The sequence below is a fragment of the Muscardinus avellanarius genome (genome assembly GCF_963383645.1).
Source record: "Muscardinus avellanarius genome assembly, chromosome: 10".
Classification (NCBI taxonomy): Eukaryota; Metazoa; Chordata; class Mammalia; order Rodentia; family Gliridae; genus Muscardinus; species Muscardinus avellanarius.
Genome location: NC_137796.1, coordinates 70,982,609 through 71,040,932, shown reverse-complemented (window position 1 = coordinate 71,040,932; position 58,324 = coordinate 70,982,609). Strand labels below are relative to the sequence as shown.

At 56.8% G+C, this 58,324-nt stretch overlaps 1 protein-coding gene across 1 annotated transcript; it reads left to right on the top strand.

Annotated features, from left to right (window-relative positions):
- Positions 1-8,775: 8,775 nt before the first annotated feature.
- Positions 8,776-35,824, top strand: MICALL2 (MICAL like 2; the record flags this gene model as incomplete). The annotated part of the gene is made up of 18 exons (XM_080703815.1): positions 8,776-8,918; positions 20,080-20,128; positions 22,082-22,223; positions 23,068-23,243; positions 24,428-24,543; positions 25,083-25,883; positions 27,528-27,702; positions 28,003-28,108; positions 28,717-28,810; positions 30,182-30,342; positions 31,273-31,422; positions 31,882-31,946; positions 32,042-32,165; positions 32,263-32,353; positions 32,435-32,508; positions 33,279-33,393; positions 35,371-35,417; positions 35,745-35,824. The coding sequence occupies 18 exons, from the start codon at positions 8,776-8,778 to the stop codon at positions 35,822-35,824; spliced, it is 2,709 nt and encodes a 902-aa protein (XP_080559941.1).
- Between the last annotated feature and the right edge of the window lie 22,500 nt (positions 35,825-58,324).

The window sequence follows — 58,324 nt, the reverse complement described above, 5'->3', positions numbered from 1 at the left end:
TTTAGAGGAAACCGCACATTGAGTGGGTCTTGAGGGATGAATAGGAGTTTTCTGGGCAGGTCCTTCTGCTCACCAGCTTCCAGCTGGGGGCACAGGGCTCTCACAGGCCATCACCTGGGTGAGGGGGGTGGGCCTACAGGCCTTTTTTTCCTGCCTGGCGCTCTCCTGGTCTGCATTTGGGATTGGGGAGACTGCAGGCATGGTAACAGCAAGGCTGGGCCCAGCACACAGAGGGGTTCTTCGGGCATCGGTCAGTGAGGGATCTGCTTCCAGCTGCTCCAAATCAGGAGACCAGGGCCCAGAGAAGAGAGGGAGCCCAAAGAGGGGTCACAGCCCCTCCCTAAATGGGCAAGCTTTGGCCCACTGCCCAGCAAGGTACAGCCACACACAGGGAGAGGGGCCGGGTCAGGGCAAGGCTTTGACCACTCTAATGGAGGAGCCGGAATGCACCTCGGGGTCTGCTGGTGCCGCCGCCCCTGGAGACACAGGCCCTGGGAGCTGAGCGGGAGCAGAGGGGCCATGGGGAGCTGCTGGCTCTCAGAGACCCCCCCCCAGGACCCCTTCGTCCCTGGCTGGCAGGCACAGGGGCCCATGGGCATCAGAGTTCCACCTGGAGGTGCCGGGAGGATCGTGTAGCTGTGGGGGCTGAGGATCAGCCAGGTCAGAGCTACAGTGGGACGAGTGACTCTGGAGCAGAATAGGACACCAAGGTGCCCCCAGTTCCTCTCTTCTGCCCCCTCCCAGCATGTTTCTGTAGCTGTAAAATGAGCATAAAGATAGTGCCTGAGCCTCAGAACAGCCATGAAGGCCGCATGAGCAGTGCCTGACACGGGGATGTGCTTAGCACTGGCACCTGTCACCACAGACCAGAGAGGCGCTGTGAGCCGGCCAGGGACACACAGCACTGGAAGCGGGATGGGCTTCTTCCATCCACCCGGGGCCTGTCGCCTGACGACCCCCACACCAGCCCCTGCGCTCTGTTTACCGGGAGGGCGGAGGGCCGGGCCCATTACAAGGGGTTCCTATAAATGGCGTGAGGAGGATTAATAATGTATTTATAACACATCGTCGCGGTAGCCGAAAATGATCTATAAATGTGCGGTAAATGTTTTATAATGTTTTTGTAACCCGTTATAAATGATAAATGGCGGACTATAGATGCCAGATCAAATATTTATAACGCATTGTGCGAGGCGTTGGGCTGCTACAGTTCAGGAAAGCCATTAATAATAAAGTGGATGGGAATGTAAAAGTTACCGACGTGCCCGGCAAAGCCATCTATAATGAAATGTAAAATTTGGCTGTTGGAAGCAACACGCGCGCCCAGCCGCAGCCCTGGCCAGCTTCTCCTGGCAGCCAGGAGGAGCAGGGTTGTGAATTATTTGTGAGGCGTCGGACAAGAAAGTATACTATCCACGCTACACCATAGAAATATGCTATTAATATACCCAAGGTGGCATGCATTATACATTGGGGCTAATTAATTAATGGGCAGCCCCCTGAAGTGGGGTGTCATGGCTTCCCACTTCTGCCTGGGGCCAGAGGCGCGCTCCGGGGTCCACGATGCCTGAGAGGCTATTTGCCAGCTGTGGCCTTGGGGACAGGGCCATTCCTCGGATGCTCTGCGGCAAAGCCCGTGTGACCTCTTCCCCCCCAACCGTCCACAAGGGTCCCGGAGGCAGGGCAGTTTGGGGACCATGGCTGCTTCCTCCGGAAGACTTGGAGAAGTCCCGCAGGAAGCGGTGCCCACACAGACTTTCCTGGGTTGTTCCCTTTGCAACTGCTCTGTCCCACCACCTGGCTCCTCTCCCCCATCTCAGTGGCCCAAGGTGCTGCCAGGATGGGGCTGTGTCAGCACCAACTTGGTCCGCCATCCCATCAAAGCAGGGAGCCAGGCGTTACACCTGTAACGCTGGCCCTTGGGAAGCTGAGACAGGAGGATCGCAGGTTCTAGGCCACCCTCAGCAAGTTATCAAACCCCTCAGCATCTTAGCAAGACCCTGTTTCAAAATAAAAAGTAAAACAGGGCTAGGGCTTGTGTCTTGGAGATAGAATGCCCCTTGGTTCAGTCTCCAGTAGCCGAGATTTAAAACAAACAACGAGTTGTTTAGAATTGAGTCCACCGGTTGAAGGTCTCCCTCCATCCCTGCACCATCTAGGGACCCTGTGCCCCACTGCGTCCCGTCCTGAGTGCCCTGTAGCCAGCGTGGCCTCTGGGAGCGAGGTGGTGTGCGGGCCAGCCTGGCTTCATAGATATGAGTGATGTTCCTGGCCCCGGCCCTCCCTACTCCTCTCCTCTGGCCACCCCAGGTGGAGGCCCCATTTTTCCAGGGAAACCCCTGAATCCTGGTTCATGTGCGTGTGTACAGTCCTCGGGACTGAACCCACGGTCACTCTACCACGGAGTTACACCCTAGCTTTATTTATTTATTTATTTTGGCACTGGGGATTAAACCCAAGGGAATTCTACTTCCAAATGACACTCCCAGCCCTATTTTTTTTTTTTTTTTAATTTGGAAGCAAGATCTTGCTAAGTTGCTGAGGCTGGCTTCCTTTTTTATTTAATTTTTTAAACTTTTTTTTTTTTTCGGTACTGGGGATGGAACCCAGGGGCCTTCTACCTCTGAGCTACACCCCCAGCCCTATTTTTTATTATTTTGAAACAGAATCTCACTGAGTGGCAAAGGGCCTCGCTAAGTAGCTGAGGTTGTTCACAAACCGTGACCCTCCTGTCTCAGCCTCCAAAATCCTGGGATCACAAGTGTGGGCCACCACGCCTAGTTTATTTGATTTTTTGAAACATGGTCTCACTAAGTTGTTGAGGGTGTTGCTAAGTTGCTCAAGCTGGCCTCAAACCTGTGACAGAATACTGAGATCATAGGCATGTAGCACCAATCCCCAGCCTGCCTATCTGTCTGTCTGTCTGTCTATCTATCTATCTATCTATCTATCCATCTTATCTTGCTTTCTCCTCCTCCTCCTCCTCCTCCTCCTCCTCCTCCTCCTCCTCCTCCTCCTTCATCTATTTATTTACTTATTTACTTGGTACTAGGGATTGAATCCAGAGGCACTCTACCTTCAAGGTACACTACTCCCAGCTTTATTTTGAAACAGGTTTTCACTAAGTTCCTCAGAATCTCACGATGTTGCTGAGACTGGCCGTGAACCTGTGATCCTCTTGTCTCAGCCTCCCAAGTACTGGGCTTACAGGGGTGCGCCTCCACGCCTGGCTCCCTGCTTGGATGGGGTGGTGGACCAAGTTGGTTCTGGCACAGCCGTCCTGGCAACACCTTGGGCTTTTTTTTTTTTTTTTTTTTTTTGTGGTACTGGGGTTCCTGGAAGCCCTTCTACCTCCCGGCTACACTCCCAGACCTATTTTTACATTTTTATTTGGAAACAGGGTCTCCTAAGCCAGCGCGCGCGGCTGGCTTCGAACCTGCGCGATCCTCCTGTCTCTGCCTCCCAAGGGCGAGGATTACAAGCGTGCACCACCGCGCCCGGCCTGAGCTTTTATTTGTATTTTGAAACGGGGTCTTGCTGAGTTGCTGAGGCTGACCTAAACCCTGTGAACTTCTTGGCTCAGCCTCCCAAGGGATTACAGGCATGTTCAACTGCGCCCCGCTCCCCTCTGGGTTTTTCGCACCAAGCATCCCTCGACGAGCTGTCCCAGGAGCAGATTTGCACATGTGCGCGCCAGCCAGGGCGAGGCCTTCTCCCACAGCTCAGTCTGCTGCCTGACACCCCTCATTTAGGTCCTGATTGCCATCCCAACTGGCATTTGGGGTGCTCCCTGGCTGCAGGGGGGCCTGGAAGACATGCTCCAGCCCAGAAGAAAGAGAAAACACCAAATTGTTTCATTCACACCCATCTCCCCTACTGACCTTGAACCTCTGCTTGGGGCCTAGTTAACCACGTGCTCTCCGAGATTTACCGTGCACGGGCGCCTCACTGGGTGCTGGGGAAGGCAGTTGGGACTGTGGGTGGGCCAGGTGGTGATCAACGGGCAGTCTTGACGCTGGATTGGACGTGGCAGTGAGGACAGGAGCCTGCAGGCTCAGGCCTAAGCGCTGGCAGGATGAGGCCGCTTGTGACTATGCAGGGGTGCTTGGGTGTCAGCACTTCAGTTTGGGGGACGTTGAGTTTGAGGTGCCTGGAGCCATCGGGGAAGTTCTGGACACAGAAGCCTCCTGCGGAAGAGCCCAGAGATGGATGCTTGGGATTCCTAGGTGAGAAGGTGGGTTGAGCCAGCCGTGGTGGCTCATGCCTGTAATCTCAGCACTCAGGAATCTGAGTCAGGAGGATCATAGATTCGAGGCCAGCCTCAGCAATTTAGCGAGGCCTTTTAAAACTTAAGGAGACCCTGTTTCAAAAATTTAAAAAAGAGCCGGGCGTGGTGGCACACGCCTGTAATCCCAGTACTTGGGAGGCTGAGACAGGAAGATTGTAGGTTCAAGGACAGCCTCAGCAAAAAGTGAGACTCTCACTAAACTAGCAAGACCCTATTTCAAAATTAAAAGAAAAAAAAATTGGGCTGGAGGTGTAGCTCAGAGGTAGAATGCCCCTGGGTTAAATCTTCAGTGCCACACACACACACACACACACACACACACACACACACACGGCTGGGTATATCTTGGAGGTAAAACAACCTTAAGTTCAAACCCCATAATAATAATAATGATAATAATAAAAATGAAGCCACCCCCGGGAAGGGGCAGGTGTGGGTGGCGTCAAGGCGCGGGTGCTGAGGGGCCAGGCAGGTGAAGTCTGTGGAGGGGAACCACGGCGGTGGGCACAAGGGCCTCCCTTCATCTGTCAAACCTCTCAGTGAGCGGAACAGTGATAGCAGACCTACCAGCTCCCTTCCTTTCCTTTTCCTTTCCGTGACTTCTGAATTTTCTGCCTAGATAAAGACTGCGTTGCCGGCAGGAAACCCCTTCTCGTTCCCCAGCAGCGCCCGCCTCCTGTGCTGCGTCTCAGAGCGTCTTAACTCTGTGTCTGTGTCTCTGGGTTTTCCCTCTGTCTTTCCTCGCGGTCTCTGTGTTCTCTCTCCTCTGTCTCTCTGTGTCTCTGTTTCTCTCTGTTTCTGTGTTTGTCCCTCTCTCCATGCTTCATTGTTTTACCTATTTATTTATCTATATTGATACTGGGGTTGAACCCAGGGTTTTTGTTTGTTTGTTTGTTTGCGGGTCTGGAGATGGAACCCAGGGGCATTTGACCTCCAAGCTACACCCCCAGCCCTATTTTTTATTCTTTATTTTGAAACAGGGTCTCACTAAGTTGCAGAGGGCCTCACTAAGTAGCTGAGGCTGGCTGGGAACCACGATCCTCCAGTCTCAGCCTCCTGAATGCTGGGATTACAAGCGTGCGACACCACACTCAGCAACCCAGGTGTTTTTACCTCCACGCTATACTCCCAGCCCTATCTGTCTGTCTGTCTATCTATCTATCTATCTATCTATCTATCTATCTATCTATCTATCTATTGTGGTACTGGGGATGGAACTCAGAAGCATTGCACCTCCAACCTACACCCCCAGCCCTATTTTTTTTGGTATTTTTTATTTTTATTTTATTTTATTTATTTTTTGGTGGTACTGGGGTTCCTGAAAGCCCTTCTACCTCCGGGCTACACTCCCAGACCTATTTTTACATTTTTATTTGGAAACAGAGTCTCCTAAGCCAGCGCACGCGGCTGGCTTCGAACCTGCGCGATCCTCCTGTCTCTGCCTCCCAAGGGCGGGGATTACAAGCATGCGCCACCATGCCTGGAATTCTCTTTATTTTTTGAGACAGGGTCTCACTGGGTTGCAAAGGGCCTTGCTAAGTAGCTGAGGCTGTCTGTGAACCATGATCCTCTGGTCTCCGCCTCCCCAAATGCTGGGATTACAAGTGTGTGCCACCACGCCTAGCCTTATTTATTTATTTTTGTGGTACCAGGGATGGAACCCCAGGGCCTTCTACCTCTGAGCTACTCCTCCAGACCTATTATATATAGAAATTTTTTTTAGTACTGGGGATGGAACCTAGGGGCATTCTACCTCTGAGCTATAGCCCCAGCCCCATTTATTATTCTTTATTTTGAAACAGGGTCTCACTGAGTTGGAAAGGGTCTCACTAAGTAGCTGAGGCTGGCCATAAACTGAGATCCTCTTGTCTCAGCCTCCGGAATGCTGGGATTACAAGTGTGCACCACCAAGCCCGGTCCTATTTTATATTTTATTTGAAAACAGGGTCTCATAAGCTTCTGAGGCTGGCTTTGAACCTGCAATCCTCCTGTCTTAACCTCCCAAGTACTGGGATTACAAGCGTGCACCCCCACACCCAGATCCATTATTATTATTACTATTATTATTATTATTATTATTATTTTAATTTTTATTTTTTGGTGGTACTGGGGATGGAACCCAGGGACCTTCTACCTCCAGGCTACACTCCCAGACCTATTTTATATTTTATTTGGAAACAGGGTCTCTTAAGCCAGCTGAGGCTGGCTTCAAACCCATGTGCTCCTCCTGTCTCAGCCTCCCAAGCGCGGGGATTACAAGCATGCGCCACCACGCCCGGCCCTTATTATTTTTCATTACAAAACAGGGTCCTGCTACATTGCTGAGGCTGTCCTCAGACCCATGATCCTCCAGTCTCTCTCCCTCCCTGCGTCTGCCTCTCTCTGTCTGTTTCTCTCTCTGTCTCTGTGTATCTGTGTCTCCACATGTCTCTCTGCCTGTCTCTCTTTCTGTGTCTCTGTGTCTCTGGTCCTCTCTGTATCTCTCTGTTTTTCCCCAGATCTGCTGGCATCAGCAAACATTCTGAAGGGCCCTGGTAAGAGCCTGTGCCCCGGGGCCTGACTCGCTCCCCCAGGTTTGGCCTGTTCTTCTCCAGCAAGCTCAAATAAGGCCACATGACCCCGCATTTATGGAGGGCCTTCGGTACGCCTGGTGGGGAGCCCTGGGGACGGGGCATAGAGCTACGCTGTGGATGGGGAGACCCAGGTGGAGAGGGGAGGAGGTCAGGACGTGTCGGGACGCAGGATGGGGTGGGAACATAGACTCCCCCAGAGCAGCCCAGGGGTGGGGGACATCCCAGGACCTGGGGACCCAGGAGGAGCATGGGGAGGGCTCGGCAGGCAGGCAGGGTTGGCGATAAGCAGGGCTGGGCAGGACCTAGGGCTGCAGGCCTGATAAGGGCTTGGACTTTATTCACAGGGCTGCTGTGTAGGGCAGGGCCTCCCAAGGGGCTGCGGGGCAAGTGGACTACAGTGGCAGGAGGGTTGAGAGGGGCCTCGGAGGCTGGCACAAGCAGTGGCAGGTGTAGGGTGGTCTTCAAGGGAGGCCCTGGGGGGGCGCACTGGGCTTGGAGGACCCTGGGAGGACAGGTCGTGTGAAGTGCTGGTGGGATCTCTTCGGTGGCCTCCCAAGCTCCCGGCACCCTGGCTGAATTGGCACAAGGCCACCCTTTGTTCCCTCCAGGGAGGCAACGTTGGTGGTCAGGGTGAAGATCCCAGGTCACTGGAGCACCCTGTCCAGTGCCTGCCTGCATGCCTCCGGTGATGGGACTCTGACCACCACCCACACTACTGGGTAGCCGGCCATCTGCACCCAGGTTCCCGCTCAGGGCCCTCTCATGGCTCGGGGGTGGGAGACCTGTTTCTGCCCCTTCCACCAGGCACAGAGCGGTGGCCTTGGCACCCTGCCAGTAGCCACTTTCGAGAAAACACCTTTCTTCCGTGTAGCCAGGTACTAACCTGGCGGACCCTGCTTAACCTCTGAGATCGGACTAGATCAGACATGTTCCGGGTGGCGTGGCTGTAGACAATATCTTCCTTCCTAAGGGTCGTGCCCGGACAAGCCAGAAGGGGGGGTCATCAGACATTTCTGGTGTCTTAATCCAGTCTCTGCAGCGGAGAACAGGCAGGGTAATTTAGGGTCTGCAAGAGGTACTTTACTAAAGGACCGTGTCTCAGAAGCTCCCAGTGGAACCCTGGGGAACAGGGAAGCAGGAAACAGGGGTCTCCGGGTGGAACAGCTGGAGGAGGCTCAGGAAGAGAGGCCCCTCCCGCCCCACCAGCCTCAGTTTCCCCTTCTGTTGGTGTGGAGGAGTGATCCACGCCTTGCCTGGCGCCCTTCGCGGTCAAGCCCCGGGAGTGAAGGGAGAAACTAGTCAAGAAAGTTCTGTGAACATCTGAAAACAGGCGTCTCAGGCTCCCCGGAAGTTTTGGTCTCCCCCGGCCTCAGTTTCCCCTTTTGTCAACGGGCCTTTGCTTCCACTTCTCCTTGGCAGATGGGGTGGATGATGGGAAATAGGGTGGATGATGGGAATATCGGAAGGCTCTGCAGGCAGCGTTAGCAGAACCCAAGGCGGGAGCCGCCAGTCCCGCGGCCCCGCCCCTCTTCTCCCCTTTGATTGCCTGGAGCCTGGAATGGAATGGGGGCGGGACCGTTGTGGGCGTGGTCTTGAGGAGGGCGGGGCGTGGTGCCAGGCAGGAGCCTTGTGGAGGTACGGGCCGTGGGGCGTGGCCTAGTGGGGGCGTGATGTCCAGGAGGCGTGGCCCACCTTACCCGGGCCTCGGGGCGGGGCTTTAGGGGGCGGGGCCTCTGGGGGCGGGGCCGGCGCCGCTGGCGGGCTGGGGGTCGGGCTGCAGCGCGGGTGGCTCGGGTCCCCGCGGTCTTCGGCTCCCGGTCTGCAGCTCGGTGGGTCCGTGCGCCCCTCGAGCTCCCCGCGGCCGGCCGAGCCCGGCCGGGCCTGGGTGGGCAGCGCCCGCGCCCCACCGCCCGCATGGCCGCCATCAAAGCGCTGCAGCAGTGGTGCCGGCAACAGTGCGAGGGCTACCGCGACGTGAACATCACCAACATGACCACGTCGTTCCGCGACGGCCTGGCCTTCTGCGCCATCCTGCACCGCCACCGGCCGGACCTCATGTGAGTGCCCTGAACCGTCCCGTGTCTTTTGACCTCTTTGTACCGCCGCTTGGAGCCGGCACCGACCGGGAAACCGGGTCCCAGGCCTGCTCTGGGCTGGGGAAGGGGGCGTGGAGTGAGAACTAGCAGACACAGCCCAGAGACCGGGCACCTGGGGCAGGGCAGGGGCCCACAACGTAGCCCACCCAGTGCTCTAAGGCTGCCACCAGCTCTCCCAGGGTGCTGTCCACTAGGGGCAGCTGGGCCAGGGCCAGGGTGTCTGCTGCCGGCCGGCTTAGTCAGAGGTGACTCAGGGCAGTGTCCTGGGCTCCCGCTCCAGTGGCCCCCCTCCCTGGGAAAGGGTGGACCGGGTTGCCCCTCGGGGTACTCTGAGACCTGCTATTGACCTGGGGTCCAGCCACAAGACCCGGGTCCTCGAGGTTGCTGGCAATCACAGCAGGAAGCCTCCAGCTCCCAGATCCTGTTGGCAAGCCTGGGACCCTGTGGGGGAGTTGGAGCCTAGGCCCTCTCCCCTAGGAGGGTCTTGGCGGATAGCTGGGAGGCTGACCCTGCCTTGTTGCCGGATCTTGGCCTAAGTCAAATTTATTCCATTGGGCATTCACTCAGCAAACTCTTTTGCTGAATGACTGAGCCCTGAGTTGCTTGGGCACGTGCCTAACAAGGACTAGGTGGCCTCAGAGCTAAGGAAGGGGGTCCTCGCAGGCCTCCTGCAGCCCAGGAACCTTCTGGGAAAGGCATTGTTCTGAGAAGGTGTGGGTGGGGCCAGGGCTGCGGTGGTGATGGTGTATTCGCAGGGAGAGGTGTCAGGGCTGGGCAAATGCCCAAGGCAGCACCTTCTGGAACTGGCCCTAATCAGGCCCCTTGCTGTGCAGACAGAGAAACTGAGGCCAGAGAGAAGGGTGGGCTGTTCAGGTCACACAGCACGCCGGCAGGGCCAGGGCTGCTCTCCGGGGGAAGCTGGAATCTTGAGCAAGACGCCTGTGCTCCTGCCTGAGGTTGTGAAACACGCCAGAGAGCCGCCTAGGAGTGTGGCGCTGCAGGGCAGCCTCGGCTCCCTGTCCTGGCGGGAGCCTTGGGGCCTTGGAGCAGAGGTGTTGGGGCACATTGTGCCTCTGCGTGGAAAACCTGAAGGTCAGCTTGGATGCTCACTGGGCCACAACCGCCACACGCTGGAGAGAGACCTGGACCGGGGATGCTGGCAGGCCGAGCCCCATCAGGGTTCCAGGGTCAGGGTGGGCCTGGCTGAGCCCCTCTGGGGGTGCAGGGTCTCCGGCAAGGCTGGCTGGCTAAGTGTCATGTGGGGTCAGAGGTCAGGGCCAGACTGGCTAGTGGCTGAGCCCAGGCATCCCAGGACAGGCCAGTGTGACAAGTCCAAGTGGAGGGGAAGATGGGGCCACAGCCACAGTGCAAGTGGATATTTGGGGCCTTTCCGGCCCAGAAGAGCTTCCAGCTGCTCCCAGCTTTCTGGGGACACGGGCCGGATGTGCCTGTGCGTTGACCTCAGGGAGCAAAGGCGTGTCCGCGTGTGCACACAAGCAAGCACCATATGTATGTCCATTCATCCGCACGATGATTATTAAACGCCTGTTACGTACCTAGCGCTGTGTGAAGTACAAGATGGCAGGGCATGGTGGCGCACGCCTATAATCCTGGTGCTTGGGAGGCTGAGACAGGAAGATTGCAGGTTCAGGGCCAGCCTTAGCAATTTAGCAAGACCATCAGCAACTTAGTGAGACCCTGTCCCAAACTAAAAGATCAAAAGGGCTGGGGGTCTAGCACAGAGGTAGAATACCCTTGGGCCCTAAATGCAGTCAGACAGACAGCCGGCAAATGAGCCAATGCTTAAGGCATGTGGTATCCACCACGCCCAGAGCCCTCAGGTGGACATCAGCCTGCAGCTGGAACTCCATAGATAAGGGCATTTGGATGGGGTATAGCAGATGAGGTAGGAGTTCAGTATATGCTCACGTGCAGTAGGAAGGAGAGGAGAGGAGGCCCAGGACTAAGAAGCAGAGGTGGAGAGGTGGGGTTATGAGCCACGGGGAGCCTGGAGTCAGAAGCTGGAGGGGCAGGAAGGCTCCTCCCTTGGGGGCCCAGAAGGCCCGAGGCCGGCCCTCACCTTGAGGTTGAACCTCAGGTCTCCAGGGCCCCAAGGGAGCCAATCACTGTGTCGAGCCGTGTTTGAGGCCATTCCTTACAGCCGCGATGGGAAGAACGCGGGTTTCAACAAGTGTCTGAGCCGTAGGCTCGGCAGGTATTGGCTGATGGAATTCCTGAGTGTGCCGGGGCATAGGAGCAAGGGGACACACACCTGTCCCTGTGTCTGAGCTTTAAAACCCCCAGTCTGCCAGGCATGGTGGCTCATGCCTGGAGTCACAGCTCTTGGGAGGCCAGGACAGGAGGATTGCAGGTTCAAGGCCAGTCTCAGCAACTTAGCAAGACCCTGTTTAAAAATAAAAAGGGCTAAGCCGGGCATGGTGGCCCACGCTTGCAATCCCAGCATTCGCATCCGGGAGGCTGAGACAGGAGGATCTCCGTTCGCGGCCAGCCTCAGCTCCTTAGTGAGAGGCCCTCTGCCACGCAGTGAGACCCTGTTTCAAAATAAAGCATAAAAAATAGGGCTGGGGGTGTAGTTTGGAGGTAGAATGCCCCTGGAGTCCATCCCCAGGACCGTAAATAAATAAATAAATAAATAAATAAATAAATAGGGCTGAGGGTAGAGCTTAGAGGTAGAATGTGCTTGGGTTCCATCCCTAGTACCAAAAAACAAAAGAACAAAAACACCAGCCTGTGTCTCTGGGCCAGATGGCGGCTGGAAGGGTCTCATCGCAGACCCTGAGCTGTGCCTGCCGCTCCAAGGTGGCCTGTGGAACACGGGTGCAGGGGGGCTGCGCTTGTGTGCGTGTGTGAGTGTGCGCGTGTGTGTGTGCGTGTGCGTGTGTGTGTGTGTGTGTGTGTTTCTGGGGACTGAACCCAGGGGCATCTACCACTGGGCTAAATTCCCAGCCATTTTCATTTTGAGACAAGGTCTCACTAACTTGTTGAGGCTGGCCTTGAAGTTATGACTCCTATCTCAAGTACTGGATTTTTTTTTTTTTTTTTTGCAGTACTGGGGGTGGAGCCCAGGGACATTTTGTCTCTGAGCTACATCCCCAGCATCTATTTGTTATTATTCATTTTGAAACAGGGTCTCACTGAGTTTCAGAGGGCCTAAGTAACTTAGCTGAGGCTGTCCATGAACTGTGATCCTCCAGTCCCAGCTTCCCAAATGCTGGGATTACAAGTGTGCGCCACCACGCTGGCTTTAGGATTACTTTTTTAATTAATTAATTATTTTTTTGTGGCACTGGAGATGGAACCCAATGGTAGGCTTTCTACCTCTGGGTTACACTCCCAGACCTGTTTTTTATATTTTATTTGGAAACAGGGTCTCACTAAGTTGCTGAGAGCCTCACTAAGTAGCTGAGGCTGGCTTCGAACCTGTGCGATCCTCCTGTCTCAGCCTCCCAAGTACTGGGATTATAAGCATGTGCCACCACGCCTGGCTATTTTTTGGTATTAGAGATTGGACCCAGAGTCATTCTACCTCTAAGTTGTACCCTCAGCCAATTTTTATTGATTGATAGAGGTACTGGGGATGAAACCCAGGGGAATTCTACCTCTGAGCGACACCCAAAGCCCTATTTTTTATGCTTTATTTTGAAACAGGGTCTCACTGAGTTGCAGAGGGCCTCACTAAAGAGTTGAGGCTGTCCTCGAACTGCGATCCTCGGTCTCAGCCTCCCAAATACTAGGATTATAAGCGTGCGCCACCATGCTCGACTTTTTATTTTTTATTTTGAAACAGTCTCATTACGTTGCTGAGGGCTTCACTAAGTCACTGAGGCTAGCCTCAAACCTGCGAATCCTCCTGTCCTAGACTCCCAAGTACCGAGATAACAAGCCTGCACCACCGTACCGTGCCTAACTTTGGGGGTTGTGCTCTTTCAGGAGCCTCAAAGTGAGACTTCGGGTGAGACCTTGGCCTGATGGGACCCAGCCCCCAACAGTCTTGTCCTCCTTCCTCTGAAGACCCTCTGGCAGCAAGAAGGTGGACATCCTGTTCCTGTGTCCGTAGCTCTGCCACCAGGAAGTCCTTCCTTTTGTCTGACCTCAGTCCTTCCTGCTTGCATAGGGAGCCTGTTTCCTCTGGGCCGCAGCTGTAAAGGAGCAAGTGCCGGGCGCTGTGCCAGCCAGGTGGGGTTAGGCAGCCTGCGAAGGAAGGAGTTCCTGTGAACTCTGTCCCTACTCCTCCCACCTTGGTGAGCCCCACAGGGCCCCAGGAGGTGTGGGAACCAGGCTCACCTGGCAACACCCACCAGGAGGCGGGGAGTGGGCCGGTCAGCTCCTGCCCAGTCGGCCTGGCTTCCCAGGGGTCCCCGCCAGCAGGCCCACTTCCAACATGACGCCACATCTGCTGGCTGCCAGGTGACTCTGGAGCCACCCAGAACAAATAGCCGCACCCTCCCCTGGTCCTTCCCCGGGGCCTGACCAGCGGCCGCCCTTGGGCGTCTTGGCGGGCAGAGGCAGAGGCTGGCGAGTGGCCCGGTGGCCGAGCCGGCGTGGGGAGGGGGCGTGGGCTGTCACCCTGCCGGGCCCTTGTCGGGCCATTTTCAGGACTTGTAGGGGGCAGTGTGAAATTGGGACTCTGCAGACTCCACCCCTCAGTCCTGTGGCCAGGGACCCGAGGAGACTCTTCTTTTCTCTCTCTTTCATCCAGGAACATTTCACCTCTGAGCTTATTTCTCTATTTTGAAATAGGGTCTCGGGCCAGGTCGCTGAGGTCCTCACTGTTGCTGAGGCTGGCCTCGAGCTTGCGATCCTCTTGTCTCGGACTCCCAAGTACTGGGATCACAGGCCTGTGCCGCTGCGCCTGGCTGCAGCCTGAACTTTCTCCAGGCCCCTGCAGCTCTGGAAGCCAGTGTGGGTTGGAATCGGAGCAGAGGCAGCAGGTGGCTGAGGTGGCCTCACAAGGGGCTCTGGGCTGTGGCTCCGTTAGTGGCCCACCCAGCTCTCGGGACTCAAACTCACCCATTGTTGGGGTGAGGCCACTCATAGGGGTGGACCCTCCAGAAGCCTGGGAGACGGCGCTCACTCCCTTCCTGGCCAAGAGCAGAGGGTGGCGGGTGAGGCCGGGCTGACCTCCTCCCACGCGGGCCCTGCGGTCAGCAGGAGGCAGCCTGGGGACAGAGGTCTTCTGTTCCCAGCCTGAGGGCCTGCTGCCCGGACCCCTGTTGACTCTGCCACTGGGCTTTGTGCTACCTGAGCCTCCCCTCTCTCCGTGTTGGGGGCTGAGTCTCCTCAGTCTGTCCTCAGGGTGTCTTTCCCGGGCTCTGCCCCCTTCTGGTGGGATTAACTCCAGATGTGCCTGGTGCTTTCCTGTCCAGGCGGCATTTGTTCCAGGAAATGAAGGACGTGAGGCGGGAAGCCTGGGGATTAGAAGGGGGTGTGTGTTTCCAAGAGCCCCTGGGGGCGCAGTCGCCTTCTACAGCCGCAGTTAACACTCTGACATCCATTGGGCCGCTGCGGGAGGCAGGAGGGAGGCAGGAGGTGTGGCCGGGGCTGGGCACCGCTGGCGGCTGTTGACCAGCGGATGCTGCACAGCTGGGCCGAACCCCGTGAAAATTCATTTGTTTAGCTCGTGGTGAGGGAATAGAGCAGTGATACACAGTCTTACTCAGCAAGCAGTGAATGAGCTAATTCAGCAATAAGCACTAATAGAGCACCAGCTGTATGCGTGGCCCCGTGGGGTGCCGTGGTTATACCAGAACACACCTGACTTTATTTATTTGTTTATTTTATTTTATTTTATTTTATTTTTTGCGGGTCTGGGGATGGAATCCAGGGGCATTTTACCTCTGAGCTACACCCCCTGCCCTATTTTTTATTCCAGCTTTCTTTCTTTTTCCTTTCTTTCTTTCTTTCTTTCTTTCTTTCTTTCTTTCTTTCTTTCTTTCTTCCTTTCTTTCTTTAGGATGGAACCCAGAGGCATTCTACCTCTGAGCTACTATGCCCCCAATCCTATTTTTAAAATATTTTTATTTTTATTTTATTTTTTGGTGGTACTGGGGTTCCTGGAAACCCTTTTCTGGGCTACACTCCCGGACCTATTTTATATTTTTTAAATTTGGAAACAGTGTCTCCTAAGCCAGCGAGGCTGGCTTCGAACCTGCGCGATCCTCCTGTCTCCGCCTCCCAAGCACGGGTACTACAAGCGTGCGCCGCCACGCCCAGCAATATTTTTATTTTTTGAAACAGGGTCTCACTGAATTTGCCAAGGGCCTCGCTAAGTAGCTGAGGCTGTCCTGGAACCGCGATCCTCCAATCTCCACCTCCCGAATGCTGGAATTACAAGCGTGCGCCACCACGATCATCCTTATTCTTTATTTTGAACAGGGTCTCACTGGCTTGCAAAGGGCCTCACTAAGTAGCTGAGGCTGTCTGAGAACTGCGATCCTCCGGTCTCAGCCTCCCGAATGCTGTGATTACAAGCGTGCGCCACCACGCCCGGCTTATTTGCTTATTTTTGATACTGAGGATTGAACCCAGGGGCATTTTACCTTCCAGCCCTTTAAATTTTGAAAAGGCGCTCCCCTAAGTTGCTGAGAATCTTGCTACACCGCCATGGTTGTCCTCAAACCTGCAATCCTCCTATCTCAGCCACCCGTACTGGGATTACAGGCGTGCACAACCACACCTGGCCACACCTGACTTTTAATGGTGGGGATTCAAACAGAAGTGGCCATCCGGGGAGGGCGGGGCAGCCGCGGTGGCCGCAGGTGGAAGCTGGGGGCTGCTCCTTGCCGCCCCTCTGCTGGTGCCTCGGCCTCCCTGTAGCAGCCACCTCCCCTCACGCAGCCAGGTCAGCAGGCACAAGGGCAAATCAGCCGCTGGGGCAGCAGAATCAGCGCTCATAGCCCCAGAGGCTGGAGGCCCAAGATGGAAGAGTTGGAGGCTGGTCCTTCTGCGGCTGGGTGTGTTCTGGCCTCTCTCCTGGGCTTGTGGGTGGCAGAGTCTCCCCGTGTCTTCATGTCCTCCTGCCTCTGCATGACTGGACCCATGTCCCCCTTTCATTAGCGTCACCCCAAATGGCCTCCCATTAGCCGGGTGTGGTGGCGCACGCTTGTAATCCCAGCGCTTGGGAGGCTGAGACAGGAGGATCGCGTAAGTTTGAAGCCAGCCTCAGCTACTTAGTGAGGCTCTCAGCAACTTAGTGAGACCCTGTTTCAAAATAAAACATAAAATAGGGCTGGGAGTATAGCCCGGAGGTAGAAAGCCTCTGGGTTCCACCCCCAGTACCACAAAAACAAAAAAACAACAACAACAAAAAAAAACAAATGGCCTCCCGTTCACGCCATTGTCCTGTCAAGACCCTGTCTTTGCCGGGCCAATACCGGGGAGGCTGAGGGGAGAGTGAAACAGGAGGATCATAGTATTTTTGTGAAACAGGAGGATCATAGTATTTTTGTTTGTTTGTTTTTGGTACGAGGGATGGAATCCAAGGACATTCTACTTCTGAGCTATAACCCAGCTCTATTTTCTTTTTATTTTGAAACAGGGTCTCATTAGGTTGATGAGAGTCTAACTACTTGCTAATATTGTCCTCAAACCTGTGATCCTCCTATCTCAGCCTCCCAAGTGCTGGGATTACAAGCATGTGCCATCAGGACTGGCTAAGATCACAAGTTTGAGGCCAGCCTCAGGATCATCGCCAGACCCAGCTCCAAAATAAGAAATAAAATATGGCTGAGAGTATAGCTCAGAGGTAGAATGCCCCTGGATTCAATCCCTAGTATATCTCTCTCTCTCTCCCTCTCTCTCTCTCTCTCTCTCTCTCTCTCTCTCTCTCTCTCTCTCTCCCTCTCCCTCTCCCTCTCCCTCTCCCTCTCCCTCTCTCATTCTCTCTCTCTCTCATTCTCTCCCTTAAATAAATAAATAAATAAAAGCAATAAATAAAAAGAGCTGGGGATGCAGCTCAGTAGTAGAGCACCCCTTGGTTCACTCCCCAGGACTAAAAAAGAAAAGGAAAAGAAGCGAAAAATAAAAAAGACTCATCTCCAAGGTCACATAAGGACTTTGGAGGTACTGGGGGCTCGGAGTCCGGTGTGACTTCTCTGGAGGGGTCCAGTTCTGCCCCCTGTCCCAGGGCTCCTTCCCGCAGGCCTGGTGGACATCCCAGAGAGGCGGGCGGGGTTCCCACCCGCTGTGTGCAGTGGGGACTTGCCAGGCAGTTTTGACTGTAACTTCTGCCAGCGCCCCGGCCTCAGCTCAGCCCCCAGGGACTAAGGTGACGCCACCTGTCACATGGCTCAGCAGGTGAGCCCAGGCCTCCCTGAGACAAGAGTCCTCTGGGGACCTCCAGTGCCCTGGGGCGCAGGCCAGCCGGGCCTGTGGAGCTGGGGAAGGGTGGCTCGGGCATAGACAGCGCTCGAATCGAGGCTTGGAGGACAAGCTGGAGGTTGAGGGTGTGCAGTGGAGGGACTGGTCAGGGGAGGGACTGGCCAGGGGAGGGACTGGCCAGGGTGGTTAGTCTTGGGCCTGGTCCTGTGGGCCAGTGGTCTGTCCTGGACGTGTGGCCTGACTTGTGCCCATGCCCTGCTCTGAGCGCTGAGCGTGTGCGAGCCCAGCAGGCTCTAGGGTGCCCTGGTCTGCCAGGAGCCATGGGACACTCCTTGTGGGTCAGTGGGGGGACGAGATGGGCCAAAGGAAGGGAGCCGCTGGGCCCCTGGGTGGACGCGCCAAAGCGGAGACCTTTTTCCTGTGCTGTATTTTGAGACAAAACAACTTATCCTGCCCTCCCCGCAGCTGGATGGGCCTGCCCTTTCCAGTGACCTGGGGGGTCTGGAGAAGCTTGCGCTTTCTCAGGGAGGGAGGGGGAGGGAGGGGGAGGGAGGGGGAGGGAGGGGGAAGGCTCCTGGGCCCCCAGGCAGCGCGGCTGGGACCCTGCAGCTGCATGCTCTAACATGCCTGGGATCTCCCTGCATGGGGGCTGGACCTCATGCTGGACAGAAGCTGCCCAGGCTCGAGGGTGCCGAGACCAACCCCTCCCCCAACTCATCTTGAGTCCGACCACCTCTTGTGCTCTGCGTAGACATTCCTGTGCTCTCGGGTGGTCTTGGCATCTGGGACGCGTTACCTGGGAGGTGGTCCGGGCCGGATGCACTGGACGTTTCTTAGAGAGCCGGGCAGATTGATGGACGGCCGGGCTGGGGGCTGATGACCGGGCTTCCTAAGGAGGAAGGCAGACCCCAAACACCATGGCCTGTTTGCTCATCTGTAAAATGGGCTGGTAGGGGAGGGCTCCGTGGTATGAGCCTATAATTCTAGTACTTGGGAGGTTGAGACAGGAGGATCACAGGTTCAAGGCAACTTAAGGACACCCTGCTTCAAAATAAAAAGATAAAAAGGGCTGGAGATAGAGCTCTAAAGTAGAGTGCTCCTGGGGCCAGTCCCCAGTACCAAGACAAAAAACAAACAAACAAACAAAAGACCCAAAACGGCGCGCAGCCTGGGTCTCTGAGGGTCATCGTCGGGTCTGGCCTCTGCTGGCCGACTGGGCTGAGGGACAGGCCATCCCAGGGCAGGTGGCCGCAGGTGACTGCAGGTGGCCAGCTCCTTCCTGCGTCTCCATTTGAGACCTGCTAGCCTCTCCTTTGCTGCAGCCACGGCTGTCAAATGCAGCGCTAGAAGCTGCCGTCATCCTCTGAGGCAGGGAAGTGGAGGCCCAGAGAAGAGGGCCTGCTTGGGTCAGACGTCCAGGCCAGGGTGACCAGGACCCAGCTCTTGGCTTGAGCCCCTCTCCTGTGTCATGAAGCTTCTGGAACAATCTAGTTCTCTCCAATGGCAACAGCTGCTGCTCAGGACCCTGACGACTCAACTTGGACCGACGGAGAGGTGTGGAGGGCCGTGGTGTGTCCGTGTGGAATCCCGGGACCAGCGGGTGCTGCGGGAAGGCCTGCTGCCCAGGCTGGCCTGGGACCTCACGCTGGGAGCTGCTGGGCCCCTGCACCCCTGGGGCCCTGCCTGGGGGGCTCTTGTGGCCTCAGCTCCCAGAGTCCGACCTTCCTGGGATGAGACTGGGTACCTGGTGTGCACCTAGTACCAACGTTACACAAGGGCCCAGACCTCGTACGCCTGGACCCTGGAGCCACGGCCTGGCTTTGCCTCCTGTCACCTGCGGTGTGACCCGGGCATATCCCTGCACCGCCCTGCACCTCTGCTTCCTCATCTGTGATATTCAGACATGACCAGGGTCCCTCCACAGGACAGGCAGACGGCGAGAGCAGGAATTTATAGAGAGCAGAGATCAGCGCCCTCCTGTGAGGATAAAAGCCAATGATGGATACTTGGGAGGCAGAAACAGGAGGATCACAGGGCCGAGGCCAGCCTCGGCAGCTCTGCGAGGCCCTCAGCAACGCTGTGAGAGCCTGTTTCAGAATTAAAAATAATAAAGGCTGGGAGTATAGCTCAGAGGTAGGGTGCCCCTGGGTTCTATCCCACTACAGAAAGAAAGAAAGAAAGAAAGAAAGAAAGAAAGAAAGAAAGAAAGAAAGAAAGAAAGGGGAAAGGAAGGAAGAGGAAAGGAAAGGAAGGAAGGAAGGAAGGTGGCTGACGGGACAGACAAGTGGGCAGTGACAGGCTGGTCCAGTTCATTCCTTTCTGCAAGTTGGCTGTTCTTTGCCCTGGAGACCCCTCAGGTACACCCCACTTTTCTTTCCCTGACTGGCCTCTGTGACCCATCTCTTCACTGAACTTTGTGTGGGAAGCCGCTTGCTCTGAGCTCCTTTCTGCTGGGCGGTGCCTTTGCCTCTCCAGGTCTGCCTCCTGCCCCCTCTGTTTGGGCAGGAGTGGGGGGCAGGGCTCAGCCTCCCAGGGGCCGAGGCGAAGGCTGAGCTGTATGTAGGACCGCTGCGGGCTGTCAGCGCCCCGGTGACGGGAGGTGGCGGCAGCGTCTTGGATGCCGGGCAGCTTCGCTGTGGCCAGGGCAGGCCAGGCCCTCCCTCGCTCCCGCGCAGCCCCTTCCTGGCCTGGGTTCTGCACTTGGGTGGGATGACAGCGGAGGCCCCGTCAGCCCTGCCTTCTCCAACTCAGCTGTTCTCAACAGAACACCTTTATCTTCCAGAAACTTCAATGCCCTCCGGAAGGAAAATATTTATGAGAACAACAAGCTGGTGAGTCTTCCACCTGGTCCTGCGCCCCCAGCCCCGGCCTCAAAGCTGGCCCAGAGGTTTACCTAGGCCTTCACCATGTCCAAGGGGCCACGGGGCCCCTGGCCTGCATGGGAGTCCTGCACGGGGCCTTGCTGCCCGGCTCTGCAGCCAGGCCCAAGTGGGGGCTCCTAGTGTTGGGGGATGGCCTCTGATCTTGGAGCCCAGGCCTGTGGGTCCTCCATTTTCCTTGGTGGGACGGTGGGGGAGCTGGGAGCCCTCTTCCCTCCGGGTGGCCCAGCCCAGCCGCCTGATGAGGCAGAGCGTGGGGCCCGGGAGGCTGGGGGAGGATAGGGCCCAGCAGTCCCGGGTGGGCCAAGCCGCCACCCCCATCCCCTGGGGACCGGCACCCCGGGGCCCCTCAAGCTCAGATCCTGCCCTGCCCTCCCCAGCTGTGAGACCCTCCTGTGCCAGCCTCAGTTTCCCTGCAGCAGAATAATCCCCATTTTCCCTCCTGGGCAGATGCACAGAGAGCAGGTTCATCTGTTCATTCAGAGGTGGCCCTGCTCTGGGCGTCCAGGCGGCAGGAGCCCTCACATGCAGCGGGGAGGGGAACAGGCGGACGAGACAGTCAAACCTGCCCGGACACTGTGTCTCCACATCCACTTATTTTATTGTTTTTATATTGGGGATTGAACCTAAAGGCTTTGTACCTTTGAGCTACACTCCAGCCCTTTTTAATTTCAAAACAAGGTCTTGTTAAGTTGTTGAGGCTGGCCTCAAACCTGCAATCTTCCAGTCTCAGCCTCGCAAGTACTGGGATTACAGGCATGTACCACTATGCCTGGCTTCGCCACATCTTAATTATAATTCAGTTCTAGGTGGGTGCAGCGGCCCAGGCTTGTAATTTCAGTATTTGTGAGGCCGAGACCAGATGATGGTAGATAGAGGAGGGGTGTCGGGGCGAGGTGTCCGGGGAGGTGGAAGCGGACCCTGCCCACAGCAGTGTGGGAGAGGCTGGGGAGGGTCAGAGGAGATGCATGGCCTTTGGTCCGAGTACTGCAGGGTGTCCCCACCTGTGAGGGGCCCGGGACTCTGTCTGGCACCCACATGGGGGTTGTGTAAGACTGGAAGTGGGTCTGCGCATCATCAGGCTGTAGCTGGAACCCCAAGGGCAGTGGCTGGTAAAAGACCAAGCCCCCCTTCCCTGGGCAGGACACCCCCAGGGTTCTAGCCCCGGGCTAAGTGAGGACCAGGGCCTCAGGATGTTTCATGAGACCATATTTGTTGTTTTGGTGCCGGCCCGAGCAGGCGGGAACCATCTGTGGCTGTAGTGGGGCGTCTCCAGGTGAGCCCAAGAGTTATGATCTAGGGGCAGGGGATGTGTAGGGAGGGACCCCTGGGATGGGCCTACACCAGAGGTCAGCAGTTGGAGCCTCCAGGATCTGTGTGTTGGGGGAGGCGGTTGTCCGAGGAGGAACAGGGACCCTGAGGCTGAGATCTGCCATGTCTAGTGTACAGTAGGTACTTCATAAGTGCAGGTTTCCTGCCCTTGGGCAGCTCAGCCTCGGATCCTTCCAGCCCCATGGCTCAGGACATAGACGGTCCTTGTGTCCCGGGTCTGTTTCCTGGGGAGGCTCAGCATCCGGGTGGGGGCCAACTGTCTCGCGACTGGACAGGGTTTGGCGTTGCAGGGTGGGTGGCTTGGGGCTGCGAGGGCGGCTCAGGGCAACCTCCAGGGTGAAGTGCCCAGTGAGGCGGGATCCCCGCTCCAGAGCCCACCAGGCCCAGCTCCCCTAAGCAACGCCAGCTCTGTACCGTGGGCTTCTGCTGCGCGCAGGGCGGTCGCCCAGGCCGGCAGGGCAGGCAGAGCTTTCTGGGCTGCCATCCTGACCTAACCTCTAGCCTCCCTTCCCGGGTGGGCTGGAACAGAGCTCTCTGGCTGCTTCCTGCTGACCCCCCCACCCACCTCCCCAGGCCTTCCGCGTGGCTGAGGAGCAGCTGGGCATCCCGGCCCTGCTGGATGCCGAGGACATGGTGGCCCTGAAGGTGCCTGACCGGCTGAGCATCCTGACCTACGTGTCCCAGTACTACAACTACTTCCACGGCCGCTCGCCCAGTGAGTCCCGCCGACGAGGAGGCCGTCGCCGAGTCTCTCCCAAGCTCCCCTGAGCTCTCCCGTGCCCCAGCCCTGGCCATGGCGGGGGAGTTCTTGGGGACCACTTCTGGTCCTCCAGCATCCCGTGGTGGGCAGCAGGCAGCACCTGCTGTGTGAAGCAGTGTAGATGGCCTCCATAGGGCCACACGTGTGAGGTCCCCCTGGGAAGAGTTCCTTGGAGGGCGAGTAGGGCCGTGGCTGCTGAGTGGGGTCCCAGGGTTCCCTCCACCCCTGACTTGTCCCCACTGGGGGCCGGCTGGGCTCACGCCCCCACTTCCCAGATGCTCAGACATGCCTCGGCTTGTTCCTCTCCAGCCCTGGGCCTCTGCGGCCATCTGGTCCCCGAGCTTCTGTACCCATTGTCCTCTGCAGACCTGTGCTGTGCCCGGGCCTGGGCTGACTCTGAGCCCGAGGGAAGCCGGGCTGGCCCAGGCAGGGATGGGCAGGCCCGGGCCTCCCCAGCCTTCGTGTGCTCAGTCCCCCACCCCCACATTCTTCTTCTAGGCTTTAGAAATCCCCGGAATCCTCCGGGCACAGGGCCAGTACTGCCTGGTGGAAAAACAGAAAAGTCCCTTTTTCTCTGACCCCAGTTGGGGGTGCTCAGCGAGGAGGGGGTGCAGGCCAGGCCCGGGCAGTGCTAGGAAGAATGTGCTTCTGGGCCTCTCCCTCCCCAGCCCTGCCCCCACCCAGCCAGAGCCCCAGAGGTTCACCCTGGCACCCTGCCCTGTGATGGGCACTGGGACCTCCTGGGGGGGGCAGCCCCTTTCAGAGGACCCTGACTTTGACTCTGCGTGTCTTGTGACAGTTGGGGGCATGGCCGGGGTGAAGAGGCCCCCATCCCACTCCGATGAGGAACCTTCTGGGAAACCGGCCAAACTGGCCTCACCCGCCCCAGCTCGGGGGTCACCTCTGTCTCCGGCCAGGACAAACCCTGTGGTCCAGAGGAAGGCCGTGGGCTCGGAGGCCCCACCCCCGAAGGCTGTAAGTGCCCCGGCCAGCGCTGTCTTTCCCACACCCCAGTCTTATTGGGCCGGGCTTGCAGGATTCTGTAGGGCCGAGCTGGGGCGGTTCCCAGGGGTCCAGGGACTGCAGCAGCCGCTTCTCAGGAGCCCTCTGGGGCTGGCTCCCCAGGCGTCTCAGTGCTGCGTGCCAAGGATTGTAATCTTCATCATACAGGCTGGTAAACTGAGGCCCAGGGAGGTCACATATGTGACCAGAGCTTGAACCTTTATGGGGGCTCACAGCAGATTTCTGGCCTCCCTTCTGGGGTGGGAGGAGCATGGGGCTGCCCTTTCATACCCAGGCTTGATCTGGTGTTCTAATGCCCCCCCCCACACCAGTTCTCAGAGGTGGAGACTGAGGGGCGAGTTGTGTTTGGGCGCCCCCTGCTGTCCACGGCCGGCACTCCAGGTTCTGAGGAGCTGGAGCCCAGTGCTGGGAATTGACTTGGATCCTTGTGCAGGGCTGGGAACAGGAGTCACTGGGTCTGGCCCCCAACCCCCACCCCTTCCTGGAACCTTTGCTCCCTCCCCAGGGCTAGGACAGAGGCCCTGAAACTTGGAGTCATGGTGGGCACCTTGCCAGCTGCCCCTCTAGAGGACTCGATTCTTCACTCTGTAAAACGGGATCTTCCAAGCTGGGCGCAGTTGTCCATAATCCCAGTACCTGGGAGGCTCAGACAGGAGGATGGCAGGTTTGAGACCAGCCTAAGTAACTAGGGAGAGCCTCTTTCTTTCTTTCCTTCTTTCTTTCTCTCTCTCTCTCTTTCTTTTTTTGGTGGTACTGTGGTTCCTGGAAACCCTTCTACTTCCGGGCTACACTCCCAGACCTATTTTTATACTTTTTTTTAAAATTTGGAAACAGGGTCTCTTACGCCAGCGCGGCTGGCTTCGAACCTGCACGATCCTCCTGTCTCCGCCTCCCAAGCGCGGGGATTACAAGCGTGCGCCACCACGCCTGGCATGGGAGAGCCTATTTCAAAATAAAAAGTAGAAAGGGCTGGTGTGTGGCTCAGAGGCAGATCACCCCTGGGTACCAAAAAAGAAAAAAAAAAAAAAAAGGAAGAAAGGCATCTTCTGGCTTTGTGAGCTGGGACTTGGGCAGCTGGCAGGAGGGCGGGCAGGCAGGTGGGCGTGCCCTGGAGCTGGCCCTGCCCTTCCCCGCAGGGCCCTGCAGGGGCAGGCAGCTCGGTCAGCAGCACCTGTGGGGTGTGTGGCAAGCACGTACACCTGGTACAGCGGCACCTGGCCGACGGGCGGCTCTACCACCGCAGCTGCTTCAGGTAGGCCTCCCGCCCGCACACCCAGGTGTGCACCCCCTGCTCACACACCTTCCATGGCTCCCGTCGCCCTCTCCTCCAGCCATGCCAGTTACTGATGGCCCAAGATGTCGAGCTGGCCCAGGGCCTGACACTGTCTCCACCAGCCCTAAAGCCCTCTCTGGCATCACCCTCAGGCTCGGTCTCTCTTCTCTCAGCCCTTCGCACTGGGGCCTTACACTGTTTGACCATTGACAGCTCCTCCCCTGCCACCCAGTCCCTCCTGGGACAAGCCCAGGGTCCTCCCCCTGCATGGTAGGGGTGGGCCGGCCCCTGAAGTGGGGCATGGGGTGACCGGTGTGCATGGGTGTGATATGTAGACACACTTCTGGGGCGCCCGCACCCCTAGCAAGGTTCTTGGCACAGTCTGTGGCTCACAATACTATGAGCATGAGGTGTTTGTTGAATGAATCAACAACAGCCGCATGTATGGTCTCAGGAGCTCGTCGTCTGTGACCTTGGGATAGCAAGAAGGAACGAGCCTTGACGGCCCTCTCCCGCAGGTGTAAGCAGTGCTCCAACACGCTGCACTCAGGGGCCTACCGGGCCACGGGAGAGCCGGGCGTCTTTGTCTGCACCAACCACCACCCCAGAGCCACCTCCACGAGCCCCACGTTGCTGGGCCCGGCCTCCGGACAGACAGGGGCCGCCCCTGGGGACTCCAGGCCCCTCAGAACCCTGCCGACGGCCCAGGAGGCAAATGGGCTGAGAGAGCCAGCGCCAAAGGCCGGGCCAGTGGCCTCGGGGTCTTCAGTGGGCCACGCAACCACCAAAGGTCTCGTCCCAGCTGCACGTGACCCTCCGGCCACCACTTCCGCCCATGTCCACGCAGGGAGCCCAGCTGGACCCAAGCTCTGGGCCGGCCGAGCAGCCTCCTCCTCTGTGAACGGCAAAAGCAGCGTGCATGTGGCCAACAGCTCCCCATCGGGGTGGTCGTCGCCGGCCCGGGGCACGGCAGCAGTCAGCTCCCAGTCTACTGTGCCCATGGGTTCCCCGGACCCTCACTCAGCTATGTCAAAAGACCAGGGACCCTCCCGAGGGCCGGCCGCTCCAACCAAACTCCACCCCAGCTCAGTGTCTCCAGGCGCGGCGGACCCCCCAGCCTGGACCCCCTCGGCCTCCAGGACCCAGCAGGCCCGTGAGAAATTCTTCCAGGCACCAGTGTCCCCCAGTGGTGGCCCGGCTGGCAGGGTCCCTGCTCTGGCGGGCGCCCCTTCCCAGGACAGCAGCAGAGAACAAGCTCGGAGCTTTCTCAGGAAGGCCCTCCCAGGGCTGGGGGAGGCTGGCGCCCCGGCACCCAGCAGGTAGGTGGAAGAGGGGTCAGGGCGTGGCTGCTGCCTGCTCACAGCCAGGGGGCCTCAGGAGGCCAGAGGGATTGAGGGGATACTTGGGGGGGTTCCTGACTGCATGACAACAGGGACCGTACTTCCTCTAGCCTGTTTCCCCCATCTGGGAAGCAGGGAGAGAGGTGCAGAAGTGTCGGGGTTCAGTGGTCAGGGTGGCGGAAGATGGGTGGGTGTCTGCTCTTGCCGAAGTTCAGAGTGTGGTGACGTGGCCGTCTCGGGCCACACGTGGGGGCACACATGGTGTCAGGGGCCCCACTGGATCTGAGTGTCGACCGTGTCCTCCCAGCTGGGTTCTGAGCTCTTCCCGGGTCCCCTGGGGACCCATTAGTGCTGTCCTCTGGACACTGGGCAGATGCTAGAGCAGGGTGGTCAGTGTCAGTGTCCAGGGGCCACCCACTGGCAGCTTCAATGGCAGACACGTGTCCCTTAGTCTCGGAGGCCAGCAGAGGCCATAACGGGCTGCGGCTGTGGGGCTCCAGGGGTCGGCCTTTGTCTTCCAGCTGCGGGTGCTCCCGGGCTGGTGGCCACAGCTTAACATGATCACATCTGCAAAGCCCCGTTTGCAAATCAGGTCACATCCTGAGCTTCCCCGTGAACGTGGATTTTAGGGGAGCCCGTTCAGTCCAGTCCAGCCGCTTTGCGCGTAAGGAGACCCCGAACTGTTGCTGTCACGCCGCACGTGCTGCCTTGTGCTGAGCCTTACTGGGGCCTGGGGGGTGTCTGTGGCTCAGAACCCCCTGACTCCACCCCCTACCCGTGCTCAGACTCCCAGGGAGGAGCAAGAGGGATGGGAGGAGAGTGGGTGCACTCTGCACTTCCTGGGTCGTGGACTCCTGGGCTGGGGTCATCGCAGAGAAGGCCCCCTGTAGAAGGGGGCACCTGGCTGGGGGTGCCTGTGTCCCCACCCTGGGCTTTGTGTGCTGTACCTAGTTCCCTGCATGTGTGTGTGCCTGAGGGTGTGCGGGGCAACTCAAACCAGGCAGCCCGTGTAGAGGCCCCGGCCTGGCTAGGCTGCACACCCTGCGAGTTGCTTAGGGCTGAGTGAGGTGGGCCCAGGCAGTGGTCTCTTTTATGAAGCCCCCTGGTGCTTCTGGGCCCTGATGCTGGGTGGAGTATGTCTTAGGGATATTTTATTTTATATTTATTTATTTATTTTGCGGGTCTGGGGATGGAACCCAGAGGCATTTGACCTCTGAGCTACACCCCCTGCCCTGTTTTTTATTCTTTATTTTGAAACAGGGTCTCACTAAGTTGTTGAGGGTCTCACTAAGTAGCTGAGGCTGTCCGTGAACCGCAATCCTCTGGCTGTAATCCCAGCCTCCCAAATGCTGGGATTACAAACATGTGCTACCATGCCCGGATATTAGGGATATTTTAATCCCAGCCAACACCAGATGGGAAAGTAAAATCAGCCACCAATATATGCAGGTGCCCGAAGTAGATGTCCATAGCTCATCCGTCACCGGGGTGGACTGTCCTCTCTTTTGAAGGGTGGGCCCTGAGAACCGCTTCTAAGAGAAGGTGTGGGGTTTCTGCCTAGGGGTAACACTGAGAGGAGGTCCTGGATCAACCCATGCCTGAGGCCTGATCTCTTACCTGCAGGCTCTCCCCAGCCACTTCTCCTTCCCCAAGCTCTCATCCGCAAACAGAAGGTCCACGAGCAATTCCATCAGCCAAGCAGTCCCACTCAGCGACTCCCCGGACCCTGAGCCCCCCTTCAAGGGTAGAGCCGCCGCCACCCCTGAGTGGGGGCAGCAGCTCGTGGACACCAATCCAGGTGGGCAGGAACAGCTTGAACATATCCTCGGGGCTTGGCAGGTCAAGCCCTGGCCCCAGGCTGAAGGTGGAGGCCCTGACAACAAAGGGTGAGAGCCCCCTTAACGTAGGGTGCTGAGGCGTCCTGGGGTGCAGGGGTTCCCGGGGTCTGCCCCTGAGTTGAATCTGCCTTTCTCTGCTACTCTGCAGCCTGCACGCCTGCTCCGGTCGCGGCCCCAGGATCTGAGGTTCTCTGTGGCATGCGCCTCGCAGCCTCCCTGGTCTTTGCTTGCTTTTGTGTTTCTGTGGCATGTATCCCCAGGGCACACTCTTTGACTGCCCCAACCTGCTGCTCAGTGAACACTCTTCCATGCTGGCATCCACAGCTCAGCCCCCTGTGGCTCCGCCCTCTGCTGTGACCCCAGGAGGTGCCCCATGCCGGTTCTACCTGGTTCATGGAGGCTCCTGTCCCTGGGCCCGAGGTTTCCTGGAGGCTCAGGATTCACACACTTCTGTCTTAGGACCTTGAGATTTCTATAAACTCAGTTTCTTTCTAGGCGCTTGTGCTTGCAGAGCATTATAGAGGTGCCCAGAGATGTACTGCATACTTTGATTTTCTGAACCTTCCTGTTTCTCTGATGTTGATTAAGCCATTCTCAGGCGGAGGCAAAGATGCTGCAGATGGGTGCTGTAGCTCAGCCATGCTCCCCCACCCTCTGGATGCACAAAGACTTGGTCTATGGGGCTCACCCTGCCTGGTCCACCTGCATTTTGCAAAAGAAGACGTTGAGACCCAGAGAGAGGGAATGACTCCCCCAGGGTCACAGAGCACAGGCGGCCAGGCAGGAAGCCCCCCTGGTCACCCCAGCCCAGTGCTCCTTCCTGCATGTGCCATGGCTCGGGAGGTTATCTGAGGGTGGGGTGGCTGTAGGAACATGGACAGAGTAAGGCCCCGTCTTTCCCAGAAGACACCCCTACCTGGCAGACCCTCCTTCTTACTCATCTTCTTGACCTTTAGTCCCCTTTGTCCACCCAGGCCCAGGTACCAAACCCCAGGAACACCAGGAGGATGGGCCAGAAGGATGGAGGGCCCGCCTGAAGCCTGTGGCCAAGAAGACCCCTGCTGAGAGGTGAGGGGCACAAAGCCAAGGCTCTGTTGGGGCTCACACGGCCTGCTCCTGCACCTGCACCTTGCCTGTGGGCCTGCAACGTGAGCGTGAGCTGGCACAGGGCTGACACACAGCAGGTGCTTCATAAATGCTTCTGGGAACACAAGCGCACACGCCAACTGATTGACACAACTACAGCAAGAATGAATGCATGCCATTTGTGCTCTTCAGTTGTATGTAGCAAAAGCTGAATTACACCGGCTGAGTGACAGGAGATGACTCACACCAGCCTAGTGATGGGGTGATTCACACCAGCCGAGTGACAGGAGATGACTCACACCAGCCTAGTGATGGGGTGATTCACACCAGCCGAGTGGCAGGAGATGACTCACAACAGCCTAGTGATGGGGTGATTCACACCAGCCGAGTGACAGGAGATGACTCACACCAGCCTAGTGATGGGATGACTTAAACCAAGCAGAATGCCATGGGACAATTCCCGCCAGCCAAGTGACAAAAGATGACACACCAGTGAAGTGACAGGGATGACTCGTAACAGCTGAGTAACAGATGATGCATACCACCCAAGAGTCAGGATGACTCACACTATCCAAGTGATAGGACAATTCACACCAGGCAAGTGATGGATGGCTCACACCAGCTGAGTAACAGGACACCTCACACCACCCAAGTGACCAGGACAGTTCACAACAGCCAAGTCATGACTAGTAACTTAGGCCAGCTGAGTGATGGGGGATGATTCACACCAGCAGAAAAATTGACAATTCACACTTCCCGAGTGATAGGATGACTGAACCAGCTGAATGATGGGGCTGCTCACACCAGCCGAATGACAGAAGGGACAGCTCACATCACCCGAGTGACAGGACAGTTTGCACCACCTGAATCAGAGCAGTTCACACCAGCTGAGTGACATGATTCATGCTAGCCAGCAGAGTGACATAACGGATTACTTGCACCAGCTTGAGTATCGTGGGACAAAACACACTAGTATAATGACATAGGGACACAGTGGTATCAGGCAGTGGGAGCACACATCCACACCTGGGCACACGAGCTCACGTGCAGGTGTACATGTGGAGTTTTGGAGCTGAGGTGGGTGGTGTCTGCCCATGTCTGGGTTACCTGTGGATATTTGAGCGTGTGAGCACACCTGTGGAGGGGATTCACACCTATGGATTGTTTGGACGTCGGCACCCCAGGAGGTTCTTAACAGGTCAGGTGTCTGAGCAGGGCAGCAGGTGATCACCCAGAGCCATTCTTTGGGCCGCTGCTTGCCTTGGGCTATCTGCACACAGCGCTGGAGGCCCTCCTGTGGTCCCGTGTCAAGGGCGGATGAGGGCCAGGCTGACCTCATGTCTTCTTACCCAGGGATCTTGAGCCGAAGGCACCGCGGGTCCTGGCAGAGCAGAGGGTGGGCAATGTCTCCTGGAAAGTCTCAGACAATTCTGAAAGGAGTGTTCATATCACCCTAACTCCCGTGCGGCCTGAGAGGACATCAGTCCCTGCCGGCCCTGGGCCCAACCTCTCAGGTAATGCTGATGGGAACCCAGGGCTCTAGGTGCCTTTGGGGGTAGGTGTGGTGGGGTCCTAGGTGTGGTGCCACTCTCCTGGGACAAGAGGAGGGGCAGTGTGGCCCTCAGCCAGAGGACAGCACACTGGTGTGTGCACATGGATATCCAGGTGTGGGGTGTGTGCGTCCATGTGCACATGCAAGGTATGCATGTGTGCATATCCATGTGTAGGATGCATTTGTGCACATACAAGCACATGTGTGTGTATCTAGATGTGAAATATATATGTGCACATGCAAATGTGTGCATAGGTACCCAAGTGTGGGATGTATGTGTATACACACAAGCACGCACATGTGTGTTTAGGCAGTATATGTGTGTATACAAGCATGCGCGTGTGCGTCCAGATGTGGGTTGTGTGTGTGCATATGCAAGTGTGGCTCACGTTCCCAGGTGTGGGATGCAGGTGTGTGAGCCTGGGCACATGTGTTCAGATGTGAGATGCAATCTGGTGCACATGTGTACAGGTGTGGGGTTGTGTGTACAGTTGTGTGTGTCTAGGTGTGGGTGTGTGGATGTGTGTGTGTGCACGTCTAGGTGTGGAATGCATGTGTGCACACGGCAGGTGTGGGATGCGTGGATGTGCACACACCTGTCAGTGATTGCTCCCAGCACTCGGTCCCTGTGTCTGGGTCCCCCTCTCAAGTCCCGCCCAGTGTGGCCTTCAGTGGTCACCATCCTGTGGGGGTTGTCAGGATGTTGCCCTCGTGGGTGGACATGACCAGTCAGGTTAGAGCGTGGGGGCTTTGGGGCTGACCTGTGCCCCCTGGGAGGCACTGGGTGCAGTGACAGCAGCCATACTGGGACAGAGCTCGGGCTCCCGGAGGGTTCGGCTCAGGAGCAGGCTCTGGCCTGGTCTGACAAGTGACTGTCCCCATCTGCGGGCAGCCGCCTCCCCCTCCCCATCACGCCGCAGGAAACTGACTGTCCCTCCCAGCCTTGATGTTTCTGCCGACTGGCTTCAGCCAGAGCCCTCTGAGCAGGAAGCCGGGGCCAGAAGCTGGAAGGAGGAGAAGCCCCATCCTGAGGGCAAGCCAGGTCAGCCCATGACATGTTTCTCTTTGGGGTGTAGACCAAGGGAGGCTTCCTCTAAGGAGATGCCCGTGGGGGCTTTGGAGGATGTACAGGAGCTCACTGGGTCTAGAATGGAGGGAAGGCCTGGAGAACCTAGTCTTTTGTTGTGTATAGGGTGGGAGCACTGGACAGAGACCCCAGCTCCCTCCTAACACCTGCCACAGAGGCCTGGAGCTCCCTGCTTTCAGCCTTAGAGACTGGGGCGGCAGGACCACGGGAGAGGGTGACCTGGAGGAAAGGGGCAAGGTGGAGTGGGTCTAGGTCGACCTGTGTGAGCGCTTGTTCTTTGGCTGCCAGTGGGGGCTGCGTGGGTGCCTGTGGCTGGGGCAGGTGGCTGGGTCCTGACACGGCACAATCAGGAGGCTGGCGCTGGGTGGTCTCACTGCGCCTGAGGCCCAGGAGCTCAACCTGCCCTCTCTCCAGCGAGGCCCTGGGGCCCGGCCGGTGTCTCTGCTTCTCCTGGCAAGACTGTGACCTCCCCAGTGCAGGTAAGTCTGGCCCCTGTGCCTCCCCTCAGTCCCCAGCTACACCCCGATTCCCCACCACCACACCCCGACTCCCCCTCGCTGCCCCTGGTCCCCAGCTACACCCCAACTACCTCCCCCAGGAAGAGATCCAGAGGCAGGTGCAGGACATCGAGAAGCAGCTGGACGCGCTGGAGCTCAGGGGTGTGGAGCTGGAGAAGCGGCTGCGGGCGGCCGAGGGAGGTGAGCCGCCCGGCCTGCCCTCACCACCGGCTGGCTCTCCCTGGGTCGCGCGGGGTCCCGTGGCCTGGCCCTGCACCCAGCCCGGCTCTCTCCCCAGATGATTCGGAGGACAGTCTCATGGTGGACTGGTTCCAGCTTATCCACGAGAAACAGCTGCTGCTGAGGCGGGAGTCAGAGCTGATGTACAAGTGAGTCTGGGTACCCGTTCTGCAGGGTCTGGGTGGGGCCGCCAGGCAGGCTGGGCCAGCCTCAGACCGTGTGCCCTGCAGGTCCAAGGACCAGCGCCTGGAGGAGCAGCAGCTGGACCTGGCGGGCAAGCTGCGCCGCCTGATGAGCAAGCCTGGTGTGTCCTGTTTTCCTCCCTGCCATGAAGCCCGGTCTGGGGGTCCAGGGCCCAGGCCAGCCAGGGTGGGAGGGCATCAGCCATGGGTTGGGTGAGGTGCCAGCTTCCCAAGGCCACCCTGCTGCCGGCGCCCTGTGGCTGAGCCAGGAAGGCTCAGTTTCAACTTTTCTTCCTAGCTGTGCATCCTTGGCCAAGTCACTTAACCTGCCTGTGCCTGGCTTTCATTCCCTAGCTGGGCGTGGTGGCACACCAATTGTAATCCCAGCATTCTGGAGACTGAGGCAGGAGGATCATGGTTTGCAGACAGCCTCAGTTATTTAATGATGCCCTCCGCAACTTAGTGAGACCCTGTTTCAAAATAAAGAATAAAAGAAATAGGGCAGGGGGTATAGCTCAGAGGTCAGATGCCCCTGGGTTCCATCCCCAGACCCATGGGGAAAAAAATGACGACACCGCAGCACCCTTAAAAGGTATGAGGTAAAGGAGTTAGGATTGGGGGGGCGCTCAGCAGTTGGCAGTGGCCATCCCCCACTGCCCTGTCTTTGGGGGCGCTGGGCATCTGAGTTTCGGTTTCCTCTTCTCCACCGTGGACAGCACTTGGAGAGGAGGGACAAGAGGCTGGGGGACCCCAACATGAGGATCGATGCGGTCTCTCGGCCCTTCGTCCAGCCAGCGGGCCCGGAGCCGTGGCCGGGGCCCCGCACTCGCCCTCCCGTGAGCGGCGGAGCCCCTCGTCTGGGGGGGGACACTGACGGCCGCTGTCCTCCCAGAGGACCTGAAGTCACTCCAGGACCGGCAGCGGGAGCAGGAGCTGCTGAGCCAGTACCTGAGGACCGTGAACGACCGCAGCGACATCATCGACTTCCTGGATGAGGACCGGCTCAGGTGGGGGCAGGTGCGGGGCGGGAGGCCGGGCAGGAGCCCAGACGCTGGCCAGGCTGGGGCCTGGGTCCCTCCCACTCAGCAGGGAGGAGCGGGTCCCCCGGTGCATCCTGGGTACTGTCCAGTACATTCCTGAGGCTGCAGGTGGGCCAGGGCACAGTCTCAGGTCTTAGTGACAGAGTTTCCTGGACCATGGCCCTGATCATTGGGGTCCGCACCGTCCAGTGCTCTCAGCCGTGATGGAAACGGTCCTCTATCTGTGCTGTCCACTGTGGTACCCACGGGCCACGCGTGGCTGTTGGGCACTTGTCATGTGGTGGAGGTTGAACCCAGGGCTATTTTATCTCTGAGCTATACCCCTAGCTCTATTTTACTTCTTATTTATTTATTTATTTTTATTTTTTTATTTTTATTTATTTATTTTTTGGTGGTACTGGGGTTCCTGGAAGCCCTTCTACCTCCGGGCTACACTCCCAGACCTATTTTTGCATTTTTATTTGGAAACAGGGTCTCCTAAGCCAGCGCGCGGGGCTAACTTCGAACCTGCGCGATCCTCCTGTCTCTGCCTCCCAAGCGCGGGGATTACAAGCGTGCGCCACCACGCCCGGCTATTTATTTTTAATTTGGTGTAGTACTAGGGATTGCACCCAGGGGCCTTCTACCTTCTAGCTACACCCCCAGCCCTATTTTCTTTTGTTATTTTTTAAATATATTTGTGTATTTGTTTTGTGGTGCTGGGGATCACACCCAGGACATTCTACCTCTGAGCTACACCCCCAGCCCTATTTTACTTTTTATTTAGAAACAGGGTTGTACTAGGTTGCTTGAGGGCCTTGCTAAGTTGCTAAGGCTGGCCTCAAACCTGCGATCCTCCTGTCTCAGCCACCCAAGTACTGGGATTACAGCTGTGCTCCACTGGCGCCCTGCTTATAGCTTAACTTTTTAAAAATATACTTTTATTGGTGCATTATAGTCGCACATCATAATGTAAATCATGTTGATAGTGACATACATGCACACGGCACTTGGTGGCCCCCACCCCGCTCTCTCTCCATCCCATCTCCGTACAGGCTACCGAGATTGACATTGGTATTTTCACCTGTGCACACAAAGCCAATGGTAGTAATTCCTTCATGGACCCTCACTCTTCCCCTTGCCCGGCCCCTAGACCTCCTCCTTGGCTCTACTGAGATAATGTATCTTAATTTTTAAATTTTTTAAAAAAATTTTCTTGAGGTACTGGGGATGGAACTCGGGCATTCTACCTGGGAGCTACACCTCTAGCCCTATTTTTATTCTGTGTGTGTGTGTGTGTGTGTGTGTGTGTGTGTTTGGTGGTACTAGGGGTGGAACCCAGGGGCTTTTCTACCTCCAGGCTACACTCCCAGACCTATTTTATACTTTATTTGGAAACAGGGTCTCACTGAGTTGCTGAGAGCCTCACTAAGTAGCTGAGGCTGGCTTCGAATCTGTGCGATCCTCCTGTCTCAGCCTCCCAAGTACTGGGATTACAAGCATGCGCCACCATGCCCGGCTCTTTTATCCTTTATTTTGAAACAGGGTCTCACTGAGTTGTGGAGGGCCTCAGTAAGTATCTGAGGCTGTCTGTGAACCTCGGTCCTCCTGTTTCAGCCTCCCGAATGCTGGGACTACAAGTGTGGGCCGCCACACCTGGCTGACAGTGTATCTTTAGATTTGAGTTGCCAGCCATGTCTCCTGGCGGCTGCCCTGGGCCATGCGGCTTCACACCCATCCCTGAAGACCTTCCGGTCTCATGTCTTGGATGAGACCAGGTTGGGCCCACAAAGGCCCCGTGTGTGGGCCAGGCTGGGCTCCGCGCGGCCCTCTGTTGGTCTGGGTCAGCCCAGGCTCCCGCTGCCCAGGTCACTGTTAAGGGGCTAGACCTGGAGAGAAAAGGGACCTGCGTGTCCTGCCCTATTGAGGGCATGCACCCCTCACAGCCGCCCATTTTTGTTCCAGGGAGCAAGAGGAAGACCAGATGCTGCAGGAAATGATCCAGAAACTGGGTATCTGCGGCCGGCGTGGGAGGGAGGTGTGGGGAGGGAGGACCGGAGTCAGACCCAGAGCCCGGCTTTGGCGGAGCACAGGCAGCTCCCGCCACAGAGCGGGCGTCCAGTGGCTCAAGGAAGCCAAGCGTCTGGTGACCGTGGGGGGAGGTGTGGACCCTCGGCAGAGCTTATGGAGGTGCTTGGTCAGGATGGGCACCCTGAGGCTGGGGGTTCCAGCTTCCTGCTGGCCCCAGAGGACCCCAGCGGGTGGAAGGAAAAGACATTCCTGCAAGGATTGGCCAGGAGGTGGCGAGCGCAGACTCACCGTCTTGTCCTCCCCGCCAGGCCTCCAGAAGAAGAAGCCCAAGTTCCGCCTGTCTAAGATTTGGTCCACGAAGAGCAAAAGCCCCGAGCTGGGGAAGTGACTGGTGGGGAGGCCCTGCCTGCAGGAGGCGCTGGAGCCACAGGGCCTGAACCTCCCTCCTCGGGATCCGCGCACGCCTGCCATCCCAGCACTTGGGAGGCTGAAACAGGAGGATCGTGGGTTGAGGCCAGCTCCTGAAACTTTGCAGATCCCTCGGCAACTTAGTGAGATCCCGTTTCAAAATAAAAAGCAATAAATACCACACACCTACAAAAACCCCACAACACAACAAAATGAAAAGCAATAAACAGGGCTGGGGGGTGTAGCTCAGAGGTAAAATGCCCCTGGCTTCAGTCCCCAGTACCAAACAACAACTGACCCTTGCTGCCTGCGGCCCCGTGTCTCCTGTGTGTGTATGGGGGGGGGGGCCCACACCTGGCTTGCGGTGCCTGCCCGGCTCCAGCTCTGCGCCTGGTGGGCATGTGCTCTGTGGCCTTGGGTCACATGCTGACCCTCTCTGGGCCAGGCCTGGGCTCCTGGAGGAGTGCGTTGCTTCTTCTTGGCCTCGCAGAGGGGTCGTGGTCTGGGAGCTTGCCGATGCCCAGTGGGGGCCGGACTGGGGCGGCAGGGCCTTAGCCAGGTGTGCCTGTGTGGCCTCACTCCTTGGGCGCTGGGGACTCTGTGTTAGAACAGACCTGCGGGGGTCTGGGTGGACAGTCTGACTTTGCAGCTGAGCCTGTGGGTCCCCCTGAGACCTCAGGCCCCCTAATGTCAGGCCCCAGGCCTGCCCCACCAGGGAGCCCACGGCAGTGTGGCCTCTTGGCCACCAGGGGGAGGCAGAGCACCATGCAGCCGGGATGGGGCCACCCTGCAGCATCCCTGAAGCGGCTCCATTTTCTGGATAAGGGAACTCAAGTTCAGAGAGGTCATACAGTGCCCTGAAGGCCACACAGCATGATGGACACAGGCCAGGGACTGGAACCTGGGGACTGACCTCTCAGCTCTTGCCTATGCCCGTGAGGGGCCCTGGGCCCTCCGATGGTGAAGGGCGGCGTGGTGGGCTTTCCTGGGGTGGGGGGAGGGAAGGAGTGCTTTGTAGCAGCTCGGCCTGGCCCGGAGGGCTGGCTCCTGCAGAGGCTGCGCAGCTCCGTGGTGCCTCTCACAGGTGAGGCGCTGGGCACTGATACCTGGCCCCCGCCACAGGGCTATTCCCAAGGACCCTGGGAGTGGCCTTGGGGGCCAGGCAGGCGCTGGCTGGACACGGCTGGGTTTTTGATAAGAGGAATCCGGAGAGCCAGGCCCCCCAGCACTGACCAGCCTGTGAGGATGTGCTTGCTGTCTGCTGGGGCCCCACGTGTGTGGCCCCGTGTGGCAGTGGGGACGGGTGGCCAGGATGCATCCCTGGGACTCCGGAGACAGGGACAGGTGTCCACCCAGCCATCCAGCAGAGCAGGACAGAGCTGAGGGACCATGGGGTGGCCTCTGGGTAGAAGTGGGGCTGGCTCTGCCCTGCCTCCCCCAGCTCAGCCCGGTAGCTACCAAGGAGGGCAGGAGGCTGCACCTCAGGGGGGAGGTGGCCTGCAAGCTCCAGAGGCACCTAGCTGGCACCCCAGGGCGCCCTCTCCCGCCTGTGTACACAGGGGGTGCTCAGTGGGTCCGAGCTGATACGGCAACACACGCCTAGACTGCCAGCACTTGGGAGGCTGAGATAGGAGGACTGAAGGCTGGAGGCCACTCTCAACAGTTTACTGAGACCCTGTTTCAAAATAACAATAAAATAGGTTTGGCCGTGTAGCGAAGAGGTGGAAAGCCTCTGGGTTCAATCTCAATGCCACACAAAGTATCCGGCCCTTCTATCCCCAGAAGGGCCTAGGACCCCGCTCGTGTGTGATGTACTCGGGCACGCGGCCGCGCTCACAGGGCCCGGTGTGGGCTCCAGCCTCAGGCCCCCAGTGCTCTCACCCCCTCTGCTCCTGCTCCCTGGCCACTGTGCCCCGCGGCCTTTGCACGTGCCAGCCCCTCCGCCAGGAGCCCTGGCTCCCCGCTCTCCTCTCCGGTGTCCGCGTAGGTGTGCCCTCCCCGGGGAGCATCCGTGCCCCGGCCCTCCACCGCCACCCGTCGCCATCAGCCCGTGGAGCTCGCCTTCCGGGCTGGGATGCTGGTCTGTGTCCCTTCTCTCCAAGCGGGACATTATGGAGGTCACGGAGCTGTGTCCCCACCTGGCTCGCGATGGGACCCGATGGACTTGTGTAGAGTGAGTGAACGTGTGAGTGAATAAAGTCTGCACTGTGGCTGCGGCTACCCTTCACACCTGTCTCCTTCCCTCTAAAAGGGGTAGCAGCTAGGTTTGGTGGTACACGCTGATAATCCCAGTACTCAGGAGGCAGAGATAGGAGGCCGGCCTCCAACAGGAGGCCCTCAGCAACTTATTGGGACCCTCTTTCAAAATGGAAAGGGCTGGGAAGTGGCCCAGTCTCTGGGTCCATCCCCCGTACCACACAAAGGGGCGCGGGAGAGCAACGCAACCGCTGGCGCCAGTACAGATGCTGCTTGAACCCTGACCGGTCTCCCGCTTGCTGGGGGACTCCGACTTAAGACAGGCCGAGGAGGAGGGCCGGAGGTCCCTTGGGGGAGCTCCTGGGGTCACACGCGGGGCCCGGGATACCAGCCCGCAGCCTCTGTGGAGCCTGCAGCAGGGTCCAGCCCGAGCCGAAGCAGGCGCTTGTCCACACTCCCTTGGGCCGAGGTGTGTGCACAGCTTTGGAGGGGCATCGGGGGCTTTGCTCACAGGGCTCTGGGGCCCTGGACTGAGGTGGGGGGGTGAGTGCAAACTCTGGGTGGCCACCCCCACTCCCACAGACCTCTAACCCCACGGCTGGAACGGGGCAGCGAGAGAACAGGGGCCCGGCCCTTCTTGCCAGGGGCGCCTCCCTCCCCGAGGCTGCCGCGGCTCCCGCTTGCCCAGCTCTCCCCTGGCTGCAGAGGCCTTTGACCAGGTGGCTGCCGCAGGTGCTGGGAGCCCATCTGTCCACCGGTCCACCTAGGTGTCCGCCCTCAGGCTGGTGGGCACTGATGAATCCCAGCCCTCCTGTCCCGGGCTGGAGTTGGGGTTCCTCACTAACGAGGTCTCCCAGGCGGGCTGGAAACGCTGATGAAGACAGATAGAGCGAACGCAGGCCCATTAAATTGTTAATAAGGAATATCGCACGCACACACCTTAATCTGCGGCTGGCCTGACACTTTATAAAGTACATTAGGATGTGATCCAATTGAAACGGCAATATCGAGGACATCTTATCACAAATTGAAATTATATCATATTCCTCTTTTCTTAAATTAAAAAGCCAAACCCTTTTCGTTTGCTCTCACACGGTTGTGTAAAACTTAATCAGTGGTTTTAACAACATTGTATGTCCATATGGGCCATTTCTAGTCTCATTTATTTATGAGGGAGAACTTTTCAGAAAGGGGTGATTGGATTTGTGAGAGGGAGCATCAGGCGGGGGGCGGCTGGGGCTGGGGTTTGAGGGGCGGGCGGCAATTTTGGTGTGTGTTGATGTTTTAAAAAGTGACGCTTTAGCCAGGCGTGGTGGCGCACTCTTGTAATCCCCGCGCTTGGGAGGCTGAGACGGGAGGATCGCGCAGGTTCGAAGCCAGCCTCAGCTACTTAGTGAGGCTCTCAGTAACTTAATGAGACCCTGTTTCCAAATAAAAATATATAAAATAGGTCTGGGAGTATAGCCTGGAGGTAGAAAAGCCCCTGGGTTCCACCCCCAGAAACACACACACACACTCACAAAAAGTGACACTTTTTTGGTACTGGGGATTGAACCCAGGGGCTTTCTATCTCTGAGCTACATTCCCAATCCTTTTTGTTTTTTATTTTAAAACAGGGTCTGAGCCGGGCGTGGTGGCGCACGCTTGTAATCCCAGCATTTGGGAGGCTGAGACCGGAGGATCGCCGTTCGCGGACAGCCTCAGCTACTTAGTGAGGCCCTCGGCAACTCAGTGAGACCCGGTTTCAAAATAAAGAATAAAAAATAGGGCAGGGGCTGTAACTCAGAGGTTGAATGACACTGGGTTCCATTCCAGACCTGCAAAAAAATAAAAAAATAAATAAAAATAAAACAGGGTCTGGCTAAGTTGCTTGCTAAGATGCTGTGGCGGTCCTCGAACCTGCGATCCTCCTGTCTCAGCCTCCCAAGCACTGGGATTCCAGGTGTGTGCCCTGAATACTGAAGACCGGCCAGAGCTGGGAGTGACGGCGTGGGGAGGGATTGGCTGTGAGGCCCAGGAGTGCCGGGGGCAGAGCCCTGTATCAGTCTAGGGACAGGGACCAGTCTGGGCCCCAGTGGTAAAAAGCAAGTGGCCACGGAAGGTGTGTAGGACAGAGACCAGGGCCTGCTGGGCCAGCTCGGAGGTGGAGACTTTCTTCTTGGGCTCCGAGTTCCCGCAAAGCCCGGCGCTGGCAGTGAGGGCGGTTGGCTGGGCTTCTGAGGTGCGACAGATGAAGGGGACACCCAGGTTAACGACTGTTGATGAGAAAATGCTCTCTAATGCCCAGCCGCACGCGGCCGCTGCCCCCGCTGTCCAGGTGGCTGAGGGGCACCTGAAACATGGCCAGAAGCGTAGGGCACACGGACTTCCAAACAGTGCCAAGAGCGGGGCGTGGCGGTGGAGGCACGCGCCTGTGATCCCAATATTTGGGAGGCTGAGACAGGAATCTCACAGGCTTGAGGCCAGCCTCCGCAACCTAGCGAGGCCTTGTGCCAGACTAAAAAGTAATAAAAAGGGTCGGAGGTGAAACTCAGAGGTAGAATGCCCCTGGGTTCAATCCCCACTACCATGAGAAAATGGATCTCTTTCCCTTCCTTCCTTCCTCCTCCATTATTATTATCATTATTATTATCATTATTATTATTTGTGTGTGTGTGTGTGTTACTGGAAATTGAACCCAGGGACATTCTACCTCCAGGCTACACCCTTAGCCCTATTTTATACTTTCAAACAGGGTCTCCTTAGGCTGCTGAGGGTATTGCTACACTGCTGAGGCTGTAATCGTGATCCTCTTGTCTCGACCACCCAAGTATTGGGATCACAGGTGTGTGCTACTATGCCCCGCTTATTATTTTAATATACCTACTAGAAAATTAATTCTGAATGATGCATATGGCCCTTGGGCTTCTGGCTGGTGCTGGTTGGGGCGACCCTGCCTCGTGGCGGTGGCTCGCTGAGATCCTATTTGCCACTTTGGGGGGTCCACCTGGTGTCCCACACATGTCCTCACGGGTGAGCGCTGTCCCCATCCTCTTCCATTTCCTATCTGTTTTTTTATTTGACTGGAGATTGAACCCAGGGGTGTTCTACCTTGGAGCCACACTGCCCCCATCCCACCCCGTCCTTTTTATTTTATTATTTTATCATTTATATTTATTTATTTGCAGTACTGGGAGTGGAACCCAGGGGCATTCTACCTCCGAGCTACACCCTCAGCCCTATTTTTTATTCTTTTATTTTTTTATTATTATATTTTGGTGGTACTGGGGTTCCTGGAAACCCTTCTACCTCCGGGCTACACTCCCAGACCTATTTTGTATTTTTACTTGGAAGCAGGGTCTCTTAAGCCAGCTGAGGCTGGCTTCGAACCTGCACGATCCTCCTGTCTCCGCCTCCCAAGCGCGGGGATTACAAGTGTGCGCCACCAGGCCCGGCCTATTTTTTATTCTTTATTTTTAAACAAGGTCTCATTGAGTTGCGGAGGCTGTTCGTGAACTGCGATCCTCCGGTTTCAGCCTCCCAAATGCTGGGATTATAAGCGTGTGCCACAATGCCCGGCTATTTTATTATTTTTTAAATATTTCTTTTGGTACTGGGATTGAGCCCAGGAGCAGTCTGCCTCTGAGCTATACTCCTACCCTTTTTATTTTTTTCTTTTCTTTTCTTTTCTTTTCTTTTCTTGTGGTACTGGGAATGGAACTCAGGGGCCTTCTACTTCCGGGCTATACTCCCAGACCTATTTTATATTTTATTTGGAAACAGGGTCTCTTAAACCAGCGTGGCTGGCTTCGAATCTGCGCGATCCTCCTGTCTCAGCCTCCCAAGCTCGGGGATTATAAGCTTGCGCCACCACGCCCGGCTACCCTTTTTATTTATTTTTAAATTCTGAAATAGGATCTTGCTAAATGGTCAAGGCCTCCAACTTGTGACCCTTCTGCCTCAGCCTCCCAAGTACTGGGATCACAGGTCTACGCCACTGCACCCAGATTATTTTTTATTTTGAGACAGGGTTTCACTAAGTTGCTGAGGCTGACTTCAAACCTGCAATCCTCCTATCTCACCCTCCCAAGTACTGGGATCACAGGCCTGCACCACTGTGCCTGGCAAAAATTTTGTTCTCTTGTAAGGATACAAGTCATATGAGGGTCCGACATCCAGGCTGAGCTCACCTGGAGATCCTTAACTAGTGATATCCACGAAGACCCTATTTCAGAATCAGGTCACTTTTTAAAATTTGTTTTGTTTTTGTTACTGGGCATTCTACCTCTGAGCTACACGACCTGCCCTTTTATTTATTTTGAAACAAGTCCTCGCTAAGTTGCTGAGACTGGCCTTGAACCTACGATCCTCCGGTCTCAGCCTTCCCAAGTACTGGGATTACAGGTGAGTGCCACCGCACCCGGCTGGAACCTAGTCACATTCTGACAGAATTGGGGGGGGGGGTCACTGTTCACCCACGTCACTGGCATCACGGTTCCCTCTGTCTAAGCCTTTCTCGGCTTTCTGATGTTTGCAGATGGACGCGTCCTTCCTGTCGTGAAACTTGGTACCAGTAACATCCTCCACGAGCAGTGGCCTCTGACGAGCTCGTGTCCAGGGAGGCCACCAGCACTGTGGCGAGGGCCGCATCTTTGGGGGAGTTGGCTGTGGCTGAGATGGGCTCCTGTGACTAGTTTCTGTTGTACGGGTGTGCCCTGCATTAATCGGGGAGACAGTCAGATGAATTAGTGGCTCCCAGAGAGGCTTCGTGAGAGCAGCCAGAGGAGGCCGGTGGAAGGCCGCCCCTCTGAAGGCGAGAGGAGGGGTCGGGGGTCTGTCCGGAGGGCACGCTGTCTGAAGCCGACGCCTGCGCTGACCGAGGGCTCTTGCTGCTGCGCTGCATTGGGGAAGCCGGTCCAGACGATTTGAGTGGAGCTCGTGTGAGTGTAAGTGGGGAATCTCAGTTCCCGCAGGAGCGAGCCCTCAGACTCTAGGGCTCCTTGGAGGCCTCCCAGTGAAGGGAACAGTCTGCTTATTACCTTGGCTGGATGCTATCTGAGGCTTGGGGTGCCGTGGCAGGACGTGGGGCTCACGGAGCCACGGCAGCCAGTTGGGGACCTTGAAGATTGAGATGGCCGCTACGCTGACTGGCAGGGCAGAAGTACGGAGACTCCTGGGTCTTTGCTGATGGCCCGATGGCGTCACTGAGCCCTGATTGAGTCAATCTAGAACCTTCTGACATGTAGATTTCTTGCTCAGAGGGAAAATAAACCCAGGATTGCTTGGCTTGGGGGTTCTGACAGCCAAGTGTAGCTCCTAACGGACTCCATCTCTCCTGCAGCCTTCTCTCCTTGCCCACTGGAGAGGGGGTCACACAATCCCACACGGAGGCTCTGGGGCCATCTGGGCCGTCTTTGGGTCCCCACACCAGGGAAGCAGGCCTAGGGGGGTCGTCTGGTCCCATTTATGGCCTTAAAGCTGGGGACACGGAGGCTCGGGGCAGAGCTGCCGTCCCAGTGCCGTCTGGGCCCGTTGGCCTCCTCCTGGCCTGGCGCTGGCTCTGCGGCCACTTGTGTTACCTTTGGCAGGACCCTGGCTTCCTCGTCAGGGACATGGGGGCATAAGTAGAAAGTGCTGTGAATGCAGGGCTTGGTGGCTGGCCCCCCAGGGTGCTGGTGGGCAGGACCGGCTCCTAGGACTTTCCCTGGGGAGGGTTGGAGAGTGGGTAGCAGGACTCAGAACTCCAAACACAGGGTCCCCCATCAACGTTGGGGTCCTCCAGGAGCAGCATCCCCCCTCCACCCTGGTCTCTGTCTTTTTTTTTTTTTTTGGTGGTACTGGGGTTCCTGGAAGCCCTTCTACCTCAGGGCTACACTCCCAGACTTATTTTATATTTCTATTTGGAAACAGGGTCTGTTAAGCCAGCGCGGCTGGCTTTGAACCTGTCTCTGCCTCCCAAGCGGGGGGATTACAGGCGTACGCCACCACGCCCGGCCTGGTCTCTGTCTTTTATCCCCACATCTTCCTCTCATTCTTTGCTGTGTGGGCTCATCCATTTGACTTCCAGCGACCCAGAAAGTTCTACTTCTTATCTGACCTCTGTAGAAAGCTCGGGTGCTGCCCCTCCACCCCTTAGGCTTGGGTGCCAGGCTGGAGATCTCCTCCTCCAGCTAAGGCTGACCGACCTGTGACCCCAGGCCAGAGCTGTAGGCAGGGCTGGGTGGGCCTGAGACCACCGGTGGAGGAGTGGAGGGGTCCCCCCACCAGCCAGTAGTGCTTGGCCAAGCTCCAGGCTGCAGCCAGGTAGCCGGCTGTGTGCCTCCCTCCCCTGGAAGTGGGGGGCCTCCGGGGACCCCCCTGTCACGTGACCCATCAGCTGACAGAACAGGATGACTCAGCCGGCAGCTGTCGGCCCCCGAAATAATGACAAAAACAATTAGCAATCCAAGCAGTAGCCTTTCCTTAATTATCTCCTCCGAGTTTAATTAACTAGCTAAATTATCAGCAGTAATGTAGGCATTAATTATGTCAAATTACAGTGTAAAACTCACAAAGTGTGGAAAATGTCAATTCAGCTTGGCTCACCTGCCAGGCGGGGGTGCGAGCCGCGGACCGCATGCCTACCTGCGTGTGTACCTGCGAGTGCCCGGCCCAGGTGCGGGGCCGGGCAGGGGGCGGCGTCCTCTGGGCTGCCCGGCAGGTCAGCTCCAGGGACAGGGTGGCTGGGGGCCCCGGGGACATGGGCGATGAGGGCGGTAAGATTCTTTGGCTTGGACTGAGGGAGGGAAAGAGCCTGCTCCCCGACCAGATGGCCGGGATGCTGAATTATTAAATTATGAATATTAATACAAATCAGACACAAAAGAGGTGATAATTTTGCTGCCCTACAGAAATAATTAACATAATTTTGATAAATTACATGATAAGAGAATCTCAAAATTGAGGTAGATTTATCTTAATTAATATCTTGGACCAGCTCTGAAAGGTAAATTGTTCCTTGGGGGTTTGGGGCAGGGTGAGACCAGGGTGGGATGCGGCCCCAGCCCTGGACCCAGGTTTCTTCCTGCCATAGAGCCAGCGGGGTAAAAGGTGTGGTCCGAGTGAGGCCCAGATGTGCCCGAGTGTCTTAAGCAATGGGGGGGACCCTTTGTGCCTCAGTTTCCCTTTTTGAGGTACTAGGGATTTAAATCCAGAGGTGTTTTACCTCCGAACTACACTACCAGCCCTTTTTACTAGGAAGCAGGGTGTCGTTAAGTTGCTAAGGCTGGCTTCAAACCTGTGATTCTCCTGTCTCAGCCTCCCATGTACGGATATTATAGGTGTGGGTTGCCACCCCTGGTTCGCATGTGTTTAATTTGATGGTGAGTATATCAGTATTTCTTATATTGTTTTCTGTGCCTGTGTTTAAAATGTGTGTGTGTGTGTGTGTGTGTGTGTGTGTGTGTGGTACTAGGGGTGGAACCCAGGGGCTTTTCTACCTCTGAGCTATACTCCCAGACCTATTTTATACTTTATTTGGAAACAGGGTCTCACTAAGTTGCTGAGAGCCTCACTAAGTAGCTGAGACAGGCTTCGAGCCTGTGCGATCCTCCTATCTCAGCCTCCCAATTGCTGGAATTACAAACGTGTGCCACCATGCCCAGCTTGTTTAAAATATTTTAAATTAAACATTTACGAAAAATCAAATTCATCTGGGTGCAGTGACACATGCCTGTAATCTCATATTTGGGAAGCTGAGACAGGAGGATCTCGGGTTAGAGGCCAGCCGCATCAATTTAGTGAGACCCTTGGCAGGACATCCCTGGTTCAATCCCTAGTACTACAAAAAGAAAGAAGAAAGGAAAGAAAGAAGAAAAAAGAAGGAAAGAGAAAACCTAGATGTAATATTTCACCCCTACCTGACACCCTCCCTAGGCTCAGTCCTTAACCTCAAGTCACAAATCCGTCCTGTCTCCGCCCTGCTGTCCTGACGTCACACAGAACCTGGCCAATCCCCAGGGTCCAGCATTCTGGACTCCTCCCTCTGAGGTCATACGGAGCCTGGCCAATCCCTAGAGCCTGGCATTTTGTGGCTCCGCCCCGGTGACATCATGCAGGGCCTAGCCAATTCCTAGAGCTTGGCATTCTGTAGCCCCATCCTGTGACGTCATACAAACCCTGGCCAATCCCTAGAGCCGGGTGTTCTGCCGCTCTGCCCCTGTGACAACACCCCGAGCCTGGCCAATCCCTAGTCCTCTCTGCAGTACCTTCCAGTCTGCAGCTCTGGGCCAGAAGAGGCCACTAGTTTGCCCACTGGACAGCGACCTGGTGGTTCCCTTAAGCCATCCCCACTCCCGGTCAGGGTGGGGCCACCCGTGAAGCGCCTGATTCTCCCCTTTGCTCCCTTTTCAAAGACCAGGAAACAGATTGCTCAGAGCAAACCTATCTCTCCAGCAAATAGAAGGGTCTGGACTGGAGTCTGAGCATCTTCTCTGCCGTGCTGCCCTGCCAGTGCACCCTGCCGGACAGGATGAATTCTCAAACGCTGTGTATTCTGTGGTGTCTCTCCTCCTCACTCCTTGGCTCAATGAAGCTGACTCCGCCATCCCCCACCCCGGTATTACTTGACCAGCTGAGTCAGGGGGCTTGTGGCCGGTGGTTTCCACTTCTGCAGCCACTCGGAGCTCCCCATTCTTGGGAGGAACTTTAGCCAGGCTCTGGCGAGGCTGCCCGCGTGCCCACCCTGTGCTCCACCCCCTGGGATGCACCTGGCACCCCTGCCAGTGGCCCCCCTCAGCTCCCACAGGCCCAGCCCAACTGCAGCAGCCAAGAGCCAGCCAGGCCTCGGGAGAAACCTGACATCCCCGCTTCCTCCCAGCAACCCGGCTCCTGGCAGCTCCCTCTTCCCCGCTGCGTGTGGCCCTGGAGGGTCCCCATGTCTCCCCTAAGCCCTGGCTCCCTCCTCCTACTGTAGTGACACCCCTGAGGCCTGAGCTGAACCCAGCTGCATTACTGGGAGGACAATTTCAAAGACATCATTATCTCTTGCTTTACAACCCAGGACAGACCATGACCCAGGGTCCCTCCAGGTGGGACCTGCCATCAGCACACACTCTTAACACAGACAGGGAAAACGAGGAGTCTCACAGGGGGTGGGGGGCAACTCAACTGTCACTCTCGCACAAACACACACAGGCACATACACCCACGCTCACAAAAGCCCGCATATATTTGGGTGTGTCTGCACACTGTGATCTCAGTGCTTGGGAGGCTGAGACAGGAAAACCGCAGGTGTGAGGCCAGCCTCAGTAATGTAGTGAGACTCTTAGCAACCTAGCAAGACCCAGTTTCAAAATTAAAAAAAGGGGAGGGTGTTGCATGAGGCCCTGGGTTCAGCCCTCAGCATTGTGTGTGTGTGTGTGTGTGTGTGTGTGTGTGTGTGTGTGTATACTAGGCATAGATCAGTGGTAGAGGGCCACTGGGCTCAATCCCGGGTGCGGCCTTTGTGGAGCGGGAGGTCAGTATCGCGAAGGCCTGGAGACCTGACATGGCGCACCGGGCAGTGCACGCGGTGCCCGGGGTCTGACGGATAGGTACAACGAAAGACAAAAGACATGGTGGTATTGGTGAATTCAGCAAAATACCACCGAGGACCTACTTGGTGCCGGGCCCTGGGGCTACAGCAGGAGGTGGAATGGGTAAGGCTCTGCCTTCTCTGGGCTCAGGATTCATGGAGGAGCTGGTGATGTGCAGGCGTGTGATGTGACGGCTGGCGGTGATCACGCAGGAAGAGACTTGAGTGAGAGGGGAGGTGATGCCACAGGGTGGGGGCAGCGGAGCCCCCGAGGAGCCGAGGACTTGGGGAGGCCTGGAGCCGAGGGACTTGCAGGAGAGAGCTCTCCAAGGGGCATGGCCGGCAGGAGCCCACCTGGCCTGTTTGAAACCAGTGAGGCCGGTCTGGCAGGAGCAGAGGACGGTCCTGAGGGTCTGTGTGAGCGCCTCATACCGTGACTCAGCCCTGGACCGTCAGATGACAGGCTCTGGGATGGGACTCCTGCTGTCCCAGGCCATGGAGAACTGAGTCTAAGGAATGGCTGAGGCTGGCGAGGCCCCTGGGTTGCTGTTGCCAGTGGTGCCAGGCCAGCTGGGAGATGGGGAGAATAAGAGTAAGGGGGACCGGGCGTGGTGGTGCACGCTTGTAATCCCAGCATTCGGGAGGCTGAGACAGGAGGATCAGGGTTCGAGGACAGCCTCAACTACTTAGTGAGGCCCTTTGTAACTCGGTGAGACCCTGTTTCAAAATAAATAATAAAAAAACAGGGCTGGAAGTGTTGCTTGGAGGTAGAATGCCCCTGGGTTCCATCCCCAGTACTGCAAAAAATAATAATCATTATTATTATAGAATAAAGAATAAAATAATAAAAATAAAAAATAGGGTTGGGGGTGTAGCTCAGAGGTAGAATGCCCCTGGGTTCCATCCCCAGTACCACACACACACACATACACACACACACACACACACACACACACACACACAAAGAGTAAAGTCACCAGTCTTCAACCCCTGGTCAGTGCTACACCGTTGCTCCTGAGGCCCAGAGAGGGCAAGACCCAGCTCAGACCCTTCAAGAAACTCAGGACAAGTTTCTGGAACTAGCTCCTGGGGCCCATACCTCTCTGGCCAGGGATATCTAGTCTAGATAGGTTGGCAGGCAGGTGTCCCAGGACACAGCCCGCATGTTTTGATGGTGGAGCTTGGCCAAAGCCAGAGAGCCCCAGCCCATCAGGGCTAAAGGCATCACACAGCCAACCTTGATTTGGGAAAGGAAAGAGAAGATGGGCACAGTGGCCCACACCTGTCATCCCAGGTGAGGTTGCACCTTGGGAGGCTGAGACGAGAGCAGCACGGGTTTGAGGCCAGCCTCAGCAACTTAGCCAGAACCTGGTTCACAACAACAACAACAAAAAAGGGCTGGTAATGTAGCTTGGAGGTAGAAGGACCCCCAGGGTTCAATCTCCAGTACAACAGTAATAGCATCAACAAACACATATGCAGACATTTTGCTGTATTTTCGTCAGTTCTCCTGCATGCACACTATTAAAAAAATAGGCTTTTTTTTTTTTTTTCGGTACTGGGGATGAAACCCAGGGGCATTGTACCTCTGAGCTACACCCCCAGCCCTCTTTTTTTATTCTTTATTTTGAAACAGGGTCTCACAGAGTTGCAAAGGGCCTCACTAAGTAGCTGAGGCTGGCCGGGAACTGCGATCCCCCTGTCTCAGCCTCCCAAATGCTGGGATTACAAGCGTGCGCCACCACGTCCGGCTAAAATATAGTCCTTTGTTTTGAGTATTTATTTTACAGAAAAGTTAGAGGTGGCAGGAGAGAGTTCCTGCCCGCCTCGGTGCCCCTGTTACTCACATCTTCTCTGACTCAGTGGTGCGTCACAGCCCCAGAGCTGGGCGAGCACCCTTGATTCAGACCTGGTGTTTCTTCAGTCTCCATCCTCTGTCCCAGGATCACCTCCAGGGTCCCCCTGACCCTCATCGCCACCACCCCTCGGCCCCTCTGTCCTGGGCTGTCCCGTGCTGTGGACGCCTTGACAGTTCTGGGAGCAGTCGGTGTTTTGCAGGGTGCCTCTGGACTCGGGTTTGCCTGAAGTTCTCCTGGTCACTCCGAGGCTCAGGGTCCACTGGGCACATGAGGCCACTCACTGCATCCTTTGGACAGGGTTTTAAAAAGACCAACCTGCCCACCTGGGGAGGTGGCTGCGGGCAGCAGGAGGTGGGTGGGAGGTGTCGTGTGTGGGAAGGGTCGGCAGTCTGGGCATTTTAAGGGGAGAGATGGGTGGGACAGGGGTGTGGGAGGCAGGATGGAGGGGGTGGGAGCCACCAGGTGGGTGATAGGAGTAAGGGGCAAGGCAGGTGGGTGGTGGGAGGTGATCGGATCTTGGGGGAGCTACAGGAGAGGTGGAGTCGACGTGGGGAGGAGGCCAGGAAGACCTCCTTTCTCTGGTCTGGGTGCTTGGGTGAGTGGCGGGCTGTTGGCAGAGCTGGGGGCCAGGAGCGGGGCCAGCGCAGGGGGCGGTGGTGGAAACTGGGTCTGCCCCCTCCTCCTGGCCGAGGGCCACCCCTCCATGCTCGGCGAGGACGCAGACCCGAGGGTCTAGCTTCCTCGTAATTAATTCATCAGGCACCATGCTGGGATGTCTGATGATGCTCAAGTGTTTAATTACAAACTTCTCCTAACCATGCACTTTAATTACCTCGGGCTGCGAGAGCTCAGGAGCTGCGTCCCCCACCCGCTGTATGCCCCGCCTGGGGGCCCCTCGTGTCCGGCACAGGTTGTGAGGGAGGTCTGGAGGCCCACGGTGCAGATGGGTCGGTCCCCAAGGCTCCTAAGGACAGAAAGGTCTGGCCAGGGGAGGAGGCAGCAGGAGGTGGGTGGCCCAGGATTGCAGGAGGCGCAGGGGCAGACGGCCCTGCGCCTGCCATGAGCTGCTGCTTGAACTCAGGGCTCCATCTGAGGCCCTTGAGGGTCAGGGTGGTTCCAGTGTGCTGAGACCCCTGTGCATCTGGACCAGGCGGGTGCCTCGGCAAGGACCGGGCGCTGGGCTCCACTGAGCGATCCATGGGTGACTGGCACCTACCTCCTGCCTCAGTTTCCCCATCTATAAAACGGGGCTCATAGCAGGCCTGAGAGTAACCATCTCTACTACCAAACAGTGGAGGGGAGTATATGGGCAGTTCCTTTGTCTCTCTCTCTTTATGTTTCTTCACTTACCGATCTAGTAAGCTATCCAATTATTTATACATCTGCCACCCACCCATCTATCCACCCATCCATCCATCCATCCATCCACCCATCCACCCACCCACTCATCCATCCATCCATCCATCCACCCATCCATCCACCCAGTCTGTCTGTCCATCCATCCATCCATCCATCCATCCATCCATCCACCCACCTAGTTCATCCATCTATCCACCCATCTACCCATCCATCCATCCATCCATCCATCCATCCACCCAGTTCATCCATCCACCCACCCACCCACCCACTCATCTATACATCCACTCATTCATCCACTTATCCATCCATCTATCCATCTACCCATCCATCCATCCATCCATCCACCCATCCATCCATCCATCCACCCACCCATCCACTCACCCATTCATCCATCCATCTACCCATCCATCCATCCACCAACCCATCCATCCATCCATCTACCCATCCACCCACCCACCCACCCATCCACCCATCCATCCATCCATCCATCCACCCACCCACCCATCTATCCATCCACCCAATTCACCCACCCCCACCCACCCATCTACCCATCTATTCATTGACCATCCACCAGCCATCCACCCACTCACCTGTCCAGCCATCCACCCATCTACCCATCCACTGACCATCCACTTATTCATCATCCACCCACCCATCCATCCATCTACCCCCCACCATCACCTGTACATTTACTCATCTGCCCATTTCTCCATCCATCGTCCATCCACCTCTCCACCCTCTTATCCCCATCTATCCATCCACTCATACAGCAGTGGATATTTGTAGGGTTTTATAGTTTTCCCAGCGTCTGAAGATACAAAAGCAGGTATATACTGTGGAGCTCAGTCTAGCAGATATACCTGTTCAAGGCTGGGCAGGTGTGTGTGTGTGGGGGGGCTTCAGGCAGATGGTTATGGCCTGAAGAAACATCACGGTCGGCTCTGACACCCCTCCCACTCTGGGGGGAGGGTCAGGCCCTTCATTCCAGATTTTGCTGTTATCTGTGGCCCCAGAAGAGTGCATACGTGCATCATTGTGGGGGGTGACTGTGGGTACAAGGACCCTGCGGCAGAAGCCTAGCAGTGTAATGCCTGCTGCAGTCTCTGGAGGTGCACATTTGGGGTCACCCAGCTCAGCCCGCTGCTTTCAGGTGCCTTTGTGTGAAACAGACCGACAGGCCCAGCTGTGCCTCCCTTTGGGAGCAGGACAAAGCCCACATAGCTGCTAGGTCTGTCTTCCCCCAAGGTCCCAGATGCATAACTGGAGATCCCAGGCCTGACAGTGGAGTGCATCGACCACTCCTGGCCCTGCCTGCGTGGCCTCATAGGTTATAGCCTGCTCCTCCCTGCCGGGCAGGCCCAAGGCTGCAGACCCGCCTCCTCTGCCCTGGAATCTGTTCTAGGCCCACTCCTGGGCAGGAGTCAGGCCAGGGGAGTCGATCCATTTTCCAGATGAGGATCAGGAAGCTCAGAGAGGTGGAGTGACTTGCCCAAGGCCACACAGCCAAGTGGTGGCACAGCCGGGGCCGGAATGGAGCCCTTCACTGGGTCCTGGGGTAACTAGATAGAAGGTGGACGGGAGGCATGCCAAGAGGGACCTGGCGGCCGGGGAGGGACTTGGGAGGTCATGCTTGTCAGGGATGCTGCCCAGCCAGGCTGCTTCCCCCATCAGGTGCCCCTAGCACAACCCCCACCAGGTGCAGCCGGAGTTCAGAGCCTGCCACTGTGCTTGGCAGAGGCGCTGGGCAGCAGCAGGTTCTGCCCGCCTCTTGCTGGGCTGGCACTCGTGCCAATGCCATCTGTCTCTGGCAGCCCCTTCCCCTCCGCCCAAGATGCCACCCCTTGGAGCGAGATGCTGGAGGAGGTGAGTGAGGGGAGATACAGTGGGCAGAGGCACTTAGCTGCCCACCAGTGACAGCCGTCGCCGGGAGCCACCACACACGGGGCTGGGGCTGGCCCAGCCCTGCTCCAGCTCAGCCCCGCTCTCCTGCAGTGTCTGCGCTGGAGAAGATATATGAGAAGTGGATGTTCTACTGCTGCCCCTGCACACACTCGGTGCAGAGGGGAAACTGAGGCCCACAGGAGGCCAAGGGTTTGCTAAAGGCTCACTGAAGCTGCGGGGGCCTCCCAGAGTGGTTGGTCCTGGCATGGCTCTTCCGTCAACTCCAAACTCCTGGCTTGGAAGGTGCAGTGAGGGTTGAGTAAGTTTAGAATCGTAAGTAAAGTGCGAACTAATCGCGGGTATGACTCACTGGCAGCTGGGCCGTGTCAGCGTTCACTCTGCTCCCAGGCTGCGCGGCTCAAAGCCCGCGGGTGCCACTTTCTCCCTCGGTGGTGACTTTGGGCAGTTTACCTCTTCTCACCTCGGTTTTCTCATCTGTAAAATGGAGCCATCTAATGGCAGGATTAAGCGACGGTGAGTGCTCTTCATGGCACTCCGGGTGGACGTTTAATCCTTGCAGTCCTACGCACTTTTCAGGCTGGAGGCTCGCCTGAAAGTCAAGACTCGCGGCCCTCCACTCAAGGCGTGACAGGTTCAGGGTCCGGGTACCGCGTCCTCGGCCACGCCCCCGGCCGCAGGAGGGGGCGTGTCCCGCTCGGGGCGGGGCCTCGGCCGCGCCTGCCCGGCCTGCGGCGAGCTAGGAGCGCGCGGCCGGCAGGTGGCGCTGCAGCGTTTCCGAGCGCGCCGGGCGCGGGGTCCCGGGGGCAGGTGCCGACACCACTGCCTCGGGACCCAAGTGCAGAGGACTGACTGCTTGTGGCCCCGGCTCGCGCATCCAAGGCACACATGCACACACCGCAGACCTGTGCGCCCAGGCTCAGGGTCACTCGGGCCTCCTCACCCAGACCCTGCTCCACCCGGGGTCCCTGGTTGGAGCGGTGTGCAGGCCTTTGCCGGCGCCTCGCCCCAGCCTGGCAGTCCAGTTCTGGAGCCGATCCCTGTGGGCGTTCAGCACACCTGGCCGCTAGTTATCTCTCTTCCGGCCTCTCAGACATCCAGGGGCCGTGGGGGCAGAATCACCCCCCCCCTACCCGCCGAGGACCTGGCAGGAGAGCGAGCACTGGCGTGGGTATGACCTAGTGTCTGCACACTGCAGGCTCTGCCGCAGGGCAGTGGTGCTGCTGGTCCTGGAGCTGGGACAAGAGCATCCTCTTGAGCCTGCGCACTGAGCTCAGAAAGGGCGAGCACTGGCCAAGGTCCTCTTGAGTGGGGCTGGGGGCCAGGACCCAGGTCGGGGGCTCCTGAGGCTGCCTGGACAGCCGGTCACTTCACACTGAAGGAATCTGGCCTCTTGGTCCCACCGCACCTCTGGAGGACCCTGGGTGTGGTGGGGGAGGGCAGGAAGGGCCTGGCTCTACATGTGATGGGCAGGTGCCTGCCCTCTCTGGGCCTCAGTTTCCCCATGCATGACAGTTCTTGTCCTGGTCAGGCATGGTGGCACACATCTGTCATCCCAGTGTTTGGAAGGGGCTCAGATAGGAGGATCACGGGCTCCAGGCCGACCTCAGCAACTTAGTGAGACTCTTAGCAACTTAGTGTGACCCTATTTCAAAATAAATAATATAGGGTATATTATTTATACCTATTTTATATAAATATATGCCTATTTATATAAATGCCCTGTTTATATAAATAGGGTATAATTCAGAGGTAGAAAATTTCTGGGTTCAAGTCCCCAATACCACCACCAAAAAAAAAAAAAATTCCCATCCTGGCATACCTCTGGGGACAGACTGCATGCAGGCTCTGTCCCTGTGTCATTATCTGGGGTGGTCTCAGCCCAGCCCCCAATATGGGTTCATCTGGTGCCCAGTGGCGATTCAGAGGCCCCCAGACTCGCTGGACACTGCACACGGGTATCCCGCCGCCCTGGTGCCCCAGCCCTCCATCCCCATCAGAGCAGCTGGGTGGCTGTGGCCGCCTCACAGGGAATTGAGACACACCAGGACAGGGGTGGTGGAGACAGGGCCTGGCTTGCACATGCATGTGCGCCTGTAAACACACGGTACCCGCTGACTGTTGCTGCTACGACAAGTTCTCCCAGTGAAGGTGCCCACGCTGCCAGTCACTGGGCGAGGTAGGCAGGCGACGCCCAGCGCCCAGCAGAAAAGAACAGCCCGGGCCCCCACCCGTGCACCGCCCCCCGAATCCATAAGCACAGTTTATCTGTGCAGGTCAACAGCTTGTGCTGTCTGCTCCGCGGAATTGTTCGAACACCCTGGATACGCAGAGAACACTCCTTAATTAGATTCTGCAGAACCCTGACACACAAACAAAAGATATTAATATCAAGCGGCGCCGCATCAATTGCAGTTTACACAGATCAGAGAACGTTTTGGGTGCAAAGAGGTTGCGCATGTGACAGGTTGTTTGTTACTTTACAAGTTGGGGATGTGGGGCACGTGGTGGGCCTGTCGCTGGCTCTGAGCGGATGTGTGGGGCTGGGGGCCCAGAGGGATGCTGGGGGCCAGGACTGGGGGCTGGGCAGGGCTGGCCTAGACAGAGGCCTGGGCCAGCGGGGCAGGAGGGACAGAGACCCGGCCTGGGAGATCACCGTGGCTGCCACTCTCTTGAGGGCTTATTATGTAAGCAGAGGGCAGCAGAGAATCTGGTCTGCTCTGGGGCCACTCAGAGAGTGGGTTTGTAATCAGTGCTCCCTATGGTGGGGGCTGGCTCCTCCCCACACACTCTATCTATCTATCTATCTATCTATCTATTATCTATCAATCATCTTTATATATTTTTGTATATATGAAGGAATATATATATATTTATTTATTTATAAATAAAATATTTTTGTGGTACTGGAGATGGAACCCAGGGGCCTCCTACCTCCAGGCTACACCCCCACACCTATTTTATATTTTATTTGGAAACAGGGTCTCAGTAAGTTGCTGAGAGCCTCACTAAGTAGCTGAGGCTGGCTTCGAACCTTCAGTCTCAGCCTCTCCAGTCCTGGGATTACAAGTGTGCATCACCACACCATGCTCTCTCTTTGGATTTTATTTCTCAAAACTTGAAAAAAAATACTTTTTTTTTTTTTTTTACTGGAGGTTGAACACAGAGACATTCTACCTCCAAGCTATACCCTCAGCCCTATTTTATTTTTTATTTTGAAGCAAGGTCTCACTAAGTTGCTGAAGCTGGCCTTGAACCCGCAGTCTTCCTATCTTGGCCTCCTAAGTACTGGGATTACAGGCATATGCCAGCACGCCCAGATTGGAAACAAAACAAAACAAAACTTGAGTCTCGAATGAGATAAAATTCACACATGTGATGAGTTGCATTGTGCCTTCAAACGCTTTGTTCAAGTCCTAACCCTTTCCAATGTGGCCTCATTTGGAAACAGGGTCTTTGTGGATACCATCAGGTTGAGTTCATTGGGGTGGGTAACTGGATGTGCCGTCCTCATTTGAGGAGGGAGAGACACACGAACCGGGACGCCTGGGAGACAGCAGCCACCAGGGCAGGCAGGGATGAATAATTCTCTCTCTCATGCTTGGAGGCAGCGAGGCCTGTGGACTCCTCCATTTCAGACCTCTACTTTCCAGAGCTGTGAAGCCCGCCTTCTATGTGTGATACTGGGGAAAGAGACCAGGGGTGTTCTACCTCTGAGCTACATCCTCGGCCCATTTTATTTTTAATCTTGAAACAGGGTCTCGCTAAGTTGCTGAGGGTCTATGTGGCAGAGGCTGGCCTCAAACCTGCAGTTCTCTTATCTTATACTCACAAGCTTTTTGGTTGTTTGAATTGCTCCTACCCAAAGCTGATCCCGCTTACGCAGCCCCAGAAAACTAACACAACACACCACACCGCTTAGCCTTTGAATGTGTCATGTGGCAGTTTTTAGTATCTTCACAGGCTTGTGTGACCATCACCATTAGCTAATTTTAGAACATTTTGTTAACCCCCAAAAGAGACCCCATACCTCTTACCCATTTTCTCCCAAACCCGCAGCCCTCTGTTTCTATGGATCTGTTTGCCTGTTTTGGACATTTCGTAAAAGTGGAGTCAGCTGGGTGTTAAAAAAAAAAAAAAAATAGGGCTGTGAGTGTTGCTCAGAGGTAGAATGCCCCTGGTTTCCATTCCCAGTACTGGAAAGAAAGAAAGAAAGAAAGAAAGAAAGAAAGAAAGAAAGAAAGAAAGAAAGAAAGAAAGAAGGAAAGAGCCGGGCGTGGTGGTGCACGCTTGTAATCCCGGCTTGGGAGGCAGAGACAGGAGGATTGTGCAGGTTCGAAGCCAGCCGCGTGCTCTGGCTTAGGAGACCCTGTTTCCAAATAAAAATGTAAAAATAGGTCTGGGAGTGTAGCCCAGAGGAAGAAGGGCTTCCAGGAACCCCAGTACCACCACCAAAAAAAAAAAAAAAAAAAAAAAAGAAAGAAAGAAAAGAAAAATAAATACAAAGGGCTGGGGTGTAGCACAGTGTTGGAGTGTTTTCCCAGCACGTGGGGGGCCCTGGGTTCAATCCCTAGCACCTAAAGAAAAGAGAAGGATACTCTGAGGAAGAAGGGTCCTTCCTACTGTGGGGCGCAAGACTAGTCCTTGGGGTGCTGCCACTGGGGAGGCCAGAGCAAAGCTCACTGAGCACCTGCTAAGCGCCCGTGCTCCCCAGTCCTTTCTAGATGCTGACACCGGCCAGAAGCCAGCTTGGTCCAGCCCCACGTCCAGTCCACTGCTTACCCCTCTTCTTGTCTTCCAGTGGCCGGACGCCCAGCGGGGAGCCCGGCCTGGGCTCAGCGTGTCGCCCCAGGCTGGTCTCATTTCCTGCGCGATCTCAGGCAGGGGGCTTCCCTCTCTGGGCTTCGGTTCCTCTCCCACAACCGAGGGTGAGAAGGCCCAGGCCTGCCCGATGCACAGATTATGCAGGGCACCTGCTGGGCCCCTGGCCTTCCAGTGCCGTGATACTGGGGGCTTTGTTGATCTTGGCTGTGGGGCTTCCAGGGCTGACCTAGAGCAGTACTGACTCCCCTAAAGCACCTCTTTTTTTGTGGCACTGGAGATGGAACCCAGGGGCGTTCTACTTCCGAGCTGTTCCCTAGCCCTATTTTTTTATTCTTTATTTTGAAACAGAGTCTCACTGAGTTGCAAAGGGCCTCCCTAAGTAGCTGAGGCTGTCCGCGAAGCGCGATCTTCCTGTCTCCTGTCTCAGGCTCCAGAATGCTGGGATGACAAGTGAGCGCCACCACGCCTGGCTCCTCTAAGGCACCTCTGATATATAAAGGTTCAGTGTGGTCAGCCCAGGGGGCCCTCCAGCTGGACATACTGAATCCTCCAAACTATCTGGCCCCAGTACTGTCCCAGGAAGCCACCGGGCAGGTCCTGCTTCCCGCTCCCAGGGACTGCGAGCGTGAGGAAGACATGTTCATCTACAATGAACATTTTGGTGTCGGCCATCTTACCACACCTGGTTACGAGTCTCAGGTACCTCTCAAACACGTCCCGCGCCCGAGCCACAGGCGCGCCACGTTGCAGGCATTCCTGGCCGTGGCTCATTACATCAGCCCTACAAGACAGAGACTGCTACAGATGAGGG